The sequence below is a fragment of the Coregonus lavaretus genome (assembly GCF_964263955.1).
Source record: "Coregonus lavaretus genome assembly, chromosome: 2".
Taxonomy (NCBI): domain Eukaryota; kingdom Metazoa; phylum Chordata; class Actinopteri; order Salmoniformes; family Salmonidae; genus Coregonus; species Coregonus lavaretus.
This window is the reverse complement of record NC_139989.1, coordinates 74,435,615-74,507,703: the sequence shown is the minus strand read 5'-3', so window position 1 is coordinate 74,507,703 and position 72,089 is coordinate 74,435,615. Positions and strand designations below refer to the sequence as shown.

Sequence of the window (72,089 nt, the reverse complement as noted above, 5' to 3'; positions counted from 1 at the left end):
ACACACTCGACACACACACACACGTACTGGACACACACACAGAAAAGCATTCTTACCACCGCTTGGACAAAGTTATATGCTGACTGTGTGTGTGTGTGTGTGTCCAGTGTGTGTGTCCAGTGTGTGTGTGTGTGTGTGTGTGAGTTCAGGTGTTTCCCTCAATGACTGTCTGTTCTTCTGCTTACCGCTACAGTGTGGAACATGGTGGAGAGAACAGAATGAAACCTGGACATAGAAAATGTGAGTGTTGACTGTTGTGAAGAATATGACTAAGAATAAGTCTTAATTCAAGTGAAGTCAAAGTCAAAGACAACCATCATTACTTACTTGGTCATATTAAATATCAGCTGTAGTTCTACAGAAGCACAAATCAGGAAAATTTACAAAGAGTTGCTTTGACAATGTGTGTGTCTGTGTTTGTGTGTGGCATGTTCGTCTTAAGTTAGAAATCTGTGTGTGTGTGTGTTCAGAAAGTGTATGTGTGTCCATTGTGTGTGTGTGTGTGTGTTCAGGATGTGTGTGTTTGTGTCTGTGTGTGTTCAGTGTGTGTGTGTGTGTGTGTGTGTGTTCAGGATGTGTGTGTGTTCAATGTGTGTGTGTGTGTGTAATTAATGGGAATAAGTGTGTTTTATTTTACCATACAGTATAACATATGATCAGAACTGATCTGAGGAGAACAGAAAGGTGACATGGAGGAGAGAGAAGCAGCCGTATCCTGATCACCCAGAGATATTTGAGGACTGGAAACAGGTGCTGTGTAGAGAGGGTCTGACTGGGCGCTGTTACTGGGAAGTAGAGTGGAGTGGGAGATGGGTTGGTATAGGAGTGACATATAAAGGAATCAGCAGGAGAGGAGGGGGTGATGACTTTGGGATTGGATGGAATGACAAGTCCTGGAGTCTGTTCTGCTCTGACAACAGTTACTCTGCCTGTCACAATAATAAGTCCACTACCATAGATGTCCCCTCCTCCAGCTCCCACAGAGTAGGAGTGTATCTGGACTGGCCAGCCGGCACTCTGTCCTTCTACAGAGTCTCCTCTGACACACTGACCCACCTGAACACATTCCACTCCACATTCACTGAGCCCCTCTATCCAGGGTTTAGGGTTTGTTATGACTCCTCAGTGTCCCTGTAAATAATAACCATGGTAACACTGACACACACACACACACACACTGGACACACACACACACTGGCCACACACACACATACACTGGACACACACACACACACTGGACACACACACTGGACACACACACACTGGACACACACACACACACTGGACACACACACACTGGAAACACACACACACTGGCCACACACACACACACACTGGACACACACACACTGGACACACACACTGGACACACACACACTGGACACACACACACACACACACACTGGACACACACACACACACTGGACACATACACACACTGGACACACACACACTGGACACACACACACACTGGACACACACACACACACACACACACACACACACACACACTGGACACACACACACACTGGACACACACACACTGGACACACACACACACACACACACACACACACTAGATTCACACACACACACACTGGACACACACACACACTGGACACACACAAACACTGGACACACACACACACACACACACACACACACACACACACTGGACACACACACACACATACTGAACACACACACACACTGGACACACAGTGACACACACTGGAAACACAAACACACTTGATACACACACACTGTACACACTCACACACACACACTGAACACACACACACCGGACAAACACACACTGGATACACACACACACACACAGGACACACACACACTGATCACACACACACACACTGGACACACACAGGACAAACACATCCACACACTGGACACACACACACACAATGGACACACACACACTCTGGACACACACACACACTGGACACACACACACACACACTGAACACACACACACTGGACACACACACACTGGACACACACACTGGACACATACACACACACACACACACTGGACAAACACACACACACACACACACACACAGGACACACACTCATACTCACTGGACACACACTCATACACACTGGACACACACACATACACACTGGAAACACACACAGGACACACACATACACACTGGACACACACACACCTGACACACACACACACACACAGGACACACACACACACACACACTGGACACACACACTCACACACACTGGACACACACACACACACAGGACACACACACACACTGGACACACACACACACACACACTGGACACACACACTCACACACACTGGACAAACACACACACACCTGACACACACACAGGACACACACACACACACACTGGACACACACACTAGACACACACACACACACACACACTGGACACACACACTGGACACACACAAACACTGGACACACACACTGGACACACACACATACGCTGGACACACACACACACACACTCACACATGGACCCACACACATACACACTGGACACACACACACACTGTACACACACACACACACTGAACACACACACACACACACACACAGGACACACACAAACACAATGGACACACACACACACACACACACACACACACTGGACACAAACACTCACACACACTGGACACACACACATACACACTTACAAACACACACACTCACACACACTGGACACACACACACACACTGGACACACACACACTGGACACACACACTCACACACACTGGACACACACACATACGCTGGACACACACACACCTGACACACACACACATAGGACACACACACAGGACACACACACACACACTGGACACACACACACACACTGGACACACTCACACACACACACACACTGGACACACACACTCACACACACTGGACACACACACACACTGGACACACACACATACACACTTACACACACACACACACACACACACACTGGACACACACACTCACACACACTGGACACACACAAACACATACACACACTGGACGCACACACTGGACACACACACATACGCTGGACACACACACACTGGACACACACACACACTCACACTGGACCCACACACATACACACTGGACACACACACACACGACACACACACATACACACTGGACACACACACCTGACACACACACACACAGGACACACACACTGGACACACACACACACACACACACACACTGGACACAAACACACACACTGGACACACACACTCACACACACTGGACACACACTGGACACACACACACACACACACACACTGGACACATTTTCATGTGTTGTATTTTGATGAAAGGAAATCCCATATAGCCTACTGGACAGGACTTTGCTATGGCATCTTCTGTTTGGGTGTCTCAGGTCAGGTCTGAGCCATGATCAGAATGTGTCTCTGTGTCTATTTCCAGCCCTGCCATTTCTACCTGTCCTGATCTAGTGTTTCACCCCTGACCTCCTCACACCGTCTCACTGTCCATGTCTGCTTTTAGCTCCAACCTCTACTTCACTGTGTTATAATGGACCTTATGCTTGTTATGTTACCTCTGTAACCAGTTATCAAACATACTGACCTTTCTGACCCTATCCCATGGCCCTACTTTCTACAACTGAACATTTCAATTCCTCTATGAGTTTTGTTTAGTGTCCATTTACTTATGTATGTATTTGTTGTATATTGGGGTTGTGCTGCAGAGCATCATGGGGGTTTGTATGTGTTGAGATGATCACGTTCCAGATAAATGGTTGAACTGATTCCTGTCTCCTGTCTCATCATTATTGAATTGTTATACAGACGTGGTTATAAAACCCACGAGACATAACAACAGATTGGTGATGAGTAAGTCTGAATCTACAGGAACTATTCTGTCTGGAAGAAGTGGGTTTTTACAACTGTTTAAAACTGTTATTTTCTGTGGTACAGTCTAGGCTAATGTTAGCACAGTGTATTGCTAGCAGAGGCAAGTGCATAGTCGAGCTAGCTAAGAAAGAGAGTTAACCAGTGGTGTAAAGTACTTAAGTAAAAATACTTTAAAGTACTACTTAAGTAGTTTTTTGGGGGTATATGTACATGACTTTAGTATTAATATTTTTGACTACTTTTACTTTTACTTCACTACATTCCTAAAGAAAATAATATACTTTTTACTCCATACATTTTCCCTGACACCCAAAAGTACTCGTTACATTTTGAATGCTTAGCATGACAGAAAATGGTCCAATTCACACACTTATCAAGAGAACATCCCTACTGCCTCTGATCTGGGGGACTCAGTAAACACAAATGCTTTGTTTGTAAATTGTCTGAGTGTTGGAGTGTGCCTCTGGCTGAACGTAAATTTAAAAAACAAGAAAATAGTCTGGTTTGCTTTATGTAAGGAATTTGAAATGATTTATACTTGTACTTTTACTTTTGATACTTTAGTATATTTTAGCAATTACATTTACTTTTGATACTTAAGTATATTTAAACCCAAATACTTTTAGACTTTTACTCATGTAGTATTTTACTGGGTGACTTTCACTTTTAATTGAGTCATTTTCTGGTAAGGTATCTTTACTTTTACTCAAGTATGACAATTGGGTACTTTTTCCACCACTGGAGTTAACATCGTCATGGACGGCAGAAAAGGACTCGAGACGGATATCGGAGTGGGAAAACAACGTGATTAAAAAGGAGGTATATTATGTGATTAAAGGAAAGGACTTGTATTCAACTTCAAATTCAATTGATTGGACATGATTTGGAAAGGCACACACCTGTCTACATAAGGTCCCACAGTTGACAGTGCATGTCAGAGCAAAAACCAAGCCATGAGGTCGAAGGAATTGTCCGTAGAGCTCCGAGACAGGATTGTGTCGAGGCACAGATCTGGGGAAGGGTACCAAAAAATTTCTGCAGCATTGAAGGTCCCCAAGAACACAGTGGCCTCCATCATGCTTAAATGGAAGATGTTTGGAACCACCAAGACTCTTCCTAGAGCTGGCCGCCCGGCCAAACTGAGCAATCGGGGGAGAAGGGCCTTGGTCAGGGAGGTGACGAAGAACCCGCGAAGAACCCGATGGTCATTCTGACAGAGCTCCAGAGTTCCTCTGTGGATATGGGAGAACCTTCCAGAAGGACATCTCTGCAGCACTCCACCAATCAGGCCTTTATGGTAGAGTGGCCAGACGGAAGCCACTCCTCAGTAAAAGGCACATGACAGCCCGCTTGGAGTTTGCCAAAAGGCACCTAAAGGACTCTCAGACAATGAGAAACAAGATTCTCTGGTCTGATGAAACCAAGATTGAACTCTTTGGCTTGAATGCCAAGTGTCACGTCTGGAGGTAACCTGGCACCATCCCTACGGTGAAGCATGGTGGTGGCAGCATGCTGTGTGGATGTTTTTCAGTGGCAGGGACTGGGAGACTAGTCAGAATCGAGGGAAAGATGAACAGAGCAAAGTACAGAGAGATCCTTGATGAAAACCTGCTCCAGAGCGCTCTGGACCTCAGACTGGGGTGAAGGTTCACCTTCCAACAGGACAAGGAGCCTAAGCACACAACCAAGACAATGCAGGAGTTCTAAAAACCCATAACTTTGTGATTATGGGATGTTGTGTGTAGATTGATGAGTAAAAAAAAAACAATTTAATCAATTTTAGAATAAGGCTGAAAATGTGGAAAAAGTCAAGGGGTCTGAATACTTTCCGAAAGCACTGTGTAACTATGTGTGCTCGATTGTATACACCTGTCAGTAACGGGTGTGTCTGAAATAGCAGAATCCACTCATTTGAAGAGTGTCCACATACTTGTGTATATTATGTTAATTATTTATGCATAGTCACTTTAACTCTACCCACATGTACATATTACTTCAACTACCTCAACTAGCCGGTGCCCCTGCACATTGACTCTGCACCGGTACCCCCCTGTATATATAGCCTCCCTACTGTTATTTTATTTTACTTCTGCTCTTTTTTTTTTTCTGGAAAAAGCAGTCTGAATGGAAATCAGGTCCATATATGAATACAAGCAGTCACACAGCCTTACATGTCATATCACTGAGTCTCAGTTTAAATCACGGTTAAAACATAACAAGTCATTGCAAGTGAAACCATTCCTCAATTAGGTTTTAGGTTTTATTTATTCACACCAAAGAAAAGAAGTGAAAGACAAAACACTGCAGATAAATAAATAAGTAAAAGCTGTGTTCAGGTGAGGCTGGAAGCCCTAAAGGGCTGATATGAAAATAAACAGGTAAAAACAGTGTTCAGGTGAGGCTGGAATCGCAAAAGGGCTGATATGAAAATAAACAGGTAAAAACGGTGTTCAGGTGAGACTGGAAGAAAAAACATGTTTGATTATGTATGTGTGTGTGAGAGAGAATTAGGCTACATGGAGGATTATTGGGTAGTTTGGTTCATCAGGCTGACCCCCAGTCTTCATGGAGGGGATTATTAGGTAGTTTGGTTCATCAGGCTGACCCCCAGTCTTTATGGAGGGGATTATTGGGTATTTTGGTTCTTCAAGCTGACCCCCAGTCTACATGGAGGGGATTATTGGGTAGTTAGGTTCATCAGGCTGACCCCCAGTCTTCATGGAGGGGATTATTGGGTAGTTTGGTTCATCAGGCTGACCCCCAGTCTTCATGTAGGGGATTTTTGGGTAGTTTGGTTCATCAGGCTGACCCCCAGTCTTCATGTGGAGGATTATTGCGTAGTTTGGTTCATCAGGCTGACCCCCAGTCTTCATGGAGGGGATTATTCGGTAGTTTGGTTCATCAGGCTGACCCCCAGTCTTCATGGAGGGGATTATTGGGTAGTTTGGTTCATCAGGCTGACCCCCAGTCTTCATGGAGTGGATTATTGGGTAGTTTGGTTCATCAGGCTGACCCCCAGTCTTCATGGAAGGGATTATTCGGTAGTTTGGTTCATCAGGCTGACCCCCAGTCTTAATGGAGGGGATTATTGGGTATTTTGGTTAATCAAGCTGACCCCCAGTCTTCATGGAGGGGATTATTGGGTAGTTTGGTTCATCAGGCTGACACCCAGTCTTCATGGAGGGGATTATTGGGTAGTTTGGTTCATCAGGCTGACCCCCAGTCGTCATGGAGGGGATTTTTGGGTAGTTTGGTTCATCAGGCTGACCCCCAGTCTTCATGGAGGGGATTATTGGGTAGTTTGGTTCATCAGCCTGACCCCCAGTCTTCATGGAGGTGATTATTGGGTAGTTTGGTTCATCAGGCTGACCCCCAGTCTTTATGGAGGGGATTATTGGGTATTTTGGTTCATCAAGCTGACCCCCAGTCTTCATGGAGGGGATTATTGGGTAGTTTGGTTCATCAGGCTGACCCCCAGTCTTCATGGAGGGGATTATTGGGTAGTTTGGTTCATCAGGCTGACCCACAGTCTTCATGGAGGAGATTATTGGGTAGTTTGGTTCATCAGGCTGACCCCCAGTCTTCATGGAGGGGATTATTGGGTAGTTTGGTTCATCAGGCTGACCCCCAGTCTTCATGGAGGGGATTATTGGGTAGTTTGGTTCATCAAGCTAACCCCCAGTTTTCATGGAATGGCTTATTGGGTAGTTTGGTTCATCAGGCTGACCCCCAGTCTTCATGGAGGGGATTATTGGGTAGTTTGGTTCATCAGGCTGACCCCCAGTCTTCATGGAGCGGATTATTGGGTAGTTTGGTTCATCAGGCTGACCCCCAGTCTTAATGTGGAGGATTATTGCGTAGTTTGGTTCATCAGGCTGACCCCCAGTCTTCATGGAGGGGAATATTCGGTAGTTTGGTTCATCAGGCTGACCCCCAGTCTTCATGGAGGGGATTATTGGGTAGTTTGGTTCATCAGGCTGACCCCCAGTCTTCATGGAGTGGATTATTGGGTAGTTTGGTTCATCAGGCTGACCCCCAGTCTTCATGGAGGGGATTATTCAGTAGTTTGGTTCATCAGGCTGACCCCCAGTCTTAATGGAGGGGATTATTGGGTATTTTGGTTCATCAGGCTGACACCCAGTCTTCATGGAGGGGATTATTGGGTAGTTTGGTTCATCAGGCTGACCCCCAGTCGTCATGGAGGGGATTTTTGGGTAGTTTGGTTCATCAGGCTGACCCCCAGTCTTTATGGAGGGGATTATTGGGTATTTTGGTTCATCAAGCTGACCCCAAGTCTTCATGGAGGGGATTATTGGGTAGTTTGGTTCATCAGGCTGACCCCCAGTCTTCATGGAGGGGATTATTGGGTAGTTTGGTTCATCAGGCTGACCCCCAGTCTTCATGGAGGAGATTATTGGGTAGTTTGGTTCATCAGGCTGACCCCCAGTCTTCATGGAGGGGATTATTGGGTAGTTTGGTTCATCAGGCTGACCCCCAGTCTTCATGGAGGGGATTATTGGGTAGTTTGGTTCATCAAGCTAACCCCCAGTTTTCATGGAATGGCTTATTGGGTAGTTTGGTTCATCAGGCTGACCCCCAGTCTTCATGGAGGGGATTATTGGGTAGTTTGGTTCATCAGGCTGACCCCCAGTCTTCATGGAGGGGATTATTGGGTAGTTTGGTTCATCAGGCTGACCCCCAGTCTTCATGGAGGGGATTTTTGGGTAGTTTGGTTCATCAGGCTGACCCCCAGTCTTCATGGAGGGGATAATTCGGTAGTTTGGTTCATCAGGCTGACCCCCAGTCTTCATGGAGGGGATAATTGGGTAGTTTGGTTCATCAGGCTGACCCCCAGTCTTCATGGAGGGGATTATTGGGTAGTTTGGTTCATCAGGCTGACCCCCAGTCTTCATGGAGGGGATTATTCGGTAGTTTGGTTCATCAGGCTGACCCCCAGTCTTTATGGAGGGGATTATTGGGTATTTTGGTTCATCAAGCTGACCCCCAGTCTTCATGGAGGGGATTATTGGGTAGTTTGGTTCATCAGGCTGACCCCCAGTCTTCATGGAGGGGATTATTGGGTAGTTTGGTTCATCAGGCTGACCCCCAGTCTTCATGGAGGGGATCATTGGGTAGTTTGGTTCATCAGGCTGACCCCCAGTCTTCATGGAGGGGATTATTGGGTAGTTTGGTTCATCAGGCTGACCCCCATTCTTCATGGAGGGGATAATTGGGTAGTTTGGTTCATCAGGCTGACCCCCAGTCTTCATGTAGGGGATTATTGGGTAGTTTGGTTCATCAGGCTGACCCCCAGTCTTCATGGAGGGGATTATTGGGTAGTTTGGTTCATCAGGCTGACCCCCAGTCTTCATGGAGGGGATTTTTGGGTAGTTTGGTTCATCAAGCTAACCCCCAGTTTTCATGGAATGGATTATTGTGTAGTTTGGTTCATCAGGCTGACCCCCAGTCTTCATGGAGGGGATTATTGGGTAGTTTGTTCATGAGGCTGACCCCCAGTCTTCATGGAGGGGATTATTGGGTAGTTTGGTTCATCAGGCTGACCCCCAGTCTTCATGTAGGGGATTATTGGGTAGTTTGGTTCATCAGGCTGACCCCCAGTCTTCATGGAGGGGATAATTTGGTAGTTTGGTTCATTAGGCTGACCCCCAGTCTTCATGGAGGGGATTATTGGGTAGTTTGGTTCATCAGTCTGACCCCCAGTCTTCATGTAGGGGATTATTGGGTAGTTTGGTTCATCAGGCTGACCCCCAGTCTTCATGGAGGGGATTATTGGGTAGTTTGGTTCATCAGGCTGACCCCCAGTCTTCATGGAGGGGATTATTGGGTAGTTTGGTTCATCAAGCTAACCCCCAGTTTTCATGGAATGGATTATTGGGTAGTTTGGTTCATCAGGCTGACCCCCAGTCTTCATGGAGGTGTTAATTCGGTAGTTTGGTTCATCAGGCTGACCCCCAGTCTTCATGGAGGGGATTATTGGGTAGTTTGGTTCATCAGGCTGACCCCCAGTCTTCATGGAGGGGATTATTTGTGTAGTTCGGTTCATCAGGCTGACCCCCAGTCTTCATGGAGGGGATTATTGGGTAGTTTGGTTCATCAGGCTGACCCCCAGTCTTCATGGAGGGGATTATTGGGTAGTTTGGTTCATCAGGCTGACCCCCAGTCTTCATGGAGGGGATTTCTGGGTAGTTTGGTTCATCAGGCTGACCCCCAGTCTTCATGGAGGGGAATATTGGGTCGTTTGGTTCATCAGGCTGACCCCCAGTCTTCATGGAGGGGATTTTTGGGTAGTTTGGTTCATCAGGCTGACCCCCAGTCTTCATTGAGGGGATAATTTGGTAGTTTGGTTCATCAGGCTGACCCCCAGTCTTCATGGAGGGGATTATTGGGTAGTTTGGTTCATCAGGCTGACCCCCAGTCTTCATGGAGGGGATTATTGGGTAGTTTGGTTCATCAGGCTGACCCCCAGTCTTCATGGAGTGGATTATTGGGTAGTTTGGTTCATCAGGCTGACCCCCAGTCTTCATGGAGGGGATTATTCGGTAGTTTGGTTCATCAGGCTGACCCCCAGTCTTAATGGAGGGGATTATTGGGTATTTTGGTTAATCAAGCTGACCCCCAGTCTTCATGGAGGGGATTATTGGGTAGTTTGGTTCATCAGGCTGACACCCAGTCTTCATGGAGGGGATTATTGGGTAGTTTGGTTCATCAGGCTGACCCCCAGTCGTCATGGAGGGGATTTTTGGGTAGTTTGGTTCATCAGGCTGACCCCCAGTCTTTATGGAGGGGATTATTGGGTATTTTGGTTCATCAAGCTGACCCCAAGTCTTCATGGAGGGGATTATTGGGTAGTTTGGTTCATCAGGCTGACCCCCAGTCTTCATGGAGGGGATTATTGGGTAGTTTGGTTCATCAGGCTGACCCCCAGTCTTCATGGAGGAGATTATTGGGTAGTTTGGTTCATCAGGCTGACCCCCAGTCTTCATGGAGGGGATTATTGGGTAGTTTGGTTCATCAGGCTGACCCCCAGTCTTCATGGAGGGGATTATTGGGTAGTTTGGTTCATCAAGCTAACCCCCAGTTTTCATGGAATGGCTTATTGGGTAGTTTGGTTCATCAGGCTGACCCCCAGTCTTCATGGAGGGGATTATTGGGTAGTTTGGTTCATCAGGCTGACCCCCAGTCTTCATGGAGGGGATTATTGGGTAGTTTGGTTCATCAGGCTGACCCCCAGTCTTCATGGAGGGGATTTTTGGGTAGTTTGGTTCATCAGGCTGACCCCCAGTCTTCATGGAGGGGATAATTCGGTAGTTTGGTTCATCAGGCTGACCCCCAGTCTTCATGGAGGGGATAATTGGGTAGTTTGGTTCATCAGGCTGACCCCCAGTCTTCATGGAGGAGATTATTGGGTAGTTTGGTTCATCAGGCTGACCCCCAGTCTTCATGGAGGGGATTATTCGGTAGTTTGGTTCATCAGACTGACCCCCAGTCTTTATGGAGGGGATTATTGGGTATTTTGGTTCATCAAGCTGACCCCCAGTCTTCATGGAGGGGAATATTGGGTAGTTTGGTTCATCAGGCTGACCCCCATTCTTCATGGAGGGGATAATTGGGTAGTTTGGTTCATCAGGCTGACCCCCAGTCTTCATGTAGGGGATTATTGGGTAGTTTGGTTCATCAGGCTGACCCCCAGTCTTCATGGAGGGGATTATTGGGTAGTTTGGTTCATCAGGCTGACCCCCAGTCTTCATGGAGGGGATTATTGGATAGTTTGGTTCATCAAGCTAACCACCAGTTTTCATGGAATGGATTATTGTGTAGTTTGGTTCATCAGGCTGACCCCCAGTCTTCATGGAGGGGATTATTGGGTAGTTTGGTTCATGAGGCTGACCCCCAGTCTTCATGGAGGGGATTATTGGGTAGTTTGGTTCATCAGGCTGACCCCCAGTCTTCATGTAGGGGATTATTGGGTAGTTTGGTTCATCAGGCTGACCCCCAGTCTTCATGGAGGGGATAATTTGGTAGTTTGGTTCATCAGGCTGACCCCCAGTCTTCATGGAGGGGATTATTGGGTAGTTTGGTTCATCAGTCTGACCCCCAGTCTTCATGTAGGGGATTATTGGGTAGTTTGGTTCATCAGGCTGACCCCCAGTCTTCATGGAGGGGATTATTGGGTAGTTTGGTTCATCAGGCTGACCCCCAGTCTTCATGGAGGGGATTATTGGGTAGTTTGGTTCATCAAGCTAACCCCCAGTTTTCATGGAATGGATTATTGGGTAGTTTGGTTCATCAGGCTGACCCCCAGTCTTCATGGAGGTGTTAATTCGGTAGTTTGGTTCATCAGGCTGACCCCCAGTCTTCATGGAGGGGATTATTGGGTAGTTTGGTTCATCAGGCTGACCCCCAGTCTTCATGGAGGGGATTATTTGTGTAGTTCGGTTCATCAGGCTGACCCCCAGTCTTCATGGAGGGGATTATTGGGTAGTTTGGTTCATCAGGCTGACCCCCAGTCTTCATGGAGGGGATTATTGGGTAGTTTGGTTCATCAGGCTGACCCCCAGTCTTCATGGAGGGGATTTCTGGGTAGTTTGGTTCATCAGGCTGACCCCCAGTCTTCATGGAGGGGAATATTGGGTCGTTTGGTTCATCAGGCTGACCCCCAGTCTTCATGGAGGGGATTTTTGGGTAGTTTGGTTCATCAGGCTGACCCCCAGTCTTCATTGAGGAGATAATTTGGTAGTTTGGTTCATCAGGCTGACCCCCAGTCTTCATGGAGGGGATTATTGGGTAGTTTGGTTCATCAGGCTGACCCCCAGTCTTCATGGAGGGGATTATTGGGTAGTTTGGTTCATCAGGCTGACCCCCTGTCTTCATGGAGGGGATTATTCGGTAGTTTGGTTCATCAGGCTGACCCCCAGTCTTTATGGAGGGGATTATTGGGTATTTTGGTTCATCAAGCTGACCCCCAGTCTTCATGGAGGGGATTATTGGGTAGTTTGGTTCATCAGGCTGACCCCCAGTCTTCATGGAGGGGATTATTGGGTAGTTTGGTTCATCAAGCTGACCCCCAGTCTTCATGGAGGGGATTTTTGGGTAGTTTGGTTCATCAGGCTGACCCCCAGTCTTCATGGAGGGGATTATTGGGTAGTTTGGTTCATCAGGCTGACCCCCAGTCTTCATGGAGGGGATTATTGGGTAGTTTGGTTCATCAAGCTGACCCCCAGTCTTCATGGAGGGGAATATTGGGTAGTTTGGTTCATCAGGCTGACCCCCAGTCTTCATGGAGGGGATTATTGGGTACTTTGGTTCATCAGGCTGACCCCCAGTTTTCATGGAATGGATTATTGTGTAGTTTGGTTCATCAGGCTGACCCCCAGTCTTCATGGAGGGGATAATTCGGTAGTTTGGTTCATCAGGCTGACCCCCAGTCTTCATGGAGGGGATTATTGGGTAGTTTGGTTCATCAGGCTGACCCCCAGTCTTCATGGAGGGGATTATTGGGTAGTTCGGTTCATCAGGCTGACCCCCAGTCTTCATGGAGGGGATTAATGGGTAGTTTGGTTCATCAGGCTGACCCCCAGTCTTCATGGAGGGGATTATTGGGTAGTTTGGTTCATCAGGCTGACCCCCAGTCTTCATGTAGGGGATTATTGGGTAGTTTGGTTCATCAGGCTGACCCCCAGTCTTCATGGAGGGGATAATTCGGTAGTTTGGTTCATCAGGCTGACCCCCAGTCTTCATGGAGGGGATTATTGGGTAGTTTGGTTCATCAGGCTGACCCCAAGTCTTCATGGATGGGATTATTGGGTAGTTTGGTTCATCAGGCTGACCCCCAGTCTTCATGGAGGGGATTATTCGGTATTTTGGTTCATCAGGCTGACCCCCAGTCTTTATGGAGGGGATTATTGGGTAGTTTGGTTCATCAGGCTGACCCCCAGTCTTCATGGAGGGGATTATTGGGTAGTTTGGTTCATCAGGCTGACCCCAAGTCTTCATGGAGGGGATTATTGGGTAGTTTGGTTCATCAGGCTGACCCCCAGTCTTCATGGAGGGGATTATGGGGTAGTTTGGTTCATCAGGTTGACCCCCAGTCTTCATGGAGGGGATTTTTGGGTAGTTTGGTTCATCAGGCTGACCCCCAGTCTTCATGGAGGGGATAATTCGGTAGTTTGGTTCATCAGGCTGACCCCCAGTCTTCATGGAGGGGATTATTGGGTAGTTGGTTCATCAGGCTGACCCCCAGTATTCATGGAGGGGATTATTGGGTAGTTTGGTTCATCAGGCTGACCCCCAGTCTTCATGGAGGGGATTATTCGGTAGTTTGGTTCATCAGGCTGACCCCCAGTCTTTATGGAGGGGATTATTGGGTATTTTGGTTCATCAAGCTGACCCCCAGTCTTCATGGAGGGGATTATTGGGTAGTTTGGTTCATCAGGCTGACCCCCAGTCTTCATGGAGGGGATTATTGGGTAGTTTGGTTCATCAAGCTGACCCCCAGTCTTCATGGAGGGGATTATTGGGTAGTTTGGTTCATCAAGCTAACCCCCAGTTTTCATGGAGTGGATTATTGGGTAGTTTGGTTCATCAGGCTGACCGCCAGTCTTCATGGAGGGGATTATTGGGTAGTTTGGTTCATCAGGCTGACCCCCAGTCTTCATGGAGGGGATTATTGGGTAGTTTTGTTCATCAAGCTGACCCCCAGTCTTCATGGAGGGGATTATTGGGTAGTTTGGTTCATCAGGCTGACCCCCAGTCTTCATGGAGGGGATTATTGGGTAGTTTGGTTCATCAGGCTGACCCCCAGTCTTCATGGAGGGGATAATTGGGTAGTTTGGTTCATCAAGCTAACCCCCAGTTTTCATGGAGTGGATTATTGGGTAGTTTGGTTCATCAGGCTGACCCCCAGTCTTCATGGAGGGGATGATTGGGTAGTTTGGTTCATCAAGCTGACCCCCACTCTTCATGGAGGGGATTATTGGGTAGTTCGGTTCATCAGGCTGACCCCCAGTCTTCATGGAGTGGATTATTGGGTAGTTTGGTTCATCAGGCTGACCCCCAGTCTTCATGGAGGGGATTATTGGGTAGTTTGGTTCATCAGGCTGACCCCCAGTCTTCATGGAGGGGATTATTGGGTAGTTTGGTTCATCAGGCTGACCCCCAGTCTTCATGGAGGGGATTATTGGGTAGTTTGGTTCATCAGGCTGACCCCCAGTCTTCATGGAGGGGATTATTGGGTAGTTTGGTTCATCAGGCTGACCCCCAGTCTTCATGGAGGGGATTATTCGGTACTTTGGTTCATCAGGCTGACCCCCAGTCTTCATGGAGGGGATAATTCGGTAGTTTGGTTCATCAGGCTGACCCCCAGTTTTCATGGAGTGGATTATTGGGTAGTTTGGTTCATCAGGCTGACCCCAGTCTTCATGGAGGGGATTATTGGGTAGTTTGGTTTATCAAGCTGACCCCCAGTCTTCATGGAGGGGATTATTGGGTAGTTTGGTTCATCAGGCTGACCCCCAGTCTTCATGGAGGGGATTATTGGGTAGTTTGGTTCATCAGGCTGACCCCCAGTCTTCATGGAGGGGATTATTGTGTAGTTTGGTTAATCAGGCTGACCCCCAGTCTTCATGGAGGGGATTATTGGGTAGTTTGGTTCATCAGGCTGACCCCCAGTCTTCATGGAGGGGATTATTGGGTAGTTTGGTTCATCAGGTTGAACCCCAGTCTTCATGGAGGGGATTATTGGGTAGTTTGGTTCATCAGGCTGACCCCCAGTCTTCATGGAGTGGATTATGGGGTAGTTTGGTTAATCAGGCTGACCCCCAGTCTTCATGGAGGGGATTATTGGGTAGTTTGGTTCATCAGGCTGACCCCCAGTCTTCATGGAGGGGATTATTGGGTAGTTTGGTTCATCAGGCTGACCCCCAGTCTTCATGGAGGGGATTATTGGGTAGTTTGGTTCATCAGGCTGACCCCCAGTCTTCATGGAGGGGATTATTGGGTCGTTTGGTTCATCAGGCTGACCCCCAGTCTTCATGGAGGGGATTATTGGGTAGTTTGGTTCATCAGGCTGACCCCCAGTCTTCATGGAGGGGATTATTGGGTAGTTTGGTTCATCAGGCTGACCCCCAGTCTTCATGGAGGAGATTACTGAGTAGTTTGGTTCATCAGGCTGATCCCCCAGTCTTCATGGAGGGGATTACTGAGTAGTTTGGTTCATCAGGCTGATCCCCCAGTCTTCATGGAGGAGATTACTGAGTAGTTTGGTTCATCAGGATGATCCCCCAGTCTTCATGGAGGAGATTACTGAGTAGTTTGGTTCATCAGGCTGACCCCCAGTCTTCATGGAGGGGATTATTGGGTAGTTTGGTTCATGAGGCTGACCACCAGTCTTCGCTGGAAGATTTTGAGGGTTGATGATGTTTTGACGATGTGAAGATAAGAATTCCAGAGTATGGTACCTCTGTATCTGATAGATAATTGACAAGGTGAGATGTGGCAATTTGGAAGGTGAAGGTTATCACAGTTTTATAGATGGATTTCAGAATGAACCTGGAAGAATCCATTGAAGGGTTTAGGTAAACTGTCTGGGAGGTGAGAGTATTTGTAGATGAAAGTGCATAATTTATGTACATTAATGTTGTAAATAGACAAGATATTGAGTTTCTTAACCAAAGGTGCAGATGGAGCCTGGTAATTAGAGGAGGTGGCTGGTGGTGCACAATTAGTTTGTATGATGAGTAATTAGTGTAGGTAGGAGGCATATGTACTGGCCCAGACAATATCACAGTAAATGAGATATGGGTGAATTAAGCTATAGTATAGAGTTAGGAAGCAAGCCTGAAGAACCAAACCACTAGTCTTTCTGATTTCATCACTTTGCTACAGACAAATTGAATACGATCTTTCCAGGATAACTTTTCATCAATTAGAACTCAGAGGAATCTAGTGGATGTGACGTGTTCCATTTCAGTCCCACCAATTGAGATTCTTGCTCTTTTTTGAATTTTTTATTTATTTTATTTATTCTTCTAGTAAATATAATAAAGTTGGATTTTTCAACATTTAAAGATGATTTGTTTATCTTTTCCGGTTTGACGCCCCCTCTGGCTCGTGCGGTGGAGGAGATCTTCGTGGGCTATACTCAGCCTTGTCTCAGGGTCGTAAATTGGTGGTCTGTTTACAGGGATTCTTTTTAAAGTTCGATCAGAAACAGTTTTGTTATTATTACTGTGGTTGTGTTCCAAATGACACCCTATACCCTTTATAGTGTGTTACTTTTTACCTGGACCCTTAGAGATGCGTTCACAGGGTGATTAATGTGACAAACAGAACACTAGATGATGAGGTGTTGTCCAGTCTTGTCAAATAACAGTAGTTAGAGTACAGGCTATACTCAGCCTTGTCTCAGGGTAGTAAGTTGGTGGGCTATACTCAGCCTTGTCTCAGGGTAGTAGGTTGGTGGGCTATACTCAGCCTTGTCTCAGGGTAGTAGGTTGGTGGGCTATACTCAGCCTTGTCTCAGGGTAGTAAGTTGGTGGGCTATACTCAGCCTTGTCTCAGGGTAGTAAGTTGGTGGGCTATACTCAGTCTTGTCTCAGGGTAGTAAGTTGGTGGTCTGTTTACAGGGATTATTAATAACAGTAGTTAGAGTACAGGCTATACTCAGCCTTGTCTCAGGGTAGGAAGTTGGTGGTCTGTTTACAGGGATTATTAATAACAGTAGTTAGAGTACAGGCTATACTCAGCCTTGTCTCAGGGTAGTAGGTTGGTGGGCTATACTCAGCCTTGTCTCAGGGTAGGAAGTTGGTGGTCTGTTTACAGGGATTATTAATAACAGTAGTTAGAGTACAGGCTATACTCAGCCTTGTCTCAGGGTAGTAAGTTGGTGGGCTATACTCAGCCTTGTCTCAGGGTAGTAGGTTGGTGGTCTGTTTACAGGGATTATTAATAACAGTAGTTAGAGTAGAGGCTATAATCAGTCTTGTCTCAGGGTAGTAAGTTGGTGGGCTATACTCAGCCTTGTCTCAGGGTAGTAGGTTGGTGGGCTATACTCAGCCTTGTCTCAGGGTAGTAGGTTGGTGGGCTATACTCAGCCTTGTCTCAGGGTAGTAGGTTGGTGGGCTATACTCAGCCTTGTCTCAGGGTAGTAGGTTGGTGGGCTATACTCAGCCTTGTCTCAGGGTAGTAGGTTGGTGGGCTATACTCAGCCTTGTCTCAGGGTAGTAGGTTGGTGGGCTATACTCAGCCTTGTCTCAGGGTAGTAAGTTGGTGGGCTATACTCAGCCTTGTCTCAGGGTAGTAGGTTGGTGGGCTATACTCAGCCTTGTCTCAGGGTAGTAGGTTGGTGGGCTATACTCAGCCTTGTCTCAGGGTAGTAGGTTGGTGGGCTATACTCAGCCTTGTCTCAGGGTAGTAGGTTGGTGGGCTATACTCAGCCTTGTCTCAGGGTAGTAGGTTGGTGGGCTATACTCAGCCTTGTCTCAGGGTAGTAGGTTGGTGGGCTATACTCAGCCTTGTCTCAGGGTAGTAGGTTGGTGGGCTATACTCAGCCTTGTCTCAGGGTAGTAAGTTGGTGGGCTATACTCAGCCTTGTCTCAGGGTAGTAAGTTGGTGGGCTATACTCAGTCTTGTCTCAGGGTAGTAAGTTGGTGGTCTGTTTACAGGGATTATTAATAACAGTAGTTAGAGTAGAGGCTATAATCAGTCTTGTCTCAGGGTAGTAAGTTGGTGGGCTATACTCAGCCTTGTCTCAGGGTAGTAGGTTGGTGGGCTATACTCAGCCTTGTCTCAGGGTAGTAGGTTGGTGGGCTATACTCAGCCTTGTCTCAGGGTAGTAGGTTGGTGGGCTATACTCAGCCTTGTCTCAGGGTAGTAGGTTGGTGGGCTATACTCAGCCTTGTCTCAGGGTAGTAGGTTGGTGGGCTATACTCAGCCTTGTCTCAGGGTAGTAGGTTGGTGGGCTATACTCAGCCTTGTCTCAGGGTAGTAAGTTGGTGGGCTATACTCAGCCTTGTCTCAGGGTAGTAGGTTGGTGGGCTATACTCAGCCTTGTCTCAGGGTAGTAGGTTGGTGGGCTATACTCAGCCTTGTCTCAGGGTAGTAGGTTGGTGGGCTATACTCAGCCTTGTCTCAGGGTAGTAGGTTGGTGGGCTATACTCAGCCTTGTCTCAGGGTAGTAGGTTGGTGGTCTGTTTACAGGGATTATTAATAACAGTAGTTAGAGTAGAGGCTATAATCAGTCTTGTCTCAGGGTAGTAAGTTGGTGGGCTATACTCAGCCTTGTCTCAGGGTAGTAGGTTGGTGGACTATACTCAGCCTTGTCTCAGGGTAGTAGGTTGGTGGGCTATACTCAGCCTTGTCTCAGGGTAGTAGGTTGGTGGGCTATACTCAGCCTTGTCTCAGGGTAGTAGGTTGGTGGGCTATACTCAGCCTTGTCTCAGGGTAGTAGGTTGGTGGGCTATACTCAGCCTTGTCTCAGGGTAGTAGGTTGGTGGGCTATACTCAGCCTTGTCTCAGGGTAGTAGGTTGGTGGGCTATACTCAGCCTTGTCTCAGGGTAGTAGGTTGGTGGGCTATACTCAGCCTTGTCTCAGGGTAGTAAGTTGGTGGGCTATACTCAGCCTTGTCTCAGGGTAGTAGGTTGGTGGGCTATACTCAGCCTTGTCTCAGGGTAGTAGGTTGGTGGGCTATACTCAGCCTTGTCTCAGGGTAGTAGGTTGGTGGGCTATACTCAGCCTTGTCTCAGGGTAGTAGGTTGGTGGGCTATACTCAGCCTTGTCTCAGGGTAGTAGGTTGGTGGGCTATACTCAGCCTTGTCTCAGGGTAGTAGGTTGGTGGGCTATACTCAGCCTTGTCTCAGGGTAGTAGGTTGGTGGGCTATACTCAGCCTTGTCTCAGGGTAGTAAGTTGGTGGGCTATACTCAGCCTTGTCTCAGGGTAGGAAGTTGGTGGGCTATACTCAGTCTTGTCTCAGGGTAGTAAGTTGGTGGTCTGTTTACAGGGATTATTAATAACAGTAGTTAGAGTAGAGGCTATAATCAGTCTTGTCTCAGGGTAGTAAGTTGGTGGGCTATACTCAGCCTTGTCTCAGGGTAGTAGGTTGGTGGGCTATACTCAGCCTTGTCTCAGGGTAGTAGGTTGGTGGGCTATACTCAGCCTTGTCTCAGGGTAGTAGGTTGGTGGGCTATACTCAGCCTTGTCTCAGGGTAGTAGGTTGGTGGGCTATACTCAGCCTTGTCTCAGGGTAGTAGGTTGGTGGGCTATACTCAGCCTTGTCTCAGGGTAGTAGGTTGGTGGGCTATACTCAGCCTTGTCTCAGGGTAGTAAGTTGGTGGGCTATACTCAGCCTTGTCTCAGGGTAGTAGGTTGGTGGGCTATACTCAGCCTTGTCTCAGGGTAGTAGGTTGGTGGGCTATACTCAGCCTTGTCTCAGGGTAGTAGGTTGGTGGGCTATACTCAGCCTTGTCTCAGGGTAGTAGGTTGGTGGGCTATACTCAGCCTTGTCTCAGGGTAGTAGGTTGGTGGGCTATACTCAGCCTTGTCTCAGGGTAGTAGGTTGGTGGGCTATACTCAGCCTTGTCTCAGGGTAGTAGGTTGGTGGGCTATACTCAGCCTTGTCTCAGGGTAGTAAGTTGGTGGGCTATACTCAGCCTTGTCTCAGGGTAGTAAGTTGGTGGGCTATACTCAGTCTTGTCTCAGGGTAGTAAGTTGGTGGTCTGTTTACAGGGATTATTAATAACAGTAGTTAGAGTACAGGCTATACTCAGCCTTGTCTCAGGGTAGGAAGTTTGTGGTCTGTTGATTTCCCTCTAGTGGTGTGGGGGCTGGGCTTTGGCAAAGGGATGGGGTTATATCCTACAGCATAGTACTCTCTCTATATAGTATATTATATATACAGTATAGTAGACTCTCTCTCTATAGTATAGTATATATACAGTATAGTAGACTCTCTCTATAGTATAGTATATATATAGTATAGTACTCTCTCTCTATAGTATAGTATATATACAGTATAGTAGAGTCTCTCTCTATAGTATAGTACTCTCTCTCTATAGTATAGTATATATACAGTATAGTATACTCTCTATATATAGTATAGTATATATACAGTATAGTATACTATCTCTCTATAGTATAGTATATATACAGTATAGTAGACTCTCTCTCTATAGTATAGTATATATATAGTATAGTACTCTCTCTATATAGTATAGTATATATACAGCATAGTAGACTCTCTTTATAGTATAGTATATATACAGTATAGTAGACTCTCTCTTTCTATAGTATAGTATATAGACAGTATAGTATACTCTCTCTCTATAGTATAGTATATATACAGTATAGTAGACTCTCTCTCTATAGTATAGTATATATACAGTATAGTATACTCTCTCTCTATAGTATAGTATATATACAGTATAGTAGACTCTCTCTCTATAGTATAGTATATATACAGTATAGTAGACTCTCTCTTTCTATAGTATAGTATATAGACAGTATAGTATACTCTCTCTATAGTATAGTATATATACAGTATAGTAGACTCTCTCTCTATAGTATAGTATATATACAGTATAGTAGACTCTCTCTCTTTAGTATATATACAGTATAGTAGACTCTCTCTATATAGTATAGTATATATACAGTATAGTAGACTCTCTCTCTATAGTATAGTATATATACATTATAGTATACTCTCTCTATATAGTATAGTATAGATACAGTATAGTAGACTATCTCTATATAGTATAGTATATATACATTATAGTATACTCTCTCTCTATAGCATAGAATATATACAGTATAGTAGACTCTCTCTATAGTATAGTATATATACAGTATAGTAGAATCTCTCTATAGTATAGTATATATACAGTATAGTAGACTCTCTCTATAGTATATATACAATATAGTATACTCCCTCTCTATAGTATAGTATATATACAGTATAGTATATTCTCTCTCTATAGTATAGTATATATACAGTATAGTAGACTCTCTCTATAATATAGTATATATACAGTATAGTATACTCTCTCTCTATAGTATAGTATATATACAGTATAGTAGACTCACTTTATATAGTATAGTATATATACAGTATAGTAGACTCTCTCTCTATAGTATAGTATATATACAGTATAGTATACTCTCTCTCTATAGTATAGTATTTATACAGTATAGTAGACTCTCTCTATAGTATAGTATATATACAGTATAGTAGACTCTCTCTCTCTAGTATAGTATATATACAGTATAGTAGACTCTCTCTATAGTATAGTATATATACAGTATAGTAGACTATCTCTATATAGTATAGTATATATACAGTATAGTAGACTCTCTCTCTATAGTATAGTATATATACAGTATAGTAGACTCTCTCTATAGTATAGTATATATACAGTATAGTATACTCTCTCTCTATAGTATAGTATTTATACAGTATAGTAGACTCTCTCTATAGTATAGTATATATACAGTATAGTAGACTCTCTCTCTATAGTATAGTATTTATACAGTATAGTAGACTCTCTCTATAGTATAGTATATATACAGTATAGTAGACTCTCTCTATAGTATATATACATTATAGTATACTCTCTCTCTATAGTATAGTATTTATACAGTATAGTAGACTCTCTCTATAGTATAGTATATATACAGTATAGTAGACTCTCTCTCTATAGTATAGTATATATACAGTATAGTAGACTCTCTCTCTATAGTATAGTATTTATACAGTATAGTAGACTCACTCTATATATTATAGTATATATACAGTATAGTAGACTCTCTCTATAGTATATATACAGTATAGTAGACTCTCTCTCTATAGTATAGTATATATACAGTATAGTATACTCTCTCTCTATAGTATAGTATTTATACAGTATAGTAGACTCACTCTATATATTATAGTATATATACAGTATTGTAGACTCTCTCTCTATAGTATACTATATATACAGTATAGTATACTCTCTCTCTATATTATAGTATTTATACAGTATAGTAGACTCTCTCTATAGTATAGTATATATACAGTATAGTAGACTCTCTATACAGTATAGTAGACTCCTAATGAGGTACAGCATACATATCTAGCTGAACCAACCACAGATGGATCTATAATGAGGTACAGCATACATATCTAGCTGAACCAACCACAGATGGATCTATAATGAGGTACAGAATACATATCTAGTTGAACCAACCACAGATGGATCTATAATGAGGTACAGAATACATATCTAGTTGAACCAACCATAGAACCAATGAAAGCTCTTGTGTGTCAATATCTTCACTAGTTGTTCCTGGCACCAAAACTGTAAACAATCAGGATCAATTGAACTTCAGATACCCACCTGGATCCCTTCTGCTGGAAACGTGGCAACAAGATACACACACAAACACTAAATATTTCAACAGAAATCAAGGGGTACATTTAAATGTGGTAATGGAAAAACAAGGTCTGAAAAGTGGTTTCTAAAAACAAAATAAAAAGAAAGGAACAAGTTGTTTTATTCACATTTAATATTAACTTTGTAGTAGAGTGGTTGCTTGTTAAAAAATCATGCAGATCACAATTTATCCAAACAACTTGGCATAAGTCCTTGCCACAGTGCTATTGCTTGGAGCTAGGGTTGTGTTAGGGTTAGGGACAGGGTTGGGTTGAAGCTAGGGTTAGGGATAGAGTTGGGTTGAAGCTAGGGTTAGGGATAGAGTTGGGTTAAAGCTAGGATTAGGGATAGAGTTGGGTTGAAGCTAGGATTAGGTTTAAGCCAACATGTGGATGGACATGAGTTTAAGGTTTGAGGATATATAATCTCTTATCTGGCTGTATTGGGGGAGGGGAGAGAGAGAGAGAGAGAGAGAGAGAGAGAGAGAGAGAGAGAGAGAGAGAGAGAGAGAGAGAGAGAGAGAGAGAGAGAGAGAGAGAGAGAGAGAGAGAGAGAGAGAGAGAGAGAGAGAGAGAGAGAGAGAGAGAGAGAGAGAGAGAGAGAGAGAGAGAGAGAGAGAGAGATCCTACCAGTGTTTAGTTGTACCTTTACCTTCCTGTAGTCGGTCATTTGGAAGGATTCTGTATGGAGGAATGGTCTAATATCACTCCCAAAGTGTTCTCCAACTCATAAAACATTTTACAAAAAGCCTCAGTGCCGTTACCCTCACAAGGGAGGTATTGAAAGGGAGTGTAAAATTTGACCCCTACCTTTTTGAGAGAAAAAAATATTTTTGGTTAAACAAAATCTCTTTCTCCGAGCAATTTCTCTTGGCAATTGTATAAAATCATTTAATTTCCTTTTTTTTGGCATCCAATATAGCTCAGTATTTGAATTATTTATTGTATACAGTCATTTTTACTCATCTTTATCAAGGGAGTCAATAATTTGGGACCAAACTGTATACTTCAAAGTTAGAGATATGTTGGAACTGGATCCATCATAATGATTCTACATTTTATAGTATGCCATGGCCTTTACTGGCCAAAGGTTAAACTACTGTTCTGTTAATTATATACTATGGTGTTGTGCCACTAGACAGATATTATTGCATCCAAAGATCAACTGTACCTAGAACAGAGATACAGAGTCACTTGTCATCAGGAAGGTGCTCTCTCAGCAGAACGGAAAATATCTCAATGACTTGACATGTTCTGGTTGTGAATTCAGGCTACAAGGTAAGAATCTTCCAAGGGATTATTGTAAAGTGTGTAGGGAAATTAAATATATGGTGTTATTATAGTATAGAGAATGACAGTAAAACACTCAGATCTAACAGTCCATTTCACCTGGGACAGGTACGTGACAATTCAATCATACAAAATGGCGCTAACTGGGCGTAGGCAAGTCAAATTCAAAAACATATTGTTCATATCTCGTATTATAGGATTCGTATATCGTGGTTATTTTACAATTTGTAAAAATGTTAATGTATCATAGTTCTAAATAATCTTTCAAAATATCATAACATTTGTTGTTTTCAAAATTACAATGAGCTCCTACTTCCTGTGTAATTTGGTATGAAACCTGAACGTACTTTTCTTAACATTGATATTATGAATTAAATTCAATAATAGTATAATAATATCAGACCTGTTGAACAAAGCAACACACTAGAATGAGTGGAATTATTACAAGAGAAAGTGAGACATTATTATTATTATTATTATTATTATTATTATTATTATTATTATTATTATTATTATTATTATTAATTCCACTACATGGAGAAAAGGTGAATAATATCAGTCATGACTACATGTTGATGTGATTGCATTAAATCACCTGACTGTTTGGATGTGTCTGTTAGACATTCTAGAATTAGTTGTCACTGTGTTCACCACAACCAACATGCTGCATCTCTGTTTAGGGGTCAGTGGTCTAAAATGAGTCTCTCTGGGGAGAGAGAAGAGGGGGGCCCTGCCTCTAAAATGAGTCTCTCTGGGGAGAGAGAGGAGGGGGGCCCTGCCTCTAAAATGACTCTTTCTAGGGAACATGACACCAAAGCTAAGAGGTAAGATGACAATGTAGTTTAAGAATTTATAAAGAGTTTATTTCTAAAACTTTATATCCACAATTTTTTCACGTTTGTTATTTTACATCAGAAATGATTGCTTATGGGTACCTTCATTTCATGTGTCTGTCAAATATTGTTGTTCTAAGATTTTAATTAATAGATTTTTGTTTTGCAAAATGCTATATAGCTGTAATGAAATGTTTGTATCCTGTATATTTGACTGTGATATGTGGATGTCTCACCAGCAGACACACACACACACACACACACACACACACACACACACACACACACACACACACACACACACACACACACACACACACACACACACACACACACACACACACACACACACACACACACACACACACACACACACACACACACACACACACACACAAACATCTTTACCAGCATACACACACATCTTTACCAGCATACACACACATCTATAGAAGTTTTGCATGACACAATCATTGTCTAATGATTGTGTCATGTCTAATATGATGTCATGCAGAACCTTATTGTTTTTACTAATTCTGATCGTTGTTACAAGCGGAATTTTGACAATACTACCGTCAAATCAACACACTCTTCACTCCTGTTTTAACCAAAAAAGGTTCTATCACTTGCTTAATATATGGAACCATTAAAAGTTCTATATAGAAACCTTTTATAGGGTTCTTTGATCAGAACGCTAGAGGTTCTTCTTCACTGAACCAAAATGGTTCCATATAGAACCCTGCATGGTGTCATTTATGAGTTATGGCTACTACTATTAAATAGGAATATTTTTTAGCTAAGAATATAATTCAGGAATGGTTGAAAAATCCCAATATTCATAAAAAATTATCCTTAGAAATAGCAGTGCTGGGGATTTGGAAAACCATAGTCAGTCAATCAAAATTAGAATAATGCTCTTATGAAAAACATTGACCTTTAATTTAGTCTGTGGATACTATGCGACTAGAAAGGTTAAAAATGCATGTAAGAAATCACAGCGCAGTTGAAAAAAATATGGCAGGTGGAAATCAAAAGAGGATGTTCTACGTAGATAGGTGGGCGGGGCTGAGAGTAGCAGAAGGGTGGGATTACAAGGAGGAGCAAGAGTGCTATAAACCCATACAGTTTTTTGCCATAAAACCCTAAACCTAACAATCAATCAAATGTATTTATAAAGCCCTTTTTACATCAGCAGATGTCACAAAGTGCTATACAGAAACTCTTACCCTACTTATAACCTATTTTAGCCGTAACCCCTAATTCTAGGGTAGGGTAGCCTAGAACACTTTTAGAAACTATTTTAGTAATAATATTATCTTAGTAAATACAATTATAGTACTTAGTAAATACAATTATAGTACTTAGTCAATACAATTATAGTACTAAATAGCATTTTGATTATTTTGTTAATCAAAACCTGTCTAAGCGTTTTGCTGTTAGTTTTTCTGTTATTACATTTACATTTACATTTTAGTCATTTAGCAGACGCTCTTATCCAGAGCGACTTACAGGAGCAATTAGGGTTAAGTGCCTTGCTCAAGGGCACATTTACGTCATTTAGCAGACGCTCTTATCCAGAGCGACTCACAAATTGGTGCATTAACCCTATAGCCAGTGGGATAACCACTTTACAATTTTGGGGGGGGGGGGGGGGTAGAAGGATTATTTTATCCTATCCCAGGTATTCCTTAAAGAGGTGGGGTTTCAAATGTCTCCGGAAGGTGGTGAGTGACTCCGCTGTCCTGGCGTCGTGAGGGAGCTTGTTCCACCATTGGGGTGCCAGAGCAGCGAACAGTTTTGACTGGGCTGAGCGGGAACTATGCTTCCGCAGAGGAAGGGGAGCCAGCAGGCCAGAGGTGGATGAACGCAATGCCCTCGTTTGGGTGTAGGGACTGATCAGAGCCCGAAGGTACAGAGGTGCCGTTCCCCTCACTGCTCCATAGGCAAGCACCATGGTCTTGTAACGGATGCGAGCTTCAACTGGAAGCCAGTGGAGTGTGCGGAGGAGGGGGGTGACGTGAGAGAACTTGGGAAGGTTGAACACCAGACGGGCTGCGGCGTTCTGGATGAGTTGTAGGGGTTTAATGGCACAGGCAGGGAAGCCAGCCAACAGCGAGTTGCAGTAATCCAGACGGGAGATGACAAGTGCCTGGATTAGGACCTGTGCCGCTTCCTGTGTAAGGCAGTGTCGTACTCTTCGAATGTTGTAGAGCATGAACCTGCAGGAGCGGGTCACCGCCTTGATGTTAGCGGAGAACGACAGGGTGTTGTCCAGGGTCACGCCAAGGCTCTTCGCACTCTGGGAGGAGGACACAACGGAGTTGTCAACCGTGATGGCGAGATCATGGAACGGGCAGTCCTTCCCCGGGAGGAAGAGCAGCTCCGTCTTGCCAGGGTTCAGCTTGAGGTGGTGATCCGTCATCCATACTGATATGTCTGCCAGACATGCAGAGATGCGATTCGCCACCTGGTTATCAGAAGGGGGAAAGGAGAAGATTAGTTGTGTATCGTCAGCGTAGCAATGATAGGAGAGGCCATGTGAGGATATGACAGGGCCAAGTGACTTGGTGTATAGGGAGAAAAGGAGAGGGCCTAGAACTGAGCCCTGGGGGACACCAGTGGTGAGAGCACGTGGTGCGGAGACAGCTTCTCGCCACGCCACTTGGTAGGAGCGACCGGTCAGGTAGGACGCAATCCAGGAGTGAGCCGCGCCGGAGATGCCCAGCTCGGAGAGGGTGGAGAGGAGGATCTGATGGTTCACAGTATCAAAGGCAGCAGACAGGTCTAGAAGGACAAGAGCAGAGGAGAGAGAGTTAGCTTTAGCAGTGCGGAGAGCCTCCGTGACACAGAGAAGAGCAGTCTCAGTTGAATGACCAGTCCTGAAACCTGACTGGTTTGGATCAAGAAGGTCATTCTGAGAGAGATAGCAAGAGAGTTGGCTAAAGACGGCACGCTCAATAGTTTTGGAAAGAAAAGAAAGAAGGGATACTGGTCTGTAGTTGTTGACATCAGTGGGATCGAGTGTTGGTTTTTTGAGAAGGGGAGCAACTCTCGATCTCTTGAAGACGGAAGGGACATGGCCAGCGGTCAAGGATGAGTTGATCAGCGAGGTGAGGTAGGGGAGAAGGTCACCGGAGATGGTCTGGAGAAGAGAGGAGGGGATGGGGTCAAGCGGGCAGGTTGTTGGGCGGCCTGCAGTCACAAGTCGCAGGATTTTATCTGGAGAGAGAGGGGAGAAAGAAGTCAAAGCATAGGGTAGGGCAGTGTGAGTAGGACCAGCAGTGTCATTAGACTTAACAAACGAGGATCGGATGTCGTCAACCTTCTTTTCAAAGTGGTTGACGAAGTCATCCACAGAGAGAGAGGGGGGGGGGGGGGATTCAGGAGGGAGGAAAATGTGGCAAAGAGCTTCCTAGGGTTAGATGCAGATGCTTGGAATTTAGAGTGGTAGAAAGTGGCCTTAGCAGCAGAAACAGATGAAGAAAATGTAGAGAGGAGGGAGTGAAAAGATGCCAGGTCGGCAGGGAGTTTAGTTTTCTTCCATTTCCGCTCCGCTGCCCGGAGCTCTGTTCTGTGAGCTCGCAATGAGTCATCGAGCCACGGAGCTGGAGGGGAGGACCGAGCCGGCCGGGAGGATAGGGGACACAGAGAGTCAAAGGATGCAGAAAGGGAGGAGAGGAGGGTTGAGGAGGCAGAATCAGGAGATTGGAGGGAGAAGGATTGAGCAGAGGGAAGAGATGATAGGATGGAAGAGGAGAGAGTAGTGGGAGAGAGAGAGCGAAGGTTGCGGCGGCGCATTACCATCTGTGTAGGGGCAGAGTGAGTAGTGTTGGAGGAGAGCGAGAGAGAAAAGGAAACAAAGTAGTGGTCGGAGACATGGAGGGGAGTTGCAGTGAGATTAGTAGAAGAGCAGCATCTAGTAAAGATGAGGTCAAGCGTATTGCCTGCCTTGTGAGTAGGGGGGGACGGTGAGAGGGTGAGGTCAAAAGAGGAGAGGAGTGGAAAGAAGGAGGCAGAGAGAAATGAGTCAAATGTGGACATAGGGAGGTTGAAATCCCCCAAAACTGTGAGGGGTGAGCCATCCTCAGGAAAGGAACTTATCAAGGCGTCAAGCTCATTGATGAACTCTCCAAGGGAACCTGGAGGGCGATAGATGACAAGGATATTAAGCTTAAATGGGCTAGTGACTGTGACAGCATGGAATTCAAATGAGGAGATAGACAGGTGGGTTAGGGGAAAAATTGAGAATGTCCACTTGGGAGAGATGAGGATTCCTGTGCCACCACCCCTCTGACCAGATGCTCTCCGGGTATGCGAGAACACATGGTCAGACGAGGAGAGAGCAGTAGGAGTAGCAGTGTTTTCAGTGGTAATCCATGTTTCCGTCAGCGCCAGGAAGTCGAGGGACTGGAGGTTAGCATAGGCTGGGATGAAGTCAGCTTTGTTGGCAGCAGAACGGCAGTTCCAGAGGCTGCCTGAGACCTGGAACTCCAGGTGTGGGGTGCGTGCAGGGACCACCAGGTTAGAGAGGCAGCAGCCACGCGGTGTGAGGCGTTTGTGTAGCCTGTGCAGAGAGGAGAGAACAGGGATAGGCAGAGGCATAGTTGACAGGCTGTAGCAAATGGCTACAATAATGCAGAGGAGATCGGAATGAAATGAACTAAACATCTGGAAGAGGAGAGAGCAGGGCCTCCCTCACCAAAACTTCCACCTCAGAAACTATAATTGTTTCACTGAACCACCCGAGCAAAAAACTCTCCCAACTTCCACCTTTAGAAATCAGAATTGTTGTGAACCACAGCGGTTCAATGTTTAAAGGAGTAGACTCAACCCACTTTATTCAGCTAGCTAACTATGACACCATAGCTAACTAGCATGCTAGCATCCAATAACACACTGTTTAGCACCAACACTTGGTCACAACAAACCACCAGTAGTGTGTTAACACACTAAGCAGATAATTCGTGTCCGTGTCTAGTTCCTTTCATAACGCAGCAATAATTAAACGTTGGCTAGCTTAGCACAAATATATTGTATTTAGCTGCCACAGTACAGCACACAATGGCTACTGTGTTGACTCTGTTCGAAAAACGGCTAGCTAGCTAGCTTCGTGCTACACCGAAGACAATGCCAACCTACAGTAACTACCCACAACAGCCCACGATGCCTAACTATGACACCATAGCTAACTAGCATGCTAGCATCCAATAACACACAGTTTAGCACCAATACTTGGTTACAACAGACTACCAATAGTGTGTTAACACACTAAACAGATCATTCGTGTCCGTGTCTAGTTCCTTTCATAACGCAGCAATAATTAAACGTTGGCTAGCTAGCATAAGTATATTGTATTTAGCTACTACAGTAACCTATAATAGATAAATGCATAAATGACTCAAAATCCATTTAGTACAAGGTTACAGTTTGTTTTAGACAGCACTGTGTGCTAATTTCCTGAAGAACCTTGTCTTCACTGTATTACTTCAATCAAAAAACAATTGTATTTCCTGTTCACACCATAGCAACATTTATTGATAAAGACAGCAACTAGTGAATGTGTCTGAATATTAGTACACATGTAGAAAACTGATAATCATTACATTCAGCTTCAAAACAGTAGTGCGACCGTGAAATTGTCTCTCTGATGCACCCGCACTGTCCTCACTTAAGTCCGTCGACGCTGACCGAGAGTAGCCGCCATTTTACCAGCATGGGAATTCAGTAATCTCAAATAAATTGATTATTTATTAAACTAAAATTAGAAAATTATGTACATTCACTCAGACAAACGAAAAATCTCTAGCTATGTGACTTGTAAAATAGTTTTTATCACGTTCTTTCACTTACTCGGTTTGACACAAAACTAACACATCAAACCTTTACCAAACGTGATAATACCTTAACGGATGTGTTACCAAACATGGTATGACATGTTCTTTCGACATTAGAAAGTTTAAACGTGCTATTACATACCTGTAGTAATACAATGAAACGGACACAAAGGTTATCTTCTTGACTGCACAGTTCTGGCGCTTTCTTTTTATTAGTTATTTTATGCTATTTATTATTGAAAGGTAGAACGCTTGATAAATAAGACATATTTGAAATACACTTTATTTCTCAGCTGCCTCACCAATGTCTACATTAATTAATAACTTTTAATTGCTAAATATTTCCCATAGATGGCAGCATAAGACCACGAAGCATCAGTTATAGGCTACAAGCAGCAATATGATTGACATAAAATAGCAGGCAACCAAATACTATATGTCCCATGATTTTCTAAAGTGGTCACTCATTACTTTAGTTAGCTATATATCTCGTATTAGGCCTGTGATGCTTTTGGAAGAGCAATTAAATTGTGACTATAGCAGGTGTTGAACCCCTGATAAATAATCACTAGTCAGATGCGCTAACCTCAACCCTAGTATACATGCATTATAAAACATGATCTTAATATCTGATATTGGGAGTAAACAACCTCGGAATAGAAAAGAACAGAGTGCGTCTTCCAGCCCACCAATAAATTACATCATGCAACCCTCCCGGTTGGCAAATGTACCTCAACATGCCCCTCGCTTGTGCTAGAAGGCAGAGTGCTCGCTGCTGGTTGATGAATCTGACAATGAATATACTAGGAAAATACGTTTTTCTCGACCAGAGGTGACTAAATTACTGTTCAGGCTTATTGATAATTGTTATATTAATGAAGTATAATTTCAAAACATGACCATAAAAACAGGTAATAATAAACATGAATCATCATTATATTATTTCACAGTAATCTTATCTTAAATGCTTTTTCAGTCGTTCCTCTTGCGTTAGCAGTGTGGAAAGGGACAGTAAAAAGCGTGTGCAGGAGTTTTCCTGTGAGGGGGAGTGGTGGTGTTACTAAAGTAGTAATTACTCAGAATTTCAAAATATGACATTTTCTAGTTCATTTTACCACTTACAACCATAACATAACAATTTATAGCATAACAAACAATGAAACTCACATAAACCAAAAACACCATACATTTAGTTAACTATATATATACACTGCTCAAAAAAATTAAGGGAACACTTAAACAACACAATGTAACTCCAAGTCAATCACACTTCTGTGAAATCAAACTGTCCACTTAGGAAGCAACACTGATTGACAATACATTTCACATGCTGTTGTGCAAATGGAATAGACAACAGGTGGACATTATAGGCAATTAGCAAGACACCCCCAATAAAGAAGTGGTTCTGCAGGTGGTGAACACAGACCACTTCTCAGTTCCTATGCTTCCTGGCTGATGTTTTGGTCACTTTTGAATGCTGGCGGTGCTTTCACTCTAGTGGTAGCATGAGACGGAGTCTACAACCCACACAAGTTGCTCAGGTAGTGCAGCTCATCCAGGATGGCACATCAATGCGAGCTGTGACAAGAAGGTTTGCTGTGTCTGTCAGCATAGTGTCCAGAGCATGGAGGTGCTACCAGGAGACAGGCCAGTACATCAGGAGATGTGGAGGAGGCCGTAGGAGGGCAACAACCCAGCAGCAGGACCGCTACCTCCGCCTTTGTGCAAGGAGGAGCAGGAGGAGCACTGCCAGAGTCCTGCAAAATGACCTCCAACAGGCCACACATGTGCATGTGTCTGCTCAAACGGTCAGAAACAGACTCCATGGGGGTGGTATGAGGGCCCGACGTCCACAGGTGGGGGTTGTGCTTACAGCCCAACACCGTGCAGGACGTTTGGCATTTGCCAGAGAACACCAAGATTGGCAAATTTGCCACTGGCGCACTGTGCTCTTCACAGATGAAAGCAGGTTCACACTTAGCACATGTGACAGACGTGACAGAGTCTGGAGACGCCGTGGAGAACGTTCTGCTGCCTGCAACATCCTCCATCATGACCGGTTTGGCAGGTGGGTCAGTCATGGTGTGGGGTGGCATTTCTTTGGGGGGCCGCACAGCCCTCCATGTGCTCGCCAGAGGTAGCCTGACTGCCATTAGATACCGAGATGAGATCCTCAGACCCCTTGTGAGACCATATGCTGGTGCATGTTGGCCCTGGGTTCCTCCTAATGCAAGACAATGCTAGACCTCATGTGGCTGGAGTGTGTCAGCAGTTCCTGCAAGAGGAAGGCATTGATGCTATGGACTGGCCCGCCCGTTCCCCAGACCTGAATCCAATTGAGCACATCTGGGACATCATGTCTCGCTCCATCCACCAACGCCACGTTGCACCACAGACTGTCCAGGAGTTGGCGGATGCTTTAGTCCAGGTCTGGGAGGAGATCCCTCAGGAGACCATCCACCACCTCATCAGGAGCATGCCCAGGTGTTGTAGGGAGGTCATACAGGCACGTGGAGGTTACACACACTACTGAGCCTCATTTTGACTTGTTTTAAGGACATTACATCAAAGTTGGATCAGCCTGTAGTGTGGTTTTCCACTTTAATTCTGAGGGTGACTCCAAATCCAGACTTCCATGGGTTGATACATTTGATTTCCATTGATAATTTTTGTGTGATTTTGTTGTCAGCACATTCAACTATGTAAAGAAAAAAGTATTTAATAAGATTATTTCATTCATTCAGATCTAGGATGTGTTGTTTAAGTGTTCCCTTTATTTTTTTGAGCAGTGTATATATATGTATATCATATATATCGAGTAGCGCAGTGGTCTAAGGCACTTAATCGCAGTGCTAGCTGTGCCACTAGAGATCCTGGTTCGAATCCAGTTTCTGTCGTAGCCGGCCGCGACCGGGAGACTCGTGGGGCCCAGCGTTGTCCAGGGTAGGGGAGGGAATGGCCGGCAGTGATGTAGCTTGGTTGGTTGAGCATGGCGTTTGCAACGCCAGGGTTTTGGGTTTAATTCCCAGGGGGGGCTAATATTAAAAATAATGTGTGCACTCACTAACTGTAAGTCGCTCTGGATAAGACTGTCTGCTAAATGATATATAATATTTATTTAGATGGGTGCCATTATCTGCCAAAGTAACACCACTGTAGATAAAGAAGAGCTCTCCAGTAGGTGAACCAAAACTTTCAAAGGCCATTTTCTCAAAATTGAGGTTACAAGTTTATCATCTTTCAAAGCAGAATTACTTTCCCATTGTTCCTCAACTGTAGTGTATTATATACCTTTTTCTAGCTGAGTCTCTACTTTTATCCAATGTAAAAAACACAATTTCAAATTTTGCTACATAAGTTCGAATCGAGCAGGTCGGCCACATTTGACTGTGTAAAACCTAGCAGTACTACTTATTTCTCTGAGAGTGAGGCAGATATATATTATTACTGTGTAAAACCTAGCAGTACTACTTATTTCTCTGAGAGTGAGGCAGATATATAATTACTGTGTAAAACCTAGCAGTACTACTTATTTCTCTGAGAGTGAGGCAAATATATTATTACTGTGTAAAACCTAGCAGTACTACTTATTTCTCTGTGAGTGAGGCAGATATATAGCATTTTGCAAAAAAACATGATTATTTGTCTCTCTGAAATGAAACCATCAAGTGATAGATTTTAAACAAATACATGTCTGTCATTGAACAACCCATACCATGATTAGCTACTGAAAAAACACACCAATCTCTTTCATAATTTCTTCAAACAATAAAAGATAATTTACGAACATTTCTGAAAATTGATACAGTGGGGAGAACAAGTATTTGATACACTGCCGATTTAGCAGGTTTTCCTACTTACAAAGCATGTAGAGGTCTGTAATTTTTATCGTAGGTACACTTCAACTGTGAGAGACAGAATCTAAAAGAAGAAAATCAAAAAGAAAATCACATTGTATGATTTTTAAGTAATTAATTTGCATTTTATTGCATGACATAAGTATTTGATACATCAGAAAAGCAGAACTTAATATTTGGTACAGAAACCTTTATTTGCAATTACAGATATCATACGTTTCCTGTAGGTCTTGACCAGGTTTGTACACATTGCAGCAGGGATTTTGGCCCACTACTCCATACAGACCTTCTCCAGATCCTTCTGGTTTCGGGGCTGTCGCTGGGCAATACAGACTTTCAGCTCCCTCCAAAGATTTTCTATTGGGTTCAGGTCTGGAGACTGGCTAGGCCACTCCAGGACTTTGTGATGCTTCTTACGGAGCCACTCCTTAATTGCCCTGGCTCGTGGGGTGGCGCATAATTGGCCCAGGGTAGGGGAGGGAATGACTGCCAGGGATGTAGCTTGGTTGGTAGAGCATGGCGTTTGCAACACCAGGGTTGTGGGTTTGATTCCCACGGGGGGCTAGTATGAAAAATTAAAATAATGTATGCACTCACTAACTGTAAGTTGCTCTGGATAAGACCGTCTGCTAAATATATATATATACTATTTATTTAGATGGGTGACATTATCTGCCAAAGTAACACCACTGTAGATAAAGAAAAGCTCTCCAGCATTTTGCAAAAAACATGATTATTTGTCTCTCTGAAATGAAACCATCAAGTGATAGATTTTAAACAAATACATGTCTGTCATTGAACAACCCCATGCCATGACTAGATGGTGAAAAAACACCAATCTCTTTCATGATTTCTTCAAACAATAAAAGCTAATTTACGAACATTTCTGAAAATGGATATATAGCGTTTTGGAATGAAATTCTTGTTTCCCCATCTGAGCTCAGAGTAGATGAGAGATGTAATGTTTGTCTCTGTTGTGTTGAAGCCCAATCAAGCAGGAGAGACCAGCCTCCCCTGTACCCAGCTGTGTGTCCATGAAGAGTGACAAGTCTATGCATCCACCTATATTCTTTAGAGAGGGAGACTTTTCTACTGAACAAAGGTAAGAAGAACTCATGGGTCATGGTCAGTGAGTTAAACAACACTGTCTCTAGTCATTTCTCCTCTCCCATTTTACCATTTATCTTTGTTGATGTCATAATCCATAGGCTAATCCTTTTTTCCATTTTCATAGTCCTGAAACAAAATTAAACTAACACAACATTCCCTGTGTGAGTGTGTGTGTGTGTGAGTGTGTGTGTGTGTGTGTGTGTGTGTGTGTGTGTGTGTGTGTGTGTGTGTGTGTGTGTGTGTGTGTGTGTGTGTGTGTGTGTGTGTGTGTGTGTGTGTGTGTGTGTGTGCACTCCTTGGATGAGGAGATGTAATCTCTATCCTGATTGACGTGTCACTTTTACCCCTACCTACATGTACATATTACCTCAACTACCTGGTACCCCTGCACATTGACTCGGTACTGGTACTCCTTGTATATAGTCTAGTTATTACCTCAACTACCTGGTACCCTGCACATTGACTCAGTACTGGTACTCCTTGTATATAGTCTCATTACTACCTCAACTACCTGGTACCCTGCACGTTGTCTCGGTCCTGGTACTCCTTGTATATAGTCTAGTTATTACCTCAACTACCTGGTACCCCTGCACATTGACTCAGTACTGGTACTCCTTGTATATAGTCTAGTTATTACCTCAACTACCTGGTACCCCTGCACATTGATTCTGTACTGGTACTCCTTGTATATAGTCTAGTTATTACCTCAACTACCTTGTACCCCTGCACATTGACTCGGTACTGGTACTCCTTGTATATAGTCTAGTTATTACCTCAACTACCTGGTACCCCTGTACATTGACTCAGTACTGGTACTCCTTATAGCCTCATTACTACCTCAACTACCTGGTACCCCTGCACATTGACTCAGTACTGGCACTCCTTGTATATAGTCTAGTTATTACCTCAACTACCTGGTACCCCTGCACATTGACTCAGTACTGGTACTCCTTGTATATAGTCTAGTTATTACCTCAACTACCTGGTACCCCTGCACATTGACTCAGTACTGGTACTCCTTGTATATAGTCTAGTTATTACCTCAACTACCTGGTACCCCTGCACATTGACTCAGTACTGGTACTCCTTATATATAGTCTAGTTATTACCTCAACTACATGGTACCCCTGCACATTGACTCAGTACTGGTACTCCTTGTATATAGTCTAGTTATTACCTCAACTACCTGGTACCCCTGCACATTGACTCAGTACTGGTACTCCTTGTATATAGTCTAGTTATTACCTCAACTACCTGGTACCCCTGCACATTGACTCAGTACTGGTACTCCTTGTATATAGTCTAGTTATTACCTCAACTACCTGGTACCCCTGCACATTGACTCAGTACTGGTACTCCTTGTATATAGTCTAGTTATTACCTCAACTACCTGGTACCCCTGCACATTTACTCAGTACTGGTACTCCTTGTATATAGTCTAGTGTGTGTGTGTTTGTTACCAGTGTGTGTGTTTCCAGTGTGTGTGTGTGTGTCCAGTGTGTGTGTTTTCAGTGTGTGTGTGTGTGTGTGTGTGTGTGTGTGTGTGTGTCTAGTGTGTGTGTGTGTCCAGTGTGTGTGTGTGTGTTTGTGTGTCTAGTGTGTGTGTGTGTGTGTTTGTATGTCCAGTGTGTCTGTGTGTGTGTTTCCAGTGTGTGTGTTTCCAGTGTGTGTGTGTGTGTCCAGTGTATGTGTGTGTGTGTGTGTGTGTGTGTGTCCAGTGTGTGTGTGTGTGTGTGTGTGTGTGTTCAGTGTTTGTGTGTGTGCATGTCCAGTGTGTCTGTGTGTGTGTGTCCAGTGTGTGTGTGTGTGTGTGTGTGTCCAGTGTGTGTGTGTGTTTGTTACCAGTGTTTGTGTTTCCAGTGTGTGTGTGGGTGTCCTGTGTGTGTGGGTGTGTGTGAGAGAGAGAGAGAGAGAGAGAGAGAGAGAGAGAGAGAGAGAGAGAGAGAGAGAGAGAGAGAGAGAGAGAGAGAGAGAGAGAGAGAGAGAGAGAGAGAGAGAGAGAGAGAGAGAGAGAGGGTCGAAACAGCAGGTTCGGGACAAGGTCGCACGTCAGGTGAACAGGTCAGAGTTCCATATCCGCAGGCTGACCAGTAGAAACTGGATCAGTCACGTCCGGTGGAGCATGTATCGATACTGATAGGATCGAAAGAAGGGGAGCGCTGCTCTCGGATCAGTTTTCTCCATTAAAATCTTTCCTTAACATTAGAATTATTGCACAGTACTGACCATGGATCAGCTCCTAGAGAGATATTACTAATCATCATTGTTCACATGTTAGGCTACACATCATGAAATATATTGAGACAAATTACAGACCGTAGCCTACAAGTAGCAAAATAAAACTAAATATATTGAACATTGAATATATTCCAATATGATTGAAATAGGCCTATAGCCTACTGTTTATATTTTAATGCAGTCATCTCGGTTTTCATTTGAAGCATAATTGTGTACTTCCCTTGTTTGAATCAATTGCAAAGACATTGGCAACTTTGTATTTGTAGTCAACTTTGTTCTGATTTTATCGGTGGTCAAAAAGAGAGACGGATAAACCATGTGATTCTATGTTTAGCAGAGATCTTCTGTGTATAAAGTGACGTGGGAGGGCAAAAAGGCATCTAACGATGCACTTGGCTGTTCTACAAGTGGTCTGAGGCAGGTGTTAGAATATGAGCGTTTTCAAGTGCAACGTTAATAACGATGGTTTTGGGAAACAGCTCAGAGATTTAACAATGCTCCTACCAAGATTCTAATGATGAACTTGGCCTTAAAATGCTTTTGGGAATCCGGACCCTGGATAAAAAACCTCTGCTAAATGACTAAAATGTCAAATGTAAATGTTTTACATACAGATCTCATATTACTGTATTGAATTATTATTTTTACAATATTTAAATATTGATATCACAAGTGTATCATTTGTACAGTTCTTTATTAAAAATGTAGTTATTTATTACATTTAACTGTGTAAAACCTAGCATTACTACTTATTTCTCTGAGAGTGTTGCAGATATATTATTACTGTGTAAAACCTAGCAGTACTACTTATTTCTCTGAGAGTTAGGCAGATATGTAGCATTTAGCAAAAAAAACATTTGTCTCTCTGAAATGAAGCCATTAAGTGATCGATTTTAATCAAACACATGTCTGTCATTGAACAACCCCCTGCTATGATTAGATAGTGAAAAAACAACCATTTATTTGATAATTTGTTTAAACAAATAGAAGATCATTTACAAATATTTCTGAAAATGGATATATAGCGTTTTGGAATGAAACTCTTCCTCTGTTTCCCCATCTGAGCTCAGAGTAGATTAGAGATGTAATGTTTGTCTCTGTTGTGTTGAAGCCCAATCAAGCAGGAGAGACCAGCCTCCCCTGTACCCAGCTGTGTGTCCATGAAGAGTGACTCGTCTATGGCTCGTCCTATATACTTCAGAGAGGGAGACTTTTCTAGTGAACAAAGGTAAGAAGAACTCATGGGTCATGATCAGTGAGTTAAACAACACTGTCTCTAGTCATTTCTCCTCTCCCATTTTCCCATTTCTTTTTGTTGTTTTCATAATCCATAGGCTAATACTTGTTTCAATGTTCATAGTCCTAAAACAATATTAAACAAACACTACATTCCCTCTGTGTGTGTGTGTGTGTGTGTGTGTGTGTGTGTGTGTGTGTGTGTGTGTGTGTGTGTGTGTGTGTGTGTGTGTGTGTGTGTGTGTGTGTGTGTGTGTGTGTGTGTGTGTGTGTGTGTGTGTGTGTGTGTGTGAGTGTGTGTGTGTGTGTGTGTTTGTGCACTCCCTGGATGAGGAGATGTAATCTGATGTTTTGTCCCCAGAAACCAACAGGAGAGATCAGAGTCAGAGATTCTCAGTGGTCAGTCTTCCCAGAGTCATCAAACAGATGAGAAGCAGGAGAGCAGTGCCAGAGAGCTTGCTGACACACTGGAGAAAAGTAAGAGCTGTCTGCCTCATGTTGAATGCTTTTTTATAACAAACATTTAAAAGCTGTAGCTAAAGTACAGCTAAAGTAGTTGTGTAACTCAATGATATTGTAGCAGCCTTAACACAACACCTAGTGACCTCATCAAGTAGCAGAAGAATGTGTTGTGTTGAGAGAGAGAGAGAGAGAGAGAGAGAGAGAGAGAGAGAGAGAGAGAGAGAGAGAGAGAGAGAGAGAGAGAGAGAGAGAGAGAGAGAGAATACCAACAATAATATAATCAGTCACACCAGTCTGTAATGCATTATGAAAACATTTACAGATTTATACAGTCAGTTAAGCGAAAAAGTATTATAATTTAAAATGTCATAACAGTCCTAGAATACTGTAGGCATTAAAACAGACGTAATATTAATATCCTCTGTGTTATTTCTTCATTCAGATGAACTTGCTGTGATTTGCCAACGTGAACTCAAATCTAATCTAAAGAAGAAGTTTCAACGTGTATTTGAGGGGATCGCTAAACAAGGAAACCCAACACTTCTCAATAAGATCTACACAGAGCTCTACATCACAGAGGGTGGAACAGGAGAGGTCAATAATGAACATGAGCTGAGACAGATTGAGACAACAACCAGGAAACAAGCAAGACCAGAGACTGCAATCAAATGTAACGACATCTTCAAACCCTTAACTGGACAAGACAAACTTTTCAGAACTGTGCTGACAAAGAGAGTCGCTGGCATTGGAAAAACAGTCTCTGTGCAGAAGTTCATTCTGGACTGGGCTGAAGGAAAAGCAAATCAGGATGTCCAATTTGTATTTTCATTCCCTTTTCGGGAGCTGAATTTGATGAAAAAGGAAAAACACACTTTCATTGAACTTCTCAATCACTTCTCAATGGAAACCAAAGAATCAAGAATCTCCAACTACAACAAGTACAAAGTTCTGTTCATCTTTGATGGTCTGGATGAGTGCCGACTGCCCCTAGACTTCCAGAAGAACAAGATCTGTTGTGACGTCACAGAGTCAACCTCAGTGGATGTTCTGCTGACAAATCTCATCAAGGGAAATCTGCTTCCCTCTGCTCTCCTCTGGATAACTACCCGACCTGCAGCAGCCAATCAGATCCCTTCGGGGTGTGTTGACCAGGTGACAGAGGTACGAGGGTTCAATGACCCACAGAAGGAGGAGTACTTCAGGAAAAGATTCAGTGATGAGGACCTGGCCAGCAGAATCATCTCACACATAAAGACATCAAGGAGCCTCCACATCATGTGCCACATTCCAGTCTTCTGTTGGATTTCTGCAACAGTCCTTGAACACATGTTGAGTACAGACAAGAGAGAAGAGATGCCCAAAACTCTGACTGAGATGTACTCACACCTTGTGGTGTTTCATACCAAACAGAAGAATGAAAAGTATCTTGGGAAAGAAGAGACAGGTCCACACTGGAATAAAGACAGCATTCTGTCACTGGGAAAACTGGCTTTTCAACAGCTTGTGAATGGCAATCTGATTTTCTATGAAGAAGATCTGAAAGAGGCTGGCATTGATGTCAATGAAGCCTCAGTGTACTCAGGATTGTGCACACAGCTCTTTAAAGAGGAATGTGTGCTGTACCAGGACAAGATGTACTGCTTCGTGCATCTGAGCATTCAGGAGTTTCTGGCTGCTGTATATGTGTTCCTCTCATTCATCAACAACAATGAGAATCTAATGGCCAAACCACAATCAATAATGGATGAAGCTCAATCAACATCCAGCAAATTTTTGGGGATTTTCAGTGACAAGCCTGAAGTTACTGTCTACAAGAGTGCTGTGGATAAAGTGAGACAGGAAACCTGGACCTTTTCCTCCGCTTCCTTCTGGGCCTCTCTCTGGAGTCCAATCAGAAGCACTTACGAGGTCTACTGACAAAGACAAGAAGCAGCTCACAGAGCCATGAAAAAACAGTCATGTACATCAAGGAGAAGATCAGGGATAATCCCTCTCCAGAGAGGTGCATCAATCTGTTCCACTGTCTGAATGAACTGAATGACCATTCTCTAGTGGAGGAGATCCAAAGCTACCTGACATCAGGAAGTCTCTCAGAAGCCAAACTGTCACCTGGACAGTGGTCAGCTCTGGTCTTTGTGTTGCTGACTTCAGAAAAGGAGCTGGATGTGTTTGACCTGAAGAAATACTCCAGATCAGAGGAAGGTCTTCTAAGGCTGCTGCCAGTGGTCAAAGCCTCCAGAGCTGCTCTGTGAGTACATAAAATGACATTTAAGAACTAATCATCAGGAAGAAATATTCAGTTTAGAGAAAAATATGTATTATTGAGAAACTTACTGAATCAGTGCCTTGGTGTTCACATTTGTATAATAATATGACCATGCAATTCTAGGAGATTGAAGATGAATCTATATGTTCTTTAAGAGAATTAACCAAATGCATCTGCCATTGTCCTTCTACACTACTGGTGTTAAATTAACAGTGTGTTTGTGAAATCATGATGATCTCTTTGCAGGCTGTCATTCTGTGGACTCACAGAGAAAGGCTGTGCTTCTCTGGTCTCAGCTCTGAAGTCAAACCCCTCACACCTGAGAGAGCTGGATCTGAGTAACAATGACCTGAAGGATTCAGGAGTGAAGTTGCTCTCTGCTGGACTGGGGAATCCCCACTGTAAACTGGAGACTCTGAGGTCAGTATTCCTGTAGTTGGTCAACAAGTGATAACTGTTCACCAGATCCACATGTGTTTACCAGGCACACATAGTCCACACCATATGTGTTTGGACAGTGAAGCTTACAGTTTTACATTTGGTGCTATGCTCCATCATTTTGGATTTCATATATAATGTTTCATATTAGGCAACAGTACAGAATGTCACCTTTTATTTGAGGTTTTAGATACATATCTGTTTTACTGTTTAGATACGAAATAATTGTTCTGTAGCTCAATTGGCGCTTGTAACGCCAGGGTAGTGGGTTCGATCCCCGGGACCACCCATACGTAAAAATGTATGCGCACATGACTGTAAGTCGCTTTGGATAAAAGTATCTGCTAAATGGCATATTATTATTATTATTACTTATTTTTCATACATATCTGTTTTACTGTTTAGATACGAAAGCACTTTAGGTATCTAGTTCTCCCATTTGAAGAAGTCTTATTTATTTGCACAAATTCATTTAGTCATAAGTTTAGTATTTGGTCCCATATTCCTTACCCACAGTGATTGCATCAAGCTTGTGATTCTACAAACTTGTTGAATGCATTTGCAGTTTGTCTTGGTTGTGTTTTAGATGATGTTTTTCCCAATAGAAACTGAATGGTGAATAATGTCCTGTCATTTTGGAGTCACTTCAGGTGTATTGTCAGTAAGAATAGAAGATGTTTCTGAACACTTCTACATTCATGTGGATGCTACCATGATTATGAATAATCATGAATGAATCGTGAATGATGATGAATGAGAATGTTACAGAGGAACAAGGATCATACCCCATCTGTTATTGATAATGGTGAGAGGTTAGCATGTTTTGTTGTAGCCTCTGTAACTTTCTCATTCATTATTATTCATGATTCATTCATGATTTTTCTTAATCAAGGCATCATCATGATTAATTTAGTAGTGTTTAGAAACTTCACTTAGACAGAAAATTACTCCAGTCATCATCCACCATTTAGTTACTATTGGGCAAAACATAACCCAAAACACAACCAAAACAAACTGCAAATGCAAACACGAGTTTACAACCAAATACTCAACTTTTGACTACTTTAATGCACTATAAGTGAATTGGTCAGAATACTTATGACTTCTTCAAATGGGGGGACTGCCATTGTCCTTCTACACTACTGGGGCGGCAGGTAGCTTAGTGGGTAAGAGCGTTGTGCCAGTAACCGTAACGTCGCTGGTTCTAATCCCCGAGCCGACTAGGTGAAAAATCTGTCGATGTGCCCTTAAGCAAGGCACTTAACCCTAATTGCTCCTGGAAGTCGCTCTGGATAAGAGCGTCTGCTAAATGACGTAAATGTAATAAAGTGCTTTCATTTCTAAACGGTGAAACAGATATGTATGAAAATACCCTCAAATAAAAGGTGACATTATATACTGTCACCTCATCTGAAACATTTGATCTCAAATCCAATATGCTGGAGTACAGAGCCACATTTAAAATGTTATCTTCAATGTCAAAATAGATATGGTGTGGACTGTATACTCAATACAATCTAAAACTGATACCTCACTGTCTGTCTTTTGACTGATACTGCTTTTTAAACTGCTCTGGTCAGTCTACTCAAATATTTGTAATATGCATTTTTCTCTCTACACACAATATTATGATTTTTCTAATAATGATATATATATGGCAGGTTTCAGGACACTGGTATAAATGAAAATGTTGAAAAAATATACTGCCACTATTTTCACCACCAAAGAATTGCAGTGTGGTTTTAATATGATTTTACTCTTTGCAGGCTGTCAGGCTGTCTAGTCACAGAGAAAGGCTGTGCTTCTCTGGTCTCAGCTCTGAAGTCAAACCCCTCACACCTGAGAGAGCTGGATCTGAGTAACAATGACCTGAAGGATTCAGGAGTGAAGCTGCTCTCTGCTGGACTGGGGAATCCCCACTGTAAACTGGAGACTCTGAGGTCAGTATTCCTGTAGTTGGTCAACAAGTGATAACTGTTCACCAGATCCACATGTGTTTACCAGGCACACATAGTCCACACCTTATGTGTTTGTACAGTGAAGTTTACCGTTTTAAATTTGGCGCTATGCTCCAGCATTTTGGATTTGAAATTGTTTCATATTAGGCGACCGTATAGAATGTCACTTTTTATTTGAGGGTATTCATACATATCTGTGTTACTGTTTAGAAATGAAAGCACTGTATGTAGTTCTCTAGTTCTACCTTTTGAAAAAGTCATAAGTATTTGGACAATTTAATTTGGTCCAAAGTTTAGTGTTTGGTCTTTGAATATTCTTTGCCTTTAGTGATTACATCAAGCTTGTGAATCTACAAACTTGTTGAATACATTTGCAGTTTGTCTTGGTTGTGTTTTGGATTATGTTTTTCCCAATAGAAACTGAATGGTGAATAATGTCCTGTCATTTTGGAGTCACTTCACTTGTATTGTCAGTAAGAATAGAAGATGTTTCTGAACACTTCTACATTCATGTGAATGCTACCATGATTATGAATAATCATGAATGAATCGTGAGTAATGATGAATGAGAAAGTTACAGAGGAACAAGGATCATACTGTCACGATCGTCGGTAAGAGAGGAGGACCAAGGCACAGCGTTGCAGGCAAACATACTCTTTATTAGGCGATACACGACAAAACAACAAAACGATAACGTGACAGTTCACGGTCTACCACAACCAACTTGAAACAAGATCCCACAAAAACAAAGGGAAAACAGACAGTTTAAATATGACTCCCAATCAGAGACAACCAACGACAGCTGACACTCGTTGCCTTTGATTGGGAGCCACACAGGCCAACATAGAAATACAACACATAGAATTACCACACCCTGGCTCAATATATAGAGTCCCAGAGCCCGGGTGTGACACATACCCCCTCTGTTATTGGTAATGGTGAGAGGTTAGCATGTTTTGTTGTAGCCTCTGTATCTTTCTCATTCATAATTGTTCATGATTCATTCATGATTTTTGTTAATCATGGCATCATCAGGATTAATTTAGTAATGTTTAGAAACATGTTATCTACTCACTTAGACAGAAGATTAATCCAGTCATCATCCACCATTCAGTTACTATTGGGCAAAACATAACCCAAAACACAACAAAGACAAACTGCAAATGCAACCAACGAGTTTGGGACCAAATACTAAACCTTTGACTACTTTAATACACTTGAAGTGAATTGGTCAGAATACTTTTGACTTCTTCAAATGGGGGGACTAGATACATAAAGTGCTTTCATTTAAAATGTTAGCTTCTCTGTCAAAATAGATATGGTGTGGACTGTATACTCAATGCAATCTAAATCTGATACCTCACTGTCTATCTTTTGACTGATACTGCTTTTTAAACTGCTCTGGTCAGACTTCTCAAATATTTGTACTATACAGTGAGGGAAAAAAGTATTTGATCCCCTGCTGATTTTGTACGTTTGCCCACTGACAAAGACATGATCAGTCTATAATTTTAATGGTAGGTTTTTTTGAACAGTGAGAGACAGAATAACAATAAAGAAATCTGGAAAAACGCATGTCAAAAATGTTATAAATTGATTTGCATTTTAATGAGGGAAATAAGTATTTGACCCCTCTGCAAAACATGACTTAGTACTTGGTGGCATAACCCTTGTTGGCAATCAGAGGTCAGACGTTTCTTGTAGTTGGCCACCAGGTTTGCACACATCTCAGGAGGGATTTTGTCCCACTCCTCTTTGCAGATCTTCTCCAAGTCATTACGTTTTTGAGGCTGACGTTTGGCAACTCGAATCTTCAGCTCCCTCCACAGATTTTCTATGGGATTAAGGTCTGGAGACTGGCTAGGCCACTCCAGGACCTTAATGTGCTTCTTCTTCAGCCACTCCTTTGTTGCCTTGGCCGTGTGTTTTGGGTCATTGTCATGCTGGAATACCCATTCACGACCCATTTTCAATGCCCTGACTGAGGGAAGGAGGTTCTCATCCAAGATTTGACGGTACATGGCCCCTGTCCATCGTCCCTTTGATGCGGTGAAGTTGTCCTGTCCCCTTAGCAGAAAAACACCCCCAAAGCATAATGTTTCCACCTCCATGTTTGACGGTGGGGATGGTGTTCTTGGGGTCATAGGCAGCATTCCTCCTCCTCCAATCCCGCGAGTTAAGTTGATGCCAAATACCTCGTTTTTGGTCTCATCTGACCACAATACTTTCACCCAGTTCTCCTCTGAATCATTAAGATGTTCATTGGCAAACTTCAGACGGGCCTGTATAAGTGCTTTCTTGAGCAGGGGGACCTTGTGGGCGCTGCAGGATTTCAGTCCTTTCACGGCATAGTGCAGGGTTCTTCAATTCCGGTCCTGGAGGGCCGAAACACTTCTGTTTTTTATTTCTACCTGGTAGTTAATTGCACTCACCTGGTGTCCCAGGTCTGAATTAGGCCCTGATTAGAAGGAGAGGATGAAAAACAGAGGTGTTTCGGCCCTCCAGGACCGGAATTGAAGAACCCTGGCATAGTGTGTTACCAATTGTTTTCTTGGTGACTATGGTCCCAGCTGCCTTGGGATCATTGACAAGATCCTCCCGTGTAGTTCTGGGCTGATTCCTCACTGTTCTCATAAGCATAGCAACTCCACGAGGTGAGATCTTGCATGGAGCCCCAGGCCGAGGGAGATTGACAGTTCTTTTGTGTTTCTTCCATTTGCGAATAATCGCACCAACTGTTGTCACCTTCTCACCAATTGTTTGGCGATGGTCTTGTAGACCATTCCAGCCTTGTGTAGGACTACAATCTTGTCCCTGACATCCTTGGAGAGCTCTTTGGTCTTGGCCATGGTGGAGAGTTTGGAATCTGATTGATTGATTGCTTCTGTGGACAGGTGTCTTTTATACAGGTAACAAGCTGAGATTAGGAGCACTCCCTTTAATAGTGTGCTCCTAATCTCAGCTCGTTACCTGTATAAAATACATCTGTGAGCCAGAAATCTTTCTGATTGAGAGGGGGTCAACTACTTATTTCCCTCATTAAAATGCAAATCAATTTATAACATGTTTCTACCTAGAAGCAATAATCTGATAATTTCTAATAATTATACATTAATTTATTAATAGATATGTCAGGTTTCAGGACACTGATATATCTGAATATGTTGAAAAAAATACACTGCCACTATTTTCACCGCCAAAGAATAGCAGTGTGATTTTAATATGATTTTACTCTTTGCAGGCTGTCACACTGTCTAGTCACAGAGGAAGGCTGTGCTTCTCTGGTCTCAGCTCTGAAGTCAAACCCCTCACACCTGAGAGAGCTGGACCTGAGTAACAATGACCTGAAGGATTCAGGAGTGAAGCTGCACTCTGCTGGACTGGGGAATCCCCACTGTAAACTGGAGACTCTGAGGTCAGTATTCCTGTAGTTGGTCAACAACCACAGGAATACTGAGTGGCGCAGTGGTCAAAGGCACTGCATCGCAGTGCTAGCTGTGCCACTAGAGATCCTGGTTCGAATCCAGGCTCTGTCGTTGCCGGCCGCGACCGGGAGACCCATGGGGCGGCGCACACAATTGGCCCAGCGTCGTCCAGGGTAGGGGAGGGAATGGCCAGCAGGGGATGTAGCTCAGTTGGTAGAGCATGGCGTTTGCAACGCCAGGGTTGTGGGTTCGATAAAATAATGTATGCACTAACTGTGAGTCGCTCTGGATAAAAGTGTCTGCTAAATGACTAAAATGTAAATGTAATGTAATAACTGTTTACCAGATCCACATGTGTTTACCAGGCACACATAGTCCACACCATATGTGTTTGGACAGTGAAGCTTACAGTTTTACATTTGGCGCTATACTCCAGCATCTTGGATTTGAGATAGAATGTTTCATATTAGGTGACAGTACAGAATGTCACCTTTTATTTGAGGGTATTCATACATACCTGTTTTACCGTTTCGATATGAAAGCACTTAATGTATGTAGTTCTCTAGTTCTACCATTTGAAAAAGTCATAAGTATTTGGACAAATTAATTTAGTCCAAAGTTTAGTGTTTGGTCTTTGAATATTCTTTGCCTTTAGTGATTACATCAAGCTTGTGAATCTACAAACTTGTTGAATACATTTGCAGTTTGTCTTGGTTGTGTTTTGGATTATGTTTTTCCCAATAGAAATTGAATGGTGAAATTTGTCCTGTCATTTTGGAGTCACTTCACTTGTATTGTCAGTAAGAATAGAAGATTCAGTTTGTCTCCCGAGTGGCGCAGTGGTCTAAGGCACTGCATCGCAGTGCTAGCTGTGTCACTAGAGATCCTGGTTCGAATCCAGGCTCTGTCGTAGCCGGCCGCGACCGGGAGACCCATGGGGTGGCGCACAATTGGCCCAGCGTTGTCCAGGGTAGGGGAGGGAATGGCCGGCAGGGATGTAGCTCAGTTGGTAGAGCATGGCGTTTGCAACGCCAGGGTTGTAGGTTCGATTCCCACGGGGGGTATAAAAAATAATGTATGCACTAACTGTAAGTCGCTCTGGATAAGAGCGTCTGCTAAATGACTAAAATGTAAATGTAAGATGTTTCTGAACACTTCTACATTCATGTGGATGCTACCATGATTATGAATAATCATGAATGAATCGTGAATGATGATGAATGAGAAAGTTACAGAGGAACAAGGACCATACCCCCTCTGTTATTGGTAATGGTGAGAGGTTAGTATGTTTTGTTGTAGCCTCTGTAACATTCTCATTCATAATTGTTCATGATTCATTCATGATTTTTCTTAATCATGTCATCATCAGGATTAATTTAGTAGTGTTTAGAAACATGTTATCTACTCACTTAGACAGAAAATTACTCCAGACATCATCCACCATTCAGTTACTATCGGGCAAAACATAACCCAAAACACAACCAAAACAAACTGCAAATGCAAACAACGAGTTTGGGACCAAATACTCAACTTTTGACTACTTTAATACACTATAAGTGAATTGGTCAGAATACTTATGACTTCTTCAAATGGGGGGACTAGATACATAAAGTGCTTTCATTAAAAATGTTAGCTTCACTGTCAAACTAGATATGGTGTGGACTGTATACTCAATACAATCTAAATCTGATACCTCACTGTCTGTCTTTGGACTGATACTGCTTTTTAAACTGCTCTGGTCAGTCTACTCAAATATTTGTAATATGCATTTTTCTCTCTACACACAATATTATGATTTTTTCTAATAATAATATATATATGGCAGGTTTCAGGACACTGGTATTAATGAAAATGTTGAAAAAAATATACTGCCACTATTTTCACCACCAAAGAATAGCAGTGTGGTTTTAATATGATTTGACTCTTTGCAGACTGTCAGGCTGTCTAGTCACAGAGGAAGGCTGTGCTTCTCTGGTCTCAGCTCTGAAGTCAAACCCCTCACACCTGAGAGAGCTGGATCTGAGTAACAATGACCTGAAGGATTCAGGAGTGAAGCTGCTCTCTGCTGGACTGGGGAATCCCCACTGTAAACTGGAGACTCTGAGGTCAGTATTCCTGTAGTTGGTCAACAAGTGATAACTGTTCACCAGATACACATGTGTTTACCAGGCACACATAGTCCACACCATATGTGTTTGGACAGTGAAGCTTACAGTTTTACATTTGGTGATATACTCCAGCATTTTGGATTCTAGATAGAATGTTTCATATGAGGTGACAGTATATAATGTCACCTTTTATTTGAGGATATTTTCATACATATCTGTGTTACTGTTTAGAAATGAAAGCACTTTATGTATCTAGTTCTCCCATTTGAAAAAGTCGTAATAATTTAGACATATTCACTTATATTGTATTAAAGTAGTCATAAGTTTAGTATTTGGTCCCATATTCCTTACCTGCAGTGATTACATCAAGCTTGTGAATCTACAAACCTTTTGAATGCATTTGTAGTTTGTTTTGGTTCACACACACTGGACACACTGACACACTGGACACACACTGGACACACTTGACACACACTGGACACACCCGCACACACATTTTACACACATACACACTGGACACTCACAACCTGGAAACACACACACACACACACACTGGACACACACATACGCACTGGACACACACACACACACACTGGACACACACGCTGTACATTTTACATTTACATTTTAGTCATTTAGCAGACGCTCTTATCCAGAGCGACTTACAGGAGCAATTAGGGTTAAGTGCCTTGCTCAAGGGCACATCAACAGATTTTTCACCTAGTCGGCTCAGGGATTAGAACCAGCGACCTTTCGGTTACTGGCACAACGCTCTTACCCACTAAGCTACCTGCCGCCATACACACACCTGCCGCTGTACACACACACTGGACACACAAACACACACACTAGGATTAATTTAGTCAAACGTTTAGTATTTGGTAACATATTCCTTGCCTGTGGTGATTACATCAAGCTTGTGATTCTACAAACTTATTGAATACATTTGCAGTTTGTCTTGGTTGTGTTTTGGATGATGTTTTTCCCGATAGGAGCTGAATGGTGAATAATGTCCTGTCATTTTGGAGTCACTTCACTTGTATTGTCAGTAAGAATAGAAGATGTTTCTGAACACTTCTACATTCATGTGGATGCTACCATGATTATGAATAATCATGAATGAAACGTGAATGATGATGAATGAGAAAGTTACAGAGGAACAAGGATCATACCCCCTCTGTTATTGGTAATGGTGAGAGGTTAGAATGTTTTGTTGTAACCTCTGTAACTTTCTCACTCATTATAATTCATGATTCATTCATGATTGTTCTTCAGGTCATCATCAGGATTCATTTAGTAGTGTTTAGAAACATGTTATCTACTCACTTAGAAAGAAGATTAATCCAGTCATCATCCACCATTCAGTTACTATTGGACAAAACATAACCCAAAACACAACCAAAACAAACTGCAAATGCAACCAACGAGTTTGAGACCAAATACTCAACTTTTGACTACTTCAATACACTATAAGTGAATTGGTCAGAATACTTAGGACTTCTTCAAATGGGGGGACTAGATACATAAAGTGCTTTCATTTCTAAACGGTGAAACAGATATGTATGAAAATACCCTCAAATAAAAGGTGACATTATATACTGTCACCTCATATGAAACATTTGATCTGAAATCCAAAATGCTGGAGTATAGAGCCACATTTAAAATGTTAGCTTCACTGTCAAAATAGATATGGTGTGGACTGTATACTCAATACAATCTAAATCTGATACCTCACTGTCTGTCTTTTGACTGATACTGTTTTTTAAACTGCTCTGGTCAGTCTACTTAAATGTTTGTAAAATGCATTTTTCTCTCTACACACAATACTATGATTTTTTCGAATAATAATATATATATGGCAGGTTTCAGGACACTGGTTGTCACGAACGTCGAAGGAGGAGGACCAAGGCGCAGCGTGATATTCGTACATCTTATTTTATTAAGTGCACACACGATAAACAAAACAACAAACGATACGTGAAGTCCAACGGTACAAACCAAAAGGAACAAGATCCCACAAAGAACATATGAAAACAGCCTACCTAAGTATGGCTCCCAATCAGAGACAACGAGCAACAGCTGCCTCTGATTGGGAACCACCCTGCCCAACATAGATCTATACGATCTAGAACAGAAACCAAAACATAGAAAACACAACATAGAAGCTACACAGTGAAAACTAAACATAGAAAATCCACACCCTGGCTCAACATATAGAGTCCCAGAGCCAGGGCGTGACAGTACCCCCCCCCCTAAAGGCGCGGACTGCGACCGCGCCCAAACATAAACCAAACAGGGGAGGGCCGGTTGGGCATTCCTCCTCGGAGGCGGTTCCGGCTCCGGGCTAGACCACCACCCTCCAACAATCCCCCCATAGCGCCCCTGGTCCGGTCTGGCCCCGCTGGCTGGAGCTGGACTGGACATCGTAGGAGCGGATTGCTTAGGCTCCGGTGTGGAGCAGCTGACCGGTACCTGACCAGGCACCGGTGACCCAGGCACGGGTTGTGCCGGACTGACGACGCGCACCCCTGGCTTGGTGCGTGGAGCAGGAACGGGCCGGACCGGGCTGACGATGCGCACCCCTGGCTTGGTGCGTGGAGCAGGAACGGGCCGGACCGGGCTGACGATGCGCACCCCTAGCTTGGTGCGGGGAGCAGGCACGGGCCGTACCGGGCTGACGATGCGCACCCCTGGCTTGGTGCGTGGAGCAGGAATGGGCCGGGCCGGGCTGGCGACGCGCACCGTAGGCTTGGTGCGGGGAGCAGGAACAGGCCGGGCCGGGCTGGCGACGCGCACCATTGGCTTGGTGCGGAGAGCAGGAACAGGCCGGGCCGGGCTGGCGACGCGCACCGTAGGCTTGGTGCGGGGAGCAGTCCGGGCCGGGCTGGCGACGCGCACCATTAGCTTGGTGCGGGGAGCAGGAACAGGCCGGGCCGGGCTCGCAACGCGCACCATAGGCTTGGTGCGGGGAGCAGGAACAGGCCGGGCCGGGCTCGCAACGCGCACCATAGGCTTGGTGCGAGGGACAGGAACAGGCCGGGCCGGGCTGGCGACGTGCATCATTAGCTTGGTGCGGGGAGCAGGAACAGGCCGGGCCGGGCTGGCGACGCGCACCATTGGCTTGGTGCAGGGAGCAGGTACAGGCCGGGCCGGGCTGGCAACGCGCACCATTGGCTTGGTGCGGGGAGCAGGAACAGGCCGGGCTGGCGACGCGCACCGTAGGCTTGGTGCGAGGGACAGGAACAGGCCGGACCGTACTGGGAACACACACCTCTGGCCTGAAACGGGGATCAGGAACGGGCCGGACCGGACTGGCAATACACCTCAGTACCTCTCGCCGTGCCTCTACATCTTCCTTCCCTTTTCTCACCAATGGCTCCCGTAATCCGGTGGCCTTCTCTCCTCGTCCACGAACTCGCCCCTTCTCTGCCTCCAGCAGCCCCGTCGTCCATGCCATGTGCCCCCCCTAAAAATGTTTTGGGGGTGCCTCTCGCCTGTCCGACCATGGCCCGGTTGGCACCGCTTCTCCTCTCCTGCCTGGGTCTCCCCCTTCATAGCCCTCCGGCAACGGACGGCCTCCTCCTCCGTAATCTGCCCCCAACCGAGGAGGACATCTACTAATGTTACCTCCTGCGTGTGCTCCTGGACACGCTGCTTGGTCCTGGTGTGGAGGGATCTTCTGTAACGAACGTCGAAGGAGGAGGACCAAGGCGCAGCGTGATATTCGTACATCTTATTTTATTAAGTGCACACACGATAAACAAAACAACAAACGATACGTGAAGTCCAACGGTACAAACCAAAAGGAACAAGATCCCACCAAGAACATATGAAAACAGCCTACCTAAGTATGGCTCCCAATCAGAGACAACGAGCAACAGCTGCCTCTGATTGGGAACCACCCTGCCCAACATAGATCTATACGATCTAGAACAGAAACCAAAACATAGAAAACACAACATAGAAGCTACACAGTGAAAACTAAACATAGAAAATCCACACCCTGGCTCAACATTTCAGAGTCCCCAGAGCCAGGGCGTGACACTGGTATAAATGAAAATGTTGAAAAAATATACTGCCACTATTTTCACCACCAAAGAATTGCAGTGTGGTTTTAATATGATTTGACTCTTTGCAGGCTGTCAGGCTGTCTAGTCACAGAGGAAGGCTGTGCTTCTCTGGTCTCAGCTCTGAAGTCAAACCCCTCACACCTGAGAGAGCTGGATCTGAGTAACAATGACCTGAAGGATTCAGGAGTGAAGCTGCTCTCTGCTGGACTGGGGAATCCCCACTGTAAACTGGAGACTCTGAGGTCAGTATTCCTGTAGTTGGTCAACAAGTGATAACTGTTCACCAGATCCACATGTGTTTACCAGGCACACATAGTCCACACCATATGTGTTTGGACAGTGAAGTTTACAGTTTTACATTTGGTGATATGCTCCAGCATTTTGGATTTGAGATATAATGTTTCATATTAGGCAACAGTACAGAATGTCACCTTTTATTTGATGTTAATGGTGAGAGGTTAGCATGTTTTGTTGTAGATTCTGTAACTCTCTCACTCATTATTATTCATGATTCAATCATGATTTTTCTTAATCACGGGATCATCAGGATTCATTTAGTAGTGTTTAGAAACATGTTATTTACTCACTTAGAAAATTACTCCAGTCATCATCCACCATTCAGTTACTATTGGACAAAACATAACCCAAAACACAACCAAAACATACTGCAAATGCAACCAACGAGTTTGGAACCAACTACGAAACTTTTGACTACTTTAATACACTATAAGTGAATTGGTCAGAATACTTATGACTTCTTCAAACGGGAGGACTAGATACATAAAGTGCTTTCATTTCTAAACGGTGAAACAGATATGTATTAAAATATCCTCAAATAAAAGGTGACATTATATACTGTCACCTCATATGAAACATTTGATCTCAAATCCAAAATGTTGGAGTATAGAGCCACATTTAAAATGTTAGCTTCACTGTCAAAATAGATATGGTGTGGACTGTATACTCAATACAATCTAAATCTGATACCTCACTGTCTGTCTTTTGACTGATACTGTTTTTTAAACTTCTCTGGTCAGTCTACTCAAATATTTGTAATATGCATTTTTCTCTCTACAAGCAATACTTCGATCATTTGTCATTGTTAATAATGATACATTAATTTATGAATATATATGTCAGGTTTCAGGACACTGATGTATCTGAATATGTTGAAATAATATACTGCCACTATTTTCACCTCCAAAGAATAGCAGTGTGGTTTTAATATGATTTGACTCTTTGCAGGCTGTCAGGCTGTCTAGTCACAGAGGAAGGCTGTGCTTCTCTGGTCTCAGCTCTGAAGTCAAACCCCTCACACCTTAGAGAGCTGGACCTGAGCTACAATTACCCAGGAGACTCAGGAGTCAGACTGCTCTCTGCTGGACTGGAGGATCCACACTGCAGACTGGAGAAACTCAAGTATGTAGAGGGTTTATGTCAATGTTCATATCAGACATGTTGGAGTTATCAGGCTAGTTAAGACAAACATTCTGACCACCACTTGGACTAAGTTATATAAAGACTGTGTGTGTGTGTGTGTGTGTGTGTGTGTGTGTGTGTGTGTGTGTGTGTGTGTGTGTGTGTGTGTGTGTGTGTGTGTGAACACACACTGTACACACACACTGGACACACACTGAACACACACACACACACACACTGGATACACACACACACACACTGGATACACACACACACTCACACACAGGACAAACACAAACTTTGTCTAGTGTGTGTGTGTGTGTGTCTAGTGTGTGTGTGAGTGTTTGTGTGTCCAGTGTGTGTGTTTGTCCAGTGTGTGTGTGTGTGTGTGTGTGTGTGTGTGTGTGTGTCCAGTGTGTGTGTGTGTGTGTGTCCAGTGTGTGTGTGTGTCCGGTGTGTGTGTGTCCGGTGTGTGTGTGTGTTTGTCCTGTGTGTGTGAGTGTCTGTGTGTGTCCAGTGTGTGTGTGTGTGTGTGTCGTGGGTGTGTGTGTTTGTCCACACACACACTGGACACACATACACACTGGACACACACACACACACACACTGGATATACACACACACACACTGTAAACACACACACTGGACACATACACACAAAGGACACACACACACACACAAAGGACGCGCACACACTCTCACACTGGACACACACACACTAGACACACACACACACACACTAGACACACACACACGCACACACTGGACAAACACACACACTGGACACACACACACTCACACTGGACACACACACACTGGACACACACACACAATGGACACACACACACACTGGACAAACACACACACAATGGACACACACACACACTAACACTGGACACACACACACACACACACACACTGGACACACACCGGACACACACACAAACACAAAAACAAACAGACTTACTCACACTGGACACACACACACACAAACACTGTAAACACACACACTGGACACATACACACAAAGGACACACACACACACACAAAGGACGCGCACACACACTCACACTGGACACACACACACTAGACACACACACACACACACTAGACACACACACACGCACACACTGGACAAACACACACACTGGACACACACACACTCACACTGGACACACACACACTGGACACACATACACAATGGACACACACACACACTGGACAAACACACACACAATGGACACACACACATTGGACACACACACACACACACACACACACTGGACACACACCGGACACACACACAAACACAAAAACACACAGACTTACTCACACTGGACACACACACACACACACACTGTAAACACACACACTGGACACATACACACAAAGGACACAAACACAAAGACTTACTCACACTGGACACACAGACACACACACACACACACACACTGGACACACAAACACAAACACTGGACACAGACATTCACTGGACACACACACACACACACATACACTAGACACACACACACACACACTAGACATACACACACACTGGACACACATTCACACATTGGACAAACACACACACACACACACACACACACATACTGGACACACACACACACTGGACACACACACACTGGACACACACACACACACTGGACAAACACACTGAAAACACACACACACACACTGGACACACACACACATACTGGACACACAAACACACACACTTGGACAGACACCGGACACAAACTGGACACACACACACACACACACAAACACACACACACACACACACACACACACACACACACACACGCACTGGACACACACACACACACACACAGGACACAAACAGTGGACACACACACACACACACTTGGACAAATGTATATACTGACTGTGTGTGTGTGTGTGTGTGTGTGTCTGTGTGTGTGTGTGTGTGTGTGTGTGTGTGTGTGTGTGTGTGTGTGTGTGTGTGTGTGTGTGTGTGTGTGTGTGTGTGTGTGTGTGTGTGTGTGTGTGTGTGTGTGTGTGTGAGTTCAGGTGTATCCCTCAATGACTGTCTGTTCTTCTGCTTACCGCTACAGTGTGGAACATGGTGGAGAGAACACAATGAAACCTGGACTTAGAAAATGTGAGTGTTGACTGCTGGGAAGAATATGACTAAGAATAAGTCTTAATTCAAGTGAAGTCAAAGTCAAAGACCACCATCATTACTTACGTGGTCATATTAAATATCAGCTATAGTTCTACAGAAGCACAAATCAGGGACACCAAAGTTTACAAAGAGTTGCTTTGACAATGTTTGTGTCTGTGTCTGTGTGTGACATGTTCCTGTGTGTGTTCAGGATGTGTGTGTGTGTCCAGTGTGTGTGTGTTTGTGTTTGTTCAGGATGTGTGTGTGTGTGTGTGTGTGTGTAATTAATGGGAATAAGTGTGTTTTATATTACCATACAGTATAACATATGATCATTCAACAAGTCTCAAGTTACCTTAACTTCTCCTTTTGATACCTAGAAACATCTACATTAAAGGAATTAGTGAAAAGTGAGTTAACATTCTAATGTGAATGATGATGATTTCTAATATTGTGTCTGGTTTCATCCATCAGATGTCTGTGATATCACACTGGATCTAAACACAGTAGACAGATTCCTCTCTCTGTCTGAGGAGAACAGAAAGGTGACATGGAGGAGAGAGGAGCAGCCGAATCCTGATCACCCAGAGATATTTGAGGACTGGGAACAGGTGCTGTGTAGAGAGGGTCTGACTGGGCGCTGTTACTGGGAGGTAGAGTGGAGTGGGAGTGGGGCTGGTATAGGAGTGACATATAAAGGAATCAGCAGGAGAGGATGGGGTTATGACTGTTGGATTGGATACAATGACAAGTCCTGGAGTCTGACCTGCTCTGACAACGGTTACTCTGCCTGTCACAATAATATGTCCACTACCATAGACGTCCCCTCCTCGAGCTCCCACAGAGTAGGAGTGTATCTGGACTGGCCAGCCGGCACTCTGTCCTTCTACAGAGTCTCCTCTGATACACTGACCCACCTGAACACATTCCACTCCACATTCACTGAGCCCCTCTATCCAGGGTTTAGTGTTCTTGTTGACTCCTCAGTGTCCCTGTAAATAATAACCATGGTAACACTGACACACACACACACACACACTGGACACACACACACATTCTGACCACCACTTGGACTACGTTATATGCTGACCGTGTGTGTGTGTGTGTGTGTGTGTGTGTGTGTGTGTGTGTTTCACCCCTGACCTCCTCACACCGTCACACTGTCCATGTCTGCTTTTAGCTCCCACCTCTACTTCACTGTGTATAATGGACCTAATGCTTGTTATGTCACCTCTGGAACCAGTTATCAAACATACTGACCTTTCTGACCCTATCCCATGGCCCTACTTTCTAGAAATGAACATTTAAATTCCTCAGAGTTTTGTTTTGTGTCCATTTACTTATGTATTTGTTGTATATTGGGGTTGTGCCGCAGAGCATCATGGGGGTTTGTATGTGTTGAGATGATCACGTTCCAGATAAATGGTTGAACTGATTCCTGTCTCCTGTCTCATCATTATTTAATTGTTATACAGAAGTGGTTATGAAACCCACGAGACATAACAAAAGATTGGTGATGAGTAAGTCTGAATCTACAGGAACTATTCTATCTGGAAGAAGTGGGTTTTTACAACTGTTTAAAACTGTTATTTTCTGTGGTCCAGAATAGGCTAATGTTAGCACAGTGTATTGCTAGCAGAGGCAAGTGCATAGTCGAGCTAGCTAAGAAAGAGAGCTAACCAGTGGTGTAAAGTACTTAAGTAAAAATATAATGTACTTTTTACTCCATACATTTTCCCTGACACCCAAAAGTACTTGTTACATTTTGAATGCTTAGCAGGACAGAAAATGGTCCAATTCACACACTTATCAAGAGAACATCCCTACTGCCTCTGATATGGCAGACTCACTAAACACAAATGCTTTGTTTGTAAATTGTCTGAGTGTTGGAGTTTGCCTCTGGCTGAACGTACATTTTAAAAAACAAGAAAATCGTCTGGTTTGCTTTATGTAAGGAATTTGAAATGATTTATACTTGTACTTTTACTTTTGATACTTAAGTATATTTTAGCAATTACATTTACTTTTGATACTTAAGTATATTTTAAAACCAAATACTTTTAGACTTTTACTCAAGTAGTATTTTACTGGGTGACTTTCACTTTTAGTTGAGTCATTTTCTGTTAAGGTATCTTTACCTTTACACAAGTATGACAATTGGGTACTTTTTCCATCACTGGAGTTAACATCGTCATGGACGGCAGAAAAGGACGGGAGACGGACAGTGGAGCAGAAAAACCAGGATAGGACATCTATTCAACTGTGAAGACAAACCTTTTAATTAAATCTGCTAAATGAGCGAACTTAGGAGGAAATGTCAGTGAGTTAAGTGAATGAAGATCACGTGACTGAGGAAAATATTGCTTTGGTTGAGGACAATATTGAAGTGAGTGCCAATCAGGAGCTTATTGAGAAATGAACAATTATTGGAATTGATGGAAACATTGGACAGTTTGATAAAAGTATTGAGCAGTGGAGCTCATATACAGAACGGTTTGAATATTTTGTTATTGTAAATGACATGGATGAGGACAACATTGTGCCTACATGTTTTAGTGTAATGGGGCCAAAGACATTTAATTTACTAGGCAGCCTGCTACAGCCAGTCAGAACAGGTAATAAGACGTATGGGGATATTGTGGAGATACTTAAAGGACATTTTTCACCAGAACCACTAGTTAATGCTGAAAGGTTCAGGTTCCACATGACACATCAGGAAGAGGGAGAATCAGTAACAATGTTTGCTGCTGCATTAAAGAAACTACCAGAACACTGAGTTTAATGCTGTTCTAAATGACATCATTAGAGACAGACTAGTATGTGGGCTACGGAGTGAAGCTACACAAAAGAGACTGTTGACTGAAAGTCATCTGACCTTGGCAAAGGACATTGGAATCAGTGTGTCCATGGAACTAGCTGCTAAAGAGGCTCACCAGTTGAGTTCATCAGGAACTTAGTGGGTTCATCTAACAATCCTAATCACCAGCTGATACATTTTAATCTCATACACAGGGTATACCTTCCACCTAGAAAACATCATTTAATGAACATATTAACCTCTCTTCTGTGTGATCTATGTAATCAAGGTGCCTTTGGCTCCTTTATTCATATTCATATGTAGCAAAGAACTATTGACAGCTGGTTACCATAAAATACTGCAGTGGGTTTTTTACCCAACAGATTGCCCATTCATGATCATTTAGTGCAAATGTGTACCTTACTGATTTTATTATAATAATTGTATTTATCTGCAATAACTAGTTTCCATAATATACTGATATATATTTTAACAGTATTGTGTCTCTAGCTGTATAACCATTCCTGCTGCTATTTGTTCTGATATATATTTTAACAGTATTGTGTCTCTAGCTGTATAACCATTCCTGCTGCTATTTGTTCTGATATATATTTTAACAGTATTGTGTCTCTATCTGTATAACCATTCCTGCTGCTATTTGTTCTTGTCTGTGTTCCTTTGAAAATAAATAAAAAGTTAATCATAAAAAAGGAAAAGTGCACAGAGTTTCAACTGAAAATCAGAGACCGGGAAATCAAGTCACATGCTTCCACTGTGGCAAGGTGGGACATCAGACGTCTACATGCTGGTGTAAGGACATGGATTGTCCAGCCTGTGGTAAAAAGGGACATCAAGTATCAACATGCTGGTTTAAGGACATGGATTGTCCAGCCTGTGGTAAAAAGGGCCACATCGAACAAGCCTCCAGAAACAAAAAGAGAACAGAGAAATCACAAAAACGGGAAACAAGAAACAGGCATTCCAACGAAAGACACATAGACATGTTCACACTGTTGAGTAAGAGAACACTGAGGTGAGTGACTCATCAGACGAGGAAGTCACACTGAAAATCCTGACTTTTTCCTGGCGGGCCGCACGGCTACTATGTCTCCCCCTTGCTAGAGGGACAGCCGGTGGGTATCGATATTGACACAGGGGCAGCTGTATCTCTTGTGTCAGAATAAATACACTGAAACACCTTCCACTTCAACCAGCGCACCTCGTGTTAAAGACTTACACAGGTGAATCTGTCGCTGTGAGAGGCATCACTGATGTCACAGTTTAGGTAAACAGACAAACTGAAAAGCTGCCACTCTATGTTGTGAAAGGAGACTATGCATCACTACTGGGATGTTCATAGTTGGAGAAAATCACACTGGACTGGCCATCAGGGCATACAATGACACATGGAGACACAGACCTACCTGCCATCTTAAAGAAACAGACGTATTTAATGGACAGCTGGGTAGTATGAACGACATTACAGGGAAGCTTAGCATTAAGCCAGACAGCAAACCAACATTTCTGAAAGCAGGACCTGTACATTATGCTATCAGACCATAAGTCAAGGCTGACTTGGAGGCTTTAGTCAAGAACAAAGTACTGGAGCCGGTCAGCATGAGTGTGAATGCATGAGCAACACCCATCTACCAGTCATTAACACTAGAACCACCTGGCCTTTCAGCTAGTAGGGATGGGTAACTCAAATCCTCGGGGTGTCACACTTTCCCCCCATCCCTAGCAAACACAGCTGATTAAACTAATCGCATTCTAAATTGAAGATGATGATTCATTAATTATTGAAGTCAGGTGTATTAGCTGGGGCTGGGGAAAAAGTGTGACACCAATCAGGCCCAGAGGACTGGAGTTTTCCATCCCTGCACTAGAGCAAGGTGTGACACCAATCAGGCCCCGAGGACTGGAGTTGCCCATCCCTGCACTAGAGCAAGGTGTGACACCAATCAGGCCCCGAGGACTGGAGTTGCCCATCCCTGCACTAGAGCAAGGTGTGACAACATGGTTGATAAATAAACGCTTGATAAATAGTGCATAAACTATTGTAAAGGATTGATTGCATGAAGAAATATTAGTGGAAAAATATATTTTTTTGCCTGGGGCAAAATGTGACACCAATCAGGCCCTGAGGACCAACGACCACCAATCAGATCCCCGAGGACCAACGACCACCAATCAGGCCCCAGAGGACCAACGACCACCAATCAGGCCCCTGAGGACCAACGACCACCAATCAGGCCCCTGAGGACTGGAGTTTCCCATCCATGTGCTAGAGCAAGGTATCAAAATGGTTAATAAATAAACACTTGATAAATAGTAAAATAAATAGTGCATTAACAATTGTAAAGGATGAATTGCATAAATAAATATTTGTGTTAATATATTAATGACAAGATGTAAAAACAATAATGTGTTGATTGTATCAGACACTGTACCGAGCCTTTACACATGAACCAATCACGTCTTCTCTTTATGGTTCAGGTCCACAGTCAGCACACAGCTTCGGGGCTTTGTGTGAGCAAGCCCCACAAACAAATCGGTTGCCCTGCACACAGTGTTTATGGGACTTTTTCCGTCTGCTCTTACTTACTTGACATTGTGTCTCCTTTTTCCCCAGTGGGAGCTGTGGTGCTTGGGGAAGAGGGAGAACAGGACCTGCTGTCTTGACATTGTGTATTTTTCCCCAGTGGGAGCTGTGGTGCTTGGGGAAGAGGGAGAGGAGGACCTGCTGTCTTGACATTGTGTATTTTTCCCCAGTGGGAGCTGTGGTGCTTGGGGAAGAGGGAGAACAGGACCTGCTGTCTTGGCATTGTGTATTTTTCCCCAGTGGGAGCTGTGGTTCTTGGGGAAGAGGGAGAACAGGACCTGCTGTCTTGACATTGTGTATTTTTCCCCAGTGGGAGCTGTGGTTCTTGGGGAAGAGGGAGAACAGGACCTGCTGTCTTGACATTGTGTCTTTTTCCCCAGTGGGAGCTGTGGTGCTTGGGGAAGAGGGAGAGCAGGACCTGCTGACTTGACATTGTGTCTTTTATTTGGGCTCACGTGTCTCAAAACCACAGTCTCAGACAGTCTCTCACTCGGCTGACCTGGTTTCATCTTTCCCCAGATATGGAAAGACACTGAGTAAGTTGGTTTCAACATCCGCTGCTAACCAAAACGGAAGTCACATGCATCATTTTCAGTTTCTATCTGGTTTCTTTATTAAAAAAAATGTTTTAGGCCATTTAGCAGACGCTTTTATCCAAAGCGACTTACAGTCATGCATGCATAAATTTTTTGTGTATGGGTCGTCCCGGGGATCGAACCCACTACCTTGGCGTTACAAGCGCCGTGCTCTACCAGCTGAGCTACAGAGGACCACACTATTGGCCATTCATCCATTGACGACAGAATATTATGTTACTCGTTGTTGCTTAGTAGCCAGAGCAATGCTGGCACTAGAGTGGTCATGTGCTAAATGAATGAACAGCAGGGATGTTGGTGAGAAAAGTGATATTTGGAAATAGAGCTTCACCTCTTGAATTTGGAGAGTTATTTGATAAAGGTAAGTGTCATAGAAACTGCAGAATATGCTCTTTCAGATACAGCACTATATAGAAATCACAATGTTTTACCTGCATGGGACTCTGAAGGAGGATTTGGTAAAGAGATGCTCCTTTCCCTGCGTCTTTACGTTCAGCTCAGCGTTTTGCATTGGGGTGGAGAGAAAATGTAGCAATTTTATAACCAATTTCATGCAATTCTACATATTTTGCCATGGGGCAGAGAGAATTATTGCAGTTTTAAAGCAAATGTCCTGCAATTTTACCCATTTTGCCAAGATTGCTTGAGTTATCTTAATTAATTCAGACAATTTTGAGTGTATACTGGCTACGGCATCTCAAAAAACGACAAATAGGACTACTGCCTCTTTTTTCACGATTTTCAAGTGAAGGTCTTTTAAGGTCTTTTTAAGGGAGTATACTAGAACACTCGTTGGGTTTGGCTAGCCGAGTTCAGCGCCAGCCGAACTGAAGCATTATTCATGAGATTGATTCATGAGTTAAAACATGGGTAAGGCCACAATACAGGGTCCCATACAATCAATACATTACTCTTGTTTTCATATCTTTTCATGGATATCTTTTCACCAATATTTATTTATCTAATTCATCCTTTACAATTGTTTACGCACTATTTATCAAGCTTTGGCCCTCATGTTTACAGCAAATAATATGACCGTGAGCCTTGCAGGTTGATATAATTCTCTTTTACGTTTTACTTTGTAAAAAGAAGCTGTTACTGGACTGTATTACTGACTATAACTCTATTACTAATCACATCTATAAATACTATTTATCAAATGTATTACATTGTCATGTTTTTATTGTAAGGGAAACGAAAATATGCTACATGTTGCAGCAGGCCTTTGTAGAATATTATACAACGTCTAATCCTGAATGCTGATTGGTTATAATATAAAACATATCCTTACATTCATTTTATGTACATCTAAATATACAACTATTCAAAATAAGTAACAAAATATTCTTAAGACATGACTGCATTCAATCAAGCAATATATATTTTTTAGATGGTTTTTATTTAGATTGATAACAACCCAGTAGATGAATCTGATGCGTATGCTAAAGGAGATGCCCAACAACGTCCCCTACTGAAGTCTGAACGGTCTATAATGCAGTGCCTTCAGAAAGTCACACCCCTTGAATTTTTCCACATTTTGTTGTTACACAGCCTGAATTTAAAATGGATTAAATTGAGATGTTGTGTCACTGGCCTACACACGATACTCCATAATGTCAAAGTGGAATAATGTTTTTAGAAATTAATTAAAAATGAAAAGCTGAAATGTCTTGAGTCAACAAGTATTCAACCCCTTTGTTATGGCAAGCCTAAATAAGTTCAGGAGTAAAAATGTGCTTAACAAGACACATAATAAGTTCCATGGACTCACCTGTATGCAATAATAGTGTTTAACAGGATTTCTGAATGAAAACCTCATCTCTGTACCACACACAAACAATTATCTGTAAGGTCCCTCAGTCAAGCAGTGAATTTCAAACACAAATTCAACCACAAAGACCAGGGAGGTTTTCCAATGCCTCGCAAAGAAGGGCACCTATTGGTAGATGGGTAAAAATAAAATAAAAAGCAAACACTGAATATTCCTTTGAGCATGGTGAAGTTATTAATTACACTTTGGATGGTGTGTCACTACGAAGATACAGGTGTCCTTCTTAACTCTGTTGCCGGTGAGGAAGGAAACCGCTCAGGGATTTCACCATGAGGCCAATGGTGACTTTAAAACAGTTAGAGTTGAATGGCTGTGATAAGAGAAAACTGAGGATGGATCAACAACATTGTAGTTACTCCATAACACTAACCTAATTGACAGAGTGAAAAGAAGCCTGTACAGAATACATTCGCATTTCAGTCATTTAGCAGATGCTATGGTCCCCCGTGGGAATCAAACCCACAACCCTGGCGTTGCAAGCACCTTGCTCTACCAACTGAGCCACACGGGACACAAATATTACAGAACATGCATCCTGTTTGCAATAAAGCACTAAAGTAAAAATGCTAAATAATGTGGAAAAGAAATTCACTTTATGTCCTGAATAAAAAGTTTTATGTTTGGGGCAAATCCAACACAACACATCACTGAGTGCCGCTGTTTTCTTGGTGGTGGCTGCATCATGTTATGGGTCTGCTTGTCATCGACGAGGACTAGGGAGTTTTGGGGGGGGATAAAAAGAAAAGGAATAGAGCTAAGCACAGGACAATTCCTAGAGGAAAACCTGCTTCAGACTGCTTTCCTTCCACTGACTCCTCAGGAGAGTTCTGGACTCTGCCAGTGAGGCCACACCACCACAAGAGACTACAGGTGTCCGCCATCTTTAACCCCCCTCCTGCCTGAATGTCTTGTGGACTAGAGCGCCAGTTAACCCCCCTCCTGCCTGAACGTCTTGTGGACTAGAGCGCCAGTTAACCCCCCTCCTGCCTGAACGTCTTGTGGACTAGAGCGCCAGTTAACCCCCCTCCTGCCTGAACGTCTTGTGGAATAGAGCGCCATCTTTAACCCTCCTCCTGCCTGAACGTCTTGTGGACTAGAGCGCCAGTTAACCAGCCTCCTGCCTGAACGTCTTGTGGACTAGAGCGCCAGTTAACCCCCCTCCTGCCTGAACGTCTTGTGGACTAGAGCGCCAGTTAACCCCCCTCCTGCCTGAACGTCTTGTGGACTAGAGCGCCAGTTAACCCCCCTCCTGCCTGAACGTCTTGTGGACTAGAGCGCCAGTTAACCCCCCTCCTGCCTGAACGTCTTGTGGACTAGAGCGCCAGTTAACCCCCCTCCTGCCTGAACGTCTTGTGGACTAGAGCGCCAGTTAACCACCCTCCTGCCTGAACGTCTTGTGGACTAGAGCGCCAGTTAACCCCCCTCCTGCCTGAACGTCTTGTGGACTAGAGCGCCAGTTAACCCCCCTCCTGCCTGAACGTCTTGTGGACTAGAGCGCCAGTTAACCCCCCTCCTGCCTGAACGTCTTGTGGACTAGAGCGCCAGTTAACCCCCCTCCTGCCTGAACGTCTTGTGGAATAGAGCGCCGGAGACACTAAAAGCATCTGAAACTTTTGTTGTGTCCGGCACACCCCACTCTTCCCGACACCACCATTCTCTTCTCTAGCAAATAAACCATCTATCTTCTGAATGAAGCTTGTAAGGTCAGTACAGTAGCCTCTGCTTCAGAGAGGGGAGGGGCAGGGAGCCTAAACACACCCACTGGTAAAGACTTTCAGCTGGCAGGCAGACACTGGAATAAGTTGGAGTGACAGAGTGAGGGCTTTGCATAAGCACTTCATAGCGTTATTTTGTGTGACTCGTAAAATAATGTTATTAACCAGTTGTTTTTAAAATATCAGTTCTGTTCTGGAACAGTATGGATCACTTTCGTTCCCGGTTCTGTTGCTGTTCCTTGAAAACATTTATTTCTGGTTTTCGGTTTTGTTGATCTTGCTTCCTCTCGACTGCCTTCCATTTTTTAAGACAATTATTTTCATTGTTACAGCGGCCAATGGAGTATCTGGTCAATAGATAGTTTCAAATCAAATCAAATCAATTACATTTTGTCTGGTCAATAGATAGGTTTCCACCCAATTTTCAAAAGGTTTCCATGCGAATATTCTAAAATCTGCATAAAACAATATGCGCATTTTCCCTCCAGAGATGTTCCCATCAAACTGATTTTTGGTGGATAAAAGACTGTACAATTACTTTTGTGGTTAAATTCCCATGTACCACATGAAAAACACAAGTTAAATGGGTTTCCATCGCATCGTCAACTCTACTGATGTCTTGTCACTAAAGCTGTTGCATTATATAGCAAATGTGCCCACTCCGGCCTTGGCACATGCCAACAACTCACAGATACAGTGTGGGTATGGCTATATCGATATTATTTGTATTTCACAAATGGCAGCTAAGCATCGATCATCGTGTTAGCTGAATAAGAGCCTTAATATTTATTGGAAAGGAGCATCAAGCTCGTCACCTTGCACTTTCACCAACCTGTGAAGTTCATCATAACTTATTTCATCTGTAGCCTAAAACTGCATGCTTTCCCGAGTCGTAGTGGGAGGACCACGCAACATATCGCGTGACTCCAAGTTTACTTTGATATGATGGTTATAGTGTATTATCAGTGCTTAATTTGATCCGGATCCTGCCGGAACAGGATCCGGCACCTCTCCGTTTTGGACTGTTTTGTTCAGGAACCTATTTGGCCGGATCCGGTACCTCTCCTGGCATGAAAGATAATTGTCACTTTTAGCAATGTAAAAATTCTAATAATCTCTCCCAGATCTCTCTCTGCTCTGACAGACATGAGCCTCCATCTCTCATCTCTCCAGCATTGCCCATCATTTATAGAGCCACGCCAAGGGTTCTGGAGGAGCTGCAGCACGCCTGATCAATTCAAATACATTTTACAAAGTTATAGAATTACTGCTGTCTGTTCAGAAATAAATGAAATAATTCAAAATAGCCTACTACACAATGAGAAAGCCTAAAATGTAGCCACAGAGGATAAATAGCTTATTTTTAAAATAACCTAGGCCCTGTGTAGCTCAGTTGGTAGAGCATGGCTTTTGGAACGCCAGGGTTGTGGGTTCGATTCCCACGGGGGGCCAGTATGAAAATGTATGCACTCACTAACTGTAAGTTGCTCTGGATAAGAACGTCTGCTAAATGACTAAAATGTAAATGGAGTGGAGCACAATAACAAGGCATACTGTCGGGAACGCGCGGCAAATCTGTCAGAGAAACTAAAACATTTTTAGGACTATAATTTCCTCCTCATATTGTAGCATACAATATGTCTCCACACACCCAGGCATAGGCTATTGATGGATTCAAGTTTGTTTTCATTGATCTCAGATTCTCAGTTTTTCAGTGTCAAAATAGCCTGTCATTTCGATCATTTGTGCGGTATTGCGCTTTCAAGACAAATGGGAACTCGGGGAAAAAATGAGGTAGAATCATGACATCAGTGGTCTTCAAATCAGAAAAGTCGGAGCTCTAGAAAGATGCCAGAATTCCCAGTAGGATGACCGTTTAAAACAAATGTTTCCAGTCGGAGCTCTAGAAAGAGGCCAGAATTCCCAGTAGGATGACTGTTTAAAACAAATGGTTCCAGTCGGAGCTCTAGAAAGAGGCCAGAATTCCCAGTTGGATGACCGTTTAAAACAAATGTTTCCAGTCGGAGCTCTAGAAAGAGGCCAGAATTCCCAGTTGGATGACCGTTTAAAACAAATGTTTCCAGTCGGAGCTCTAGAAAGAGGCCAGAATTCCCAGTTGGATGACCGTTTAAAACAAATGTTTCCAGTCGGAGCTCGTTTTTTCCCCATTTTCCAGTTGTCTTGAACTCATTAAAGTCGGAAGTCTGAGATTTCCCAGCTCAGAGTTTCCAGTTGTTTTGAACACGGCATTAATAAAGATTATGCCAGAGTCTCCAGTCAAGTAAAATGACGTGGAATTGCATGAAATGCGTTTATAAAAGGCCAAATTGCTAAAACACTAAAACCCATTGGCTGAACAAAGTTATCAGTTGCCTGGACTCATTTAGCTAATTATGCAGTCTGTTGTCAATACCTTAAACCATTTCACATGGTTAAACACAATATGCAGATCGCACTTAGACTTTTCAGCAAAACTCTAAACACATTCTCATTCTCCAAACACATTCTGCACTCTAATGCACATGTCATCCATACTGGTAAACACAAGTGGCAACAATCAAATACAAATAGAGAACACATGTCATTGATTGAACACAAACACTCAAAATGGATTTAACCTGTTTCAAATGATGCGACACAACCAATATAAGGCAGTTCAGAGAGCAAACAGGTTGTTGAAGGTGGGAAGGAGAAAGACTGAGAATGGATAGAAGAAACAATGTGAGAGGACGAGGACGAGGGCGTATGCGAGGTGGGCGACGAGGAGGAAGAGGAGGAGGAGGGCAAGAAAGAGGAAGAGGAGGACGAAGAGGAAGACAAAGAGTGGAAATATCTGATGAAATTCGAGCAACAGTCATAGACCATGTTCTTGTCCATGGACTGACAATGAGGGAAGCAGGACTTAGAGTGCAACCCAATTTGAGCCGATTTTCTGTGTCCACCATAGTAAGGACATTCAGAGAAGAGAACAGGTACAGTGTACTACTGTATTTTTGTCATTGCACATTTACTGTACTACACTATATGCAGCTGTTTCAATAGACGTTTGTAAAGTGAATCACTGTATGTATTGTACTGCATGAATATGTTTTGTAACTGCACAACTACTTTTTGTAGAATTGCAAGGCTGCCACATGCAGGTGGAAGGACAGCTATATTCACTCGGGAGCAAGAGGCCGTTATAGTTGGCATGGTCCTTCAAGATAATGCAATACGACTCAGAGAAATCCAGGAACGAGTGATACAAGACAAAACACACTTCCAGGGAATCGACAGTGTGAGCATTTCCACAACTGACCGTGTCCTCCGTCGTAACAGGATGCGAATGAAACAAGTATACAGAGTACCTTTTGAGCGCAACTCACCAAGGGTGAAAGAACTGCGAGCTCAGTATGTGCAAGTAAGTGTACATTCAGAAACATTTACTGTAATCCAGATTGTCTACAGTACTAACACATACTATGTGAATGACATTACTCTTCAGTACATCCAATGTATGTGAATCAGAAGTGCATACAGTAGGTCTAATTGTACTCTACAGTATAGCACTGTCTCTGTACCACTTACAAAATCCTACATACAGTATATTGTATTTCTACACAGACAATATTTGACTTGGAATCCTTGGACAGACCCCATGAGTTCATCTTTGTCGATGAATCAAGGCTTCAATCTAACAAAGAGGAGAAGGGAGAGGCCCGAAACATGATTGGACAGCGGGCCGTTGTTGAAGTCCCTGGTCAACGAGGTGGCGATGTCACAATCTGTGTTGCTATCAGCAACCATGGTGTTCTACATCACCATGTTACACTCGGGCCATATAACACCCGGCACCTTCTAAGATCTACGGCCAATCTAAGAGATATTTTATTTGAGCAGCAGGTTCAAGAGCAGCAGGGTCAAGAGCTAAATGAGAATCCCATTCCCACCTATGTGATAGTGTGGGACAATGTCAGTTTCCACCGAGCTGCTCAGGTAAGGGAATGGTTTAACATCAATGGGCAGTTTATGACCTTGTACCTCCCTCCATACTCGCCTTTCCTGAATCCGATTGAGGAGTTTTTCTCCTCTTGGAGATGGAAAGTGTATGATAGACAACCCTACACCAGAGTAAATCTGCTGCAAGCCATGGATTTAGCCTGTGGTGATATAGGTGAGGAATCATGTCAGGGCTGGATACGGCACACAAGAGGCTTCTTCCCCCTGTTGCCTCAGGAGGGACAATATTGCTTGTGATGTGGACGAAGTGCTCTGGCCTGACCCAGCCCAAAGACAAGAAGAAGCACATTGATCACATGTTCACTCCTTTGATGTTTGTCCCTTTTAGTATTGTATACTGTAGTACAGTGCATTGTAGGCTGTATACTGTACAATGGACAAATTGTATGGCCCTGAACATTGTGCTTTCCATTTGTTAACAGTACTGACTGCTCAATAGATTTTGACTGGTTGCAGGTTCATATCAACAAAGAACAAGAATTACAGTATCACAGAGACAAAGGACAAGTTTGTGAGA

General features: G+C 43.5%; 1 long non-coding RNA gene and 1 pseudogene across 2 annotated transcripts; both read left to right on the top strand.

Annotated features, from left to right (window-relative positions):
* Positions 1-39,664: 39,664 nt before the first annotated feature.
* On the top strand, positions 39,665-56,061 carry LOC311140451 (NACHT, LRR and PYD domains-containing protein 3-like; annotated as a pseudogene). The gene is made up of 7 exons: positions 39,665-39,671; positions 40,167-40,217; positions 40,645-42,157; positions 42,329-42,450; positions 42,715-42,883; positions 54,540-54,709; positions 55,713-56,061. The product of its transcript is annotated as an NACHT, LRR and PYD domains-containing protein 3-like (transcript).
* A 1,737-nt stretch (positions 56,062-57,798) lies between these two features.
* Positions 57,799-59,465, top strand: LOC311142575. The gene is made up of 2 exons (XR_014614346.1): positions 57,799-58,029; positions 58,507-59,465. It is a non-coding gene; the product is annotated as an uncharacterized lncRNA (long non-coding RNA).
* The last annotated feature ends 12,624 nt before the right edge of the window (positions 59,466-72,089 follow it).